At 45.3% G+C, this 72,089-nt stretch overlaps 1 protein-coding gene across 1 annotated transcript; it reads left to right on the forward strand.

Annotated features, from left to right (window-relative positions):
• Positions 1 to 6,378: 6,378 nt before the first annotated feature.
• MTNR1B (melatonin receptor 1B) lies at positions 6,379 to 44,518 on the forward strand. The gene is made up of 2 exons (XM_079973996.1): positions 6,379 to 6,879; positions 40,941 to 44,518. Exons 1-2 carry the CDS (start codon positions 6,600 to 6,602, stop codon positions 41,807 to 41,809), a joined length of 1,149 nt encoding a protein of 382 aa, XP_079830122.1. The 5' UTR covers positions 6,379 to 6,599; the 3' UTR covers positions 41,810 to 44,518.
• The last annotated feature ends 27,571 nt before the right edge of the window (positions 44,519 to 72,089 follow it).

Below are 72,089 nucleotides of genomic sequence, written 5' to 3' on the forward strand. Positions count from 1 at the left end.
AGTGTGTGTTGTAGTGAGAGCACTTGTGTCCAGCAGGATGCCCTCCATATGTTGCTGGACTACAACTCCCATCAAAATGAGTAAGAGGAGTTGCAGTCAGGGCCGAATATATGGTTGCATGCCACCCCAATCTCCAAGCGATATGAGGTTCCAGAGACTTACTCAACACTTACTCAGAGTTTAGTTTCCTTGGGCCACAGGGAGGTTAGGCTGGCCTCAACCAGAGCCAGGGCTTTTCCGGCGGTGGCCCCGATCTGGTGGAACGCTGTCACAAGAGACTAGGGCCCTGCGGGACTTGACATCTTTCCGCAGGGCCTGCAAGACAGAGCTGTTTGTATTGTTTGTTTTTCTGTTTGTGATCTTTATTTGTGTTATAAAATGAAGGAAAAAAATTGAAGGAAAAAAAGAAGAAGCTCAAGTGGCTATTCCAGCAGTGGAACCATTGCTGGATCCAAGAACTGGAAGGGACACAGGCATGCAGCCTAACCTCAACCCTCAACCCACAACGATATGTTGCAATTCTGCACAACGACAGAAACGCCCCCCACAAAATGTGACACTGAGGATAGAATTCCATTTCCGCAGAATGTCAAGTTCCTGGTGTCCTCCTTGTTAAACAGCACTGCTTCCCCCTGTGGTTACCAAGATCTGTTGTTGTTTAGTCGTTTAGTCGGGTCCAACTCTTCATGACCCCATGGACCAGAGCATGCCAGGCACTCCTGTCTTCTACTGCCTCCCGCAGTTTGGTCAAACTCATGCTGGTAGCTTCGAGAACACTGTCCAACCATCTCATCCTCTGTCGTCCCCTTCTCCTTGTGCCCTCCATCTTTCCCAACATCAGGGTCTTTTCCAGGGAGTCTTCTCTTCTCATGAGGTGGCCAAAGTATTGGAGCCTCACCTTCAGGATCTGTCCTTGCAGTGAGCACTCAGGGCTGATTTCCTTCAGAATGGAGAGGTTTGATCTTCTTGCAGTCCATGGGACTCTCAAGAGTCTCCTCCAGCACCATAATTCAAAAGCATCAATTCTTCGGCGATCAGCCTTCTTTATGGTCCAGCTCTCACTTCCATACATCACTACTGGGAAAACCATAGCTTTAACTATACGGACCTTTGTTGGCAAGATCTAGCTGCCAAGATCTAGTTACTGGCTATTTCCCCGTGGACTCTCAAGAAACCAAAGCAGTTGCTAAGAATGGTTTCCAGTCATCAGAGACAGCGATTCCGTGCCATATACAGCTCTTAGCTTTTCTGTCAGATTAGCAGAAATTTAATCAGATTTATATATATATAAAAGACTAGATATTAGGCTCACTTGCTTAATATGCATCGTTTATTGAGCCCACAGGATCAAGTTCATCTCAGTGCACAGTTTGGACTTCTTTGTGGAGGTAACGCTCCGCTTTGCAAAGGCACACCTTGCACCAGACGTGCAACAGTATGTCAAGGAGCGTTGCTCCTGCTTTCCCTGACCTTTCACCTTCTTGGCTAGAAAACAGGGTTTTCTCCCTGACCTTTTGTCCTCTCACAATTTGTTAGACATATCACTTGGCTGGAACATGACCTGGGACCCAGACGTAATCAAGTATTGGGGGAAACTTTGAGGGAAACACCTGCTGACACATGTACAGTGGTACCTCGGGTTAAATACTTAAGTACTCGTTTCGGAGGTCCGTTCTTAACCTGAAACTGTTCTTAACCTGAAGCACCACTTTAGCTAATGGGGCCTCCTGCTGCTGCCGCCGCACCACCAGAGCACGATTTCTGTTCTCATCCTGAAGCAAAGTTCTTAACCCGAGGTACTATTTCTGGGTTAGCGGAGTCTGTAACCCAAGGTACCACTGTATTTGCTAACGCTGGGAATGTGCTTAGATGGAAATACTTTAAGTTCAGGGTGGTTTCACTACTGTTTCCAATTGCTGACTTCTGCTAATAAAAGGAGCCTTGGCAGGGCTAGCCGGCAGCTTGCTTGGAGCATGCTTGCCAGCGTGCTTCTTCTGCACAGCTCACCTGCATCCAACCTCCCGTTGTCTCCGTTATTCCTACACTTTATATTTTCAAGCAGAGGACACTCAGTGCTGGTTATTCTTCTGCATGATAGTAACACTGCGGATAAAAGGAGTGTGTGTGTGTGGTCCTGGATTTAGAGTGGTGCAGGCGGTTCAACTGCACAGCTCAGCCAGGGATCCTCCCAGCTCAAGGAACCTCCCAGCTCAGCCAGGGAACCAGTGGATCCTAACCCACCCATCCCAGCATCTTGCTATAGCATCTTGCTATAGGTTTGCTCCCACCATTTGCCCAGGCATTCCTTGGCCTTTGTTTCCAGCTTTAACAAACCCCGATGAGCATATATTTTATTGCATTTTTAATTTTTATTCTTACTATTTATTGGAAACCATTGCTGTTTAATGAAAGGCCGCATATCAATGATTTTGAACAAATAAAATAAAATGACATTCTGTTCTTTGGTGGCCAATTAGATGCCCATGGGAATCCCACAGACAGGATGTGAGCTGGATAGCTTTCAGGGCTGTACAGCCTCTCACCATCAGTAGCAGCTACACTGATAGACACTGATAGGGACGCGGGTGGTGCTGTGGTCTAAACCACTGAGCTTCTTGGGCTTGCCGATCAGAAGGTTGGCGGTTCGACTAGTCACCTTTGACTGGACTTAACCGTCCAGGGGTCCTTTACCTTTACCTTTTTACCTGCATAATCATAGAATTGTAGAGTTGGAAGGGACCCCAAGGTTCATCTAGTCCACCCCCATGCAGTGCAGGAATCTCAGCTAAATCATCTATGACAAACGGTCGTCCAACCTTTATACCTCTATCATGTCCTGCTTTGCTGAACTAAAAAAATCCCCAGAGCTGTAACCTTTCCTCTTAGGGAGTTCCTCTAGCCCAGGTATAGGCAAACTCGGCCCTCCAGATGTTGTGGGACTACAACTCCCATCAGCCCTAGCTAACAGGACCAGTGGTCAGGGATGATGGGAACTGTAGTCCCCAAACAGCTGGAGGGCCGAGTTTGCCTATGCCTGCTCTAGCCCCTTGATCATTTTGGCTGCCCTTTTTCTGCACCTCACCAATTTGCATCTATGCCGCATATATTTAGGACAGCGTACTAAGATAGGAAATACAAATAAAATATCCTGTTGGAGGGATCAACCTCCACACAGAAACAATTTCTAGCAACAGCCCCCACCCGACCCCGCCCGCCAGGAGCTGTATCATGAGAAGCAGCTTTAGATCATCTTAGCTGTTGCCAAATATACTAGGGCGTATTGCCATAAGAAATTGAATGTGTATTCCAAAAATAGCTTTAATAATTTGGCATCCTCCCTGGGGCGTCTGTTGTGGATGAGAAACAACGGGTGATGAAAGAGTTGGATTTTAGCTTTGGAATGCACACACACACACACACACACACACACACACACCCCAATTTGATTTGGGTCCTAATGTGAAGCTTTGGAGCAGCTCCGATCTGATAAAAGGAGTAGCCTGACCTGGAAGGATCCAATGGTTGACCCAAACAGGATCTGGACTGGACACAGTTTTTAATTGGGGTTTAAACCCCTAATTAAACATATGGTTGTTGGGAGGCAGGGGAGAAGGAGTAGCACAGAGGCTGCATACTCACAAGCATGGTTTCAGAATAAGGGAAATTCTCTCATTTTTCTCTGCATTTCTGCAGCGCTCTGCAAATTTCTCGTGAAAATCCACCAGCGTTTTAGGGCCAATTTCCTCTAACAAACGTTTTTGTGTGCAGTTTTGACTAATATACGCATTTACCATGGTTGGGAGTGTTGACAAAGTGGAGGGAACAGGAGCTCTGACTTATGCGACTTAATATTTGTGTGAACAAGAACATCGCTGGCTGTAGCTCTAGACATCAGGATGTTGCAATAGAGGAAGAATCACAGAGTTGGAAGATGATCCCTGAGGATCATCTGGTCCAACCCTTGACAATACAGGAATATGCAGCTGTCCCTTATGGGGACTGAACGTGCAACCTTGGCGTTACCATGTTGTTAAAGTCAAAGACCCAGGGCAGAGAAACCAGGATTCCAAATGGTACTTGGTTGGACAAAGGCATACACTAAACTAATGGGGAAACTGCAGTTATTTATCTCCATGAAAGGCTGAAGCTTTTAGAAGGATGCAATCCCAGCTGAAGGAAGAAAGGGCCTGCCTCCAAGTAAATGTGCTGTGAAATTGAGCCCATGTGCTTTGGAATAACTATTGCTGTGCTCAATAGGGCACACTCACTTGCAGAATATCCAGTGGTGTATATTCCTTAGTACAAGGTGTGACATCAACATATGAGAGTGCTGGAGGTGAAATAGTTATACAGGTTACCCAATCAGAACCCGGGGGGTGGAGTCAGAGGGACTACAAAACCAGCGAAGGGAGGAGTCCGTTGGGAGTTGGGTGGTTGGTTGGAGTGGGAGTGAATGAATTGGGATAGAGTCTGTAGGTAGGTTGAGTTAGTGTAGTGAAATAAGCCGAGTCAGGAACAGTTAGGGGCTAGGAAGACAAGTAAATATCAGGGAGGTGGTTTAGTGAGTGAGAGCAGGTAGCAGAAGTTATAGGTCTGGATAGGCACCCCATGATTGTAATTGACCGATACCGTTTATGAAACCACACGCTTGTTAAACTGCAATAAATTAACAGAAGTTTGTGTTCCGATTTAACCCTGGCTGGACTCAGTATTGTACCAGGTAGGGCCTGGGTGGTGGCAGCGAGAAATAAAGTGGTGGCACAGGGATCAATAGACGGTGAAATGTCCGGGGACCCTGTGTGATCACCACAGAAAAACTGGGTCCCCAGTTCCACCATTCCTGACCATTGACCAGGCTGGTGGGGGCTTACGGGAGTTGGAGCCCAACCACTTTTGGAGGTCATGGATTGCCCACCCTGTCATAGGTGTATGCCGTGCTTCACCAATCTGGTCTCCTCCAGATATTTTTGGGGGGCTACAACACCAGTCATTAACTGCTATTGGCTGTGCTGGCTCTGGCTGATGGGAGTTGGTGAGCAGCGATATCTGGAGGTGCATACAGGTTCTGCCCTAGTAAGCATGTTTGAGATTTCAGCTTTACAGCACAATCGCATACCTGCCCATTCAGGAGCAAATCCCACTGCATTTGGTGAGACCTTTCCCCAAGGTAAGCGTGCATAAGATTGGAACCTTAGAAGTATGTTGGTGTGCAATGCAAAGACTCTCGCTCAGAGTGAGAGCCGCCAGTTCAGAGGGAACTATGAAATTTCTGGAGGAGTTGTTTGACAATGGAAACATAGAATCACAGAACTGGAAGTGTTTGAAGGGACGACAAGGGTCTTTGTTTAACCCCCTGCAATGCAGGAATCTCAACTTGAGCAACCATGGCATGTCTGCCGACAGCTGTTCTCCAGTAGTTTCGAGGCAGGACTTTTTGAATTCCAAATGTGAGGGAGATACAGGGAACGTGTGTGTTGCATTAATGCCTAGGTTGTGGACCTCGCAGAAGCATCTGACCCGACACTGCTAGAGAACAAAATGCTGCACAAGGTGGAACTTCAACCTGATCCATCTGGGCTCATCTTATGCAGCTATGTTTGGGAATATTGTAATACGAGACACAGAAGATTCTTTTATTGACCCATCCAATGTACATCACAAACACACACTTTGGAACCCCCTCTGCTTGTTTAAATGTGACTATTCAAACTGTTTGCAAACGACCTGTTTCTAACCTGCGCCTGTGGCTGCATACACAAGCATGCATTTGAAGCACCCACACGCCCCAAGAATCCTGGGAACTCTAGTTTGCTAAGGGTGTTGGGAAACATAGCTCTGTAAGGGATAAAATGCAGCTCCCGGGATTCTTGGGGAGCGGCGTGCGCTTAGAACACGTGCAGCCGCCACCTATTTCTCTCCTATTTCTTTGCAGCGTTTTCCAAAATAGCGCGCACCTGCCAACAATGAGAACAATTGCGATTTTCAGTCCTGCCGTTGCTCCCCTCCCAGTCCTCCTGGACACTTCTCCCCTTCCGCGCACCAAAACGCGTGCTGTTCTCCGCCTCCTCCTCCTCCGTCCGCGTTTCCACACAGCTAATCCGGTGAGTAATTGGCGTGTGTCACTCCGTGTCGGCGTGCAAGGAACGAGGGACACCTTCCCACCCGCGCCCCTTACCTCTTCCGAAGCTGCCGGCGAACTGAAAGGCAGCGAAGAAAAAGTTCCCTCGCAGCCTGGCAGGCCCCGCCTACGTGGGGGCGGGGCCAGGGCGCCAGTGGGCGGGGCCTTGCGCCTTGACCCCTCCTCCCACTCCCCTCGGTCCCCTTTTCCCTTACAGGAGTCGAACCGAGAGGGGGCGGAGATTGGGCTGAAGCCCCGCCTCCTTTCCTTTTTTTAACAAAAGAGGCAAGTGCGAGGGGCGGAGCCTGGCGAGTGGGAAGCCGTCTATTAAAACCCTTGGCGCTGGCGGGAGCCGGGCAGTCACCGGAGGCAGCGCACCTGGGACGGGGCAAGGAGAGGAGGGGAAGTCCCGGAGGCGCCTCTTTCCGATGCGAGCAGAGGGAGCGCAGCGAGGGCCGGGCTGGGGGCGCAGGGGTCCGCGATGCTGGAGAATGGCTCCTTAAGGAACTGCTGCGGGCTGGGCGGCCGAGGGGGCTTCGGCTTCTCCCAGCGAGGGGAGGCCGAGGCGGCGGCGGATGCAGAAGCGGAGGCGGCCGGAGGAGAAGCAGCCGCAGGGGCGGCTGCTGGGGCAGCAGATCCCCGGCCGGGCTGGGTAGTCGCGGCGCTGTCCAGCGTGCTGATCTTCACCACCGTGGTGGATATCGCGGGCAGCCTGCTAGTCATTATCTCGGTGTTCAAGAACCGCAAGCTCAGGAATTCAGGTAACAGGAGGACGCGCGCGGGTGCGTGAAGTGAGCGCGTGCGGGGCAGGGCTTGAGCCCTTTGCGCGCGTCCCAGCAGCGATGGGACTGGGAGAGGGTTTGCGCATGGCGTTGTGCAGCCTTATTTTGGGGATGCGAGGTTCTGGCTGCTTCTGACAGGCTGAGAGAGCAGTTGTGCGGGTGGCGATTTGCCTCCAGGGATCGATCCCTTCTTACTTCTCTTCTGGAACACAGAGGGAGAAAGTATGCAGAACCACCGGAGCCTGCCAAAAGTTTGCTCGCTCGTTTATTTAAGATACATTGCACACTGCTAACCGCCCAAATAGAACCTGACTCTCCACCTCGGATCTCATCCTAATACAATCCCATACTTCTAAAGGAATATTAGATTCCACCGTGCTCCCCGTTTTTACTTTCTGAAGTCCCAAGTGTCAAACCTCCCTCCAAGTCCCACAAGCCTCTATCTGGTTCGTAAGATAAGCCCTGCTGGATCAGACCAAAAGGTCTAGTTAGTCCAGAATCCTTTTTCCAAGAGTGGCCAACTAGATTCCTAAAGGAAGCTCACTAGCAAAGCTTAAAGGCTGTAGACGCCCCTTTCCTTGCTCCCTGGCAATGTCTGGTCAGTGGTCTACCCTCATAGAGTCTCCATAGAGCGAATAACTATTGATAGATCCATCTACTGTCATTCGACCTTAACTTGCAAACAGTCCAGCTTCGTTCCGTGTTGTACTTTGTCAGCCCTAAAAGCTACAGGGCACACACTGTGATTCTGCAACTTTGCAATGAACTTGACTGAACTGTTGTGCCACAACTATGCTGCGTCCAGCTATGATACGAACCTCAACACTATTCGAGACCTTCTGTTGATCTTTATACCTACACAACGCATTGAACTGAGGGACCGTCCTCTCTCTACCCTGGTCCCAGTTTGCACATAATCAAGCTGTGTTGGACATGTTCAGCCTTGTGTATAAAGAGACAGTTGCTGTCCCTTCCAATATACCTGCCTGAAGATCAATACATGCTCTAGATACAAATCTTATCGAGTTCACACACGGAAGGGGTGGGGGCTAAAGAGACCGGGGGAGTGGGTTGATGTCACACAATTCTTACCAGATCTACTTAGAAATAAGTTCTACTGGCTATAAACAGTTTAGTTTCCTTTTGTGTGAGTTATCATTCCATCCTTGTTGCAGTCTCCTGAAGTAACCCTAAAACTGTTTACCAGGAAGTAAGCCCCATTGCTCTCAATGGCACATAGCAGCCAAGCTTATATATCTGGTTGTCAAGTTCACACTGTGCTCACCTACCATCTGCAATAGCAAACAGAGTTAAGCTGCTTTGAAATCCTGTTGGCTTCAGGAGGATAGAGTTAAACACAATGTTGAACTCTCCCATTAAATGCAGTGGATCTTTAACATGCTTAGGCTGGGCCGGATTGTGCCCAGTGGTTGCCAGTTTTGTCTTGTATTTTTCAATAGCCTTGGCCATTTTATGAATGGTGGGATTAAAGCAGGGGAGCTCTCCGTAGTTTAGCGCTTAGATCCCGTGGGAAACTGACAGCAATTCATTTCCTGCAGTGTTTGCAAAACTCTCCCCCTGTGGGGAGTTCTTCTTAACTGCAGGCTGTCGGAATGAATGGAAATCCGTGAGCTTTTCAGCACTCCGTGGTAGACGGACTGGACAGCTCCAGCACTTGTGACCTCACCCATATTGAATGGGGAGCGTGAAGGAGCTGAAGATGGGGATGACCCCCCCCCCCCCCCCGTTTTAGGAGAGCTTTGTAAAAGTAGGTTAGATAGGTGGTGGGAGTCTCCATTTCATCCTTAAAGGAGACGAAATCGCTTCACTTTTACTTTGTTGGTGTCAATAAATCTCAGAGAGGAGCTCTCTTCAAATATCCACAGAGCTGTCACTCTGAAGATGACGGAGCTGGATTGTTCTTTCGTTGCTCCGGAGGGCTGGACTAGAAACAATGTAAGGAAGCAGATTTGAATTAAACATTAGGAGAAGCTTCCTAATGATAAGGTGGTAAGCTCTCTTTTTCTGGAGTTATTTAAGCAGAGGCTGGCCAGCCATCTGTCAGTGATGTCACTGGATCCTCCATTGCAGATTCTGCACTGAACAAGGGGTTCGCCTAAATGGCCTCTATGGTCCTTACCAGCTCTACAATCCTAAGCTTCAGTGCTTAGTCTATTGCAGCAAACACAGAAGGAATCTCTGGGATGCCACACGACCAACAGATTTAATATATTGTTGGGGCATTGCTCTTGCCGCAATGTATCTGCTAGGCTGTAAGGGGTCCAAAGACTCTCTCTTGTCTGTGGGGTCGGTGGGATGCTTGCTCTGTTGATGGGTAGTAAGAGAGAGCTGACAGCAGTGTGGTGTAGTGGGCGGAGTGTTGGACTTAGTCTGGGTGAATCTGGGTTCAAATCTACATTCTCTTACAGAGTTGATTAAGTAACAGTGGGTCAGAGCACATCCCTCAACCAAACCTCCCTCAAAGTGTCGCAAAAATGGAGGGGGCACACAGATTGTGTGCACTTTCTGAGCTCATTGGAAGAAGGATGGGATAAAAACATTGGGTGGGCAACAGGCACTCAGCATATGCTCTGGGACACTCTCATCTTCTCTTTCATCATATGTTATGGGGTTGGTTCCAGGCATTGGAAGAAGATGCCAGGGCCAGGGACAAGTTAGCTTCTGCTTATTTGTTATAGCTATACAGTGGCACCTCGGGTTACATACGCTTCAGGTTACAGACTCCGCTAACCCAGAAATATTACCTCTGGTTAAAAACTTTGCTTCAGGATAAGAACAGAAATCATGCTCTGGCAGCGCGGCAGCAGCAGGAGGCCCCATTAGCTAAAGTGGTGCTTCAGTTTAAGAACAGTTTCAGGTTAAGAACAGACCTCTGGAACGAATTAAGTTCTTAACCCGAGGTACCACTGTATAGATGTAGAGTAGATGAGAGCATTTCCTGAGTGCCTGTTGCTCACTCAGTGGTGAATAACTGTATAACGTGCCTCCACGTATCAGGGACTAGAATTGAAGTCTGAAGAGGATGGCATTTTGAGGGAGATCAGAGTCCCAGAAGAATCTCTTTCTCTAGAAATAGTGTGCCATATCTTAAACACTGCCAAGTGAATAACGAAGTCTTGAGGAGAAGTCACTCTCTTTGAAGTGGTGTGGACTCTCCAGTTCAGCAAATGTTGCTAGCTTGAACTAAACTGGGTGCCTGTAAGGTTTGCTTTACAATGAAGGATCTTGGGTGGTATTAGGGGATGGCAAAGGGAGGCAGTGGGTGGGGGCATCCATCCACTTCTTGTGCAAAATATTTCCCATGAAGAGAGTGTACCTAAAGAACATGAAGGATCTTGGCATTTGAATCATTGAACTGAAATGTAATATGAAGTCTATAACTTGGTCCCTAACAGAACTGGCTTATCTTGCAGCCAAAATGGGAGTAACCTTTGTCCATCTACCCGTTGCTTAACAATAGCTCATCTCTGACCATCTGGTCTATGGATTGGAGCTGATGGGAGTCAAGTCCAGCAACAGATCAGGACTGACCATAGTCCCATCCTTGCCTTCCAGAGGATTGAGACAACATATATATTTGAATACCCAGACAACCAGTTTCCTCCATCATTGAAATAAACACATATTCTTCTTCAATTTACCTTGAATTCATCTTCCTCTGTTTTTTCCCCCATGTAGAATTTTAGATTGTAAGCTATTTGCGGGCAGAAAACTACTCCTGTTGTTATCTGTAAAGAACCAGCCATGCTGAAGTTACTATCAATGAACTGACAATATCCCCCACCAATTCATCACCCTGCTGGGGGCAAAAAAATGGGGGGGGGGGCATCTTTAATAATTTGGACTGCCACATTTTCCAAAAGATTTTGAGAGGTTGTGCAGCAGTAGCACATTAAGACGCTCACTTGGTGGCTGTCTTGGCCTGCTGTGACCCCATCCCTTAATGCCTCATATGTGATGTTGCCAGTGGGGGCTGCGTTTGTGGGAGGGGGGCTTAGTCAGTTGGTTCTTGTTTTTATTAAGTACAGTCATACCTTGGGTTAAAGTAGCTTCAGGTTGAGCATTTTCAGGTTCCATGGCGACCTGGAAGTAACGGAACGGGTTACTTCCAGGTTTCGCCGCTCGTGCATGCGCAGACGCTCAAAATACATCACGTGCATGCGCAGAAGCGGCGAATTGTGATCCGCTCAGATGAGGGTTGCGTTCTGCTCAGGATGTGAACGGGGTCTGGAACGGATCCCGTTCGCATCCAGAGGTACCACTTTACAGTGGAACCTCAGGTTACATACGCTTCAGGTCACATACGCTTCAGGTTACAGACGCCGCTAACCCAGAAATAGTGCTTCAGGTTAAGAACTTTGCTTTAGGATGTGAACAGAAATCATGCTCTGGTGGTGTGGCAGCAGCAGGAGGCCCCATTAGCTAAAGTGGTGCTTCAGGTTAAGAACAGTTTCAGGTTAAGTATGGACCTCCGGAAAGAATTAAGTACTTAACCCGAGGTACCACTGTACTTTGTGTTTTTATGCTGAGAAGCTGACAAAGGGCGGTGTACAAATTTAATAAATAAATTAAATAATAAAGACAGTGATCCACAGGAAACCCGACTGCCATTTGCTCCAGCCGAGCTCTGAAGAGCGGTTTTCGTCAAGATGAAAGCAGTAGAAGAACAAGAGGGTGTTTGGATAAGCCCATTGTCTACAAAGACTTGCAGCAGTTCGGTGAGGTTTCAGATAGGAGTTTCTCTCAGCTGTACCTGGAACCTACTAGGGATGTACCTGGGACCTTCTTCTTATGAAGCAGATGCACTACCATTGAGCTAGTGGGATGCAGGTGGCACTGTGGTCTAAACCACTGAGCCTCTTGGGCTTGCCGATCAAAAGGTTGGCAGTTCGAATCCCCATGATGGGGTAAGCTCCCATTGCTCGGTCCCAGCTCCTGCCAACCCAGCAGTTCGAAAGCACACCAGTCCAAGTAGATAAATAGGTACTGCTGCAGCTGGAAGGTAAACAGCATTTCTGTGCACTCTGGTTTCTGTCACGGTGTTCCATTGCACCAGAAGCAGTTTAGTCATGCTGGTCACAGGACCCGAAAGCTGTCTGTGGACAAACGCCGGCTCCCTCGGCCTGAAAGCGAGATGAGCGCCGCAGCTGCCTAGTCACCTTTGACTGGACTTAACCGTCCAGGGGTCCTTTACCACTGAGCTACATTTTTCCATGGAGACCGCATAAAACAGCACCGTGGGGACTGAACCTGCTGAGCTCCCCTGGAATACTGACTGAGTGTTGCAAGGGAGAAAATCTGAGCCCTGGGTAGGAGAGGAAATTGAATGGTGTGACTGGAGAATAAGCGTGGAAGGGGAGGCACATTGCTGTTAAAAAAAAAAAGGTATGAGACAACCATCTCTTTATCTTGGAGAGGTCATTTTCTGGTCCACCCCCGAGAAGGTTTATTTTTAAACATCCCAAGGATGGAGGTGAGAGTTCTCTGCAGAAATCAATGGCGAAATCAAAGGTTTTAATGTAGCTCGCTGTTCCTAAAGGTGGCACAGTGGGTCAGTGAATCTGGCTGTTAACCAGAAGGTTGGTGGTTTGAGCCCACCAAGGAATGGCTGTGGGCAAGACTCCTGAATTGAAGGGGTTGGACTGGATGACCTTTAGGGTCCCTTCCAACTCTACAATTCTATGATTCTATGACTGAGCACCACTTGTGCCCCCTTCTCTGCAAAAAACACCTGAAATCATCCAATGGGAACTGAGCATGCTCAGTGGGCATAGAATGCTAATTAATATGGATGGCGGAGGAGAACAGGAAGCCGTGGAGAATGGGATTTGGAATGGATTGTCCAGAATGCATTGCAGGGGGTTATTATTATTATTATTATTTTATATATTGAATTTATATACCGCCTTATACCCAGAGGTCTCAGGGCGATTCACTGAACAAAATCAAAATATAAAACTACAAAATATATAATCAAAATAAAAACAATAACCCCCTCCAAAAAAAACCCCCACATTTTAAAAGGGCATAGGATGTCAATCAAATAAACTAAAGGCCTGGTTAAAAAGGAATGCTTTTGCCTGGCACCTAAAGGTGTATAATGAAGGCGCCAGGGAAACTTCCTTGGGGAGAGCATTCTACAGACAGGGAGCCACTGCAGAGAAGGGCCGTTCACCCTCTGGACCTGAAGCTCATGGACCACTGGGAGTTGAGAGTAGATTTCATGCTCTTTATTCAGCTCATAGTGGTGAGGAGGAATGAAAGTTCCCCCAAAATATCTGCTTTATATACATTATTTACACAATGGGCTGCATGTGATTGGCTAATTCCAGGATTCTCCTGTAGGCCAATCAGGTTGTGGATTCACTTCCACCTGGAGCTGGATTGGGTGGCTCCTGTGGACCAGTCATGATGCTGTATTGTTCTAGGACCAATCAGACTGCTGCATTTTGAATCCTATTCAACTCAGTACATAACAGTAATTTTATCCAAATCTCTATATTGAAACCTTTTTTTGTTTTAGGCAAGGCTACGCAAGCATGTCATTTTCTTATGTATGGGGAACACTCGGAGATGAGGTGTGACTGAGTCTAGCTTTGCTGCAGACGTTCAGCCCAGAAGTGAGGCTAAAACAGGAAAGTGGAGAAGGGACCTGGTTTACACATGATAGCAGGATGAGGCTGTAGAGTCCTGAGCAGTGTTAGAAATTGGGATAGAAAAGCTGGGAGCCAAATGGCTCCTGGGACCTGTGTTGTGGGCACCAAAACAGGATATCTGGTTGCCATTGGGGGCAGCAGCACATTTTATTTATTATTTTGATAAGCATGAACTAATACGCAATTCACATAAGTGACACATTGTTAATACCACGTTTTTAACATAAATTGTTGATGCTTGTTAAATATTGTGTTTACAATAAAAAATATTGGTACTGCAGTTTTCTTTTTTTTAAAATAACTTTTTATTCAAAATTGAAACAAAACATATTATCCAGAAACATATCATCCTTATTTCCACCCCATTTTTCCTCCCTCCCCCTCCCTCCCCCCACAGAACCCCCACCCCACCCCCCGACTTCCCTCAGTTCCAGTCTTTGATTTCTCTAGAAATGCTATTTTCTGCATGTTACACAGTTGTATAGATCCTCAAACTATTTAGCTGATTATTATCAATAAAAAGTTTGTGAATGTTTATTCAAAACCAGCCAAGGAGTCCATTTCGCTTTGTTGTGTCTTCAAATACTTTGTAAAGGGTTCCCATTCATCTTTAAAGTCACAGTTATCCTTGTCCCATAGCTTGTATGTTAGTTTTGCCAGTTCTGGTACTGCAGTTTTCAAAACACTCTCACTCTTTATTGTTAAACTCCCTAACATATTGTCTATCAAAGCACAGACATTTCAGTAATCCTTGAGTGTCAGCCAGGCACAGAAAATGGCACCCAGACTTTTTGAGGCGATCGCAAGCGGAGAATCTTTAGATGCCAAATGCGCCTGGCTCCCTGCTAATTTCGAACCCTGGTCCTGAGGTGAGTGGAAGGCACCATATTAGCAGCCCTTAGCTATAATGTCATATCATATATCATATCATAACATCATATCATATCATTGGTTTAAAGAGGTATGCAGAGCAGCCAGAACATAAACACAAAGGACTTAATATGCTTAATTTTTTTTAAAATAATATTTATTCCAGTTTTAAAGATTACAAAAAGAAAACACTAAATTAAGCAAGAAAAAACAAGACAATACATCACCATAAATACAGACAAGCAAAAAATAAAAAAAACCCAGAAAAATACAAACAATTAAGAAAAAAACGAAAAAAACAAACAACTCAAACCTTCCCATAACTTATCTTTCATTTGCTTGTTTCCTTGACCTCCTCACACCTCCCTTTTTTGTATTCTAGTTCAATTAGATATTTCAGCAAATCCTTTCCATCTTTGTTTTTATCCTAATAATTTATCTTAACATACTGTAATTTTACACTCTCTTCTTTCACCAATTAACTATCCATTTTGACTTAATCCTTTATATCATTTCTGCTAAAACCACATAACTTCATTCCAACATCCTTCTAACATTCCTTAATTTTACAATGTTTCTGTAAATAAACTTTAAGTTTCTTCCAATCTTCTTCCACCGACTCTTCTCCTTGGTCTTGGATTCTGCCAGTCATTTCCGCCAGTTCCATATACCTTCATCTGCCATTCTTCCCGGGTGGGTAAATCTTGTGTCTTTTAATATGCTTAAAATTAATCAACTGTTGTTACTGCACAGAGGGCATTCCTTTGGCAAGATCTGCAAGGATGAGTAGCTTAGGATGCAGCAGATCTCTGGACCAGCTCAGCCAGCATTAAGTTTCCAACTCTTGCTCCATCAAAGATACAGTGGTACCTCAGGTTATAGATAGGCCCTTCAGGTTACAGACTCCGCTAACCCAGAAATACAGTGATACCTCTGGTTAAGTACTTAATTCGTTCCGGAGGTCCGTCCTTAACCTGAATGTTCTTAACCGGAGGTACCACTTTAACTAATGGGGCCACCCACTGCTGCCGCGCCGCCATCGTGCGATTTCCGTTCTCATCCTGAAGCAAAGTTCTTAACCTGAGGTACTATTTCTGGGTTAGCGGAGTCTGTAACCTGAAGCATCTGTACCCTGAGGTACTACTGTAGTACCTCGGGTTAAGAACTTTGCTTCAGGATGAAAACAGAAATTGTGCTCCGATGGCACGGTGGCAACAGGAGGCCCCATTAGCTAAAGTGGTACCTCAGGTTAAGACCTGTTTCAGGTTAAGAATGGACCTCCGGAACTAATTAAGTTCTTAATCTGAGGTACCACTGTATACCAGGATTACTTGCTCCTCCCAGCTGAGCTGAGGACGGTGTAAGTCCCCCCCCCCCGCCCGCCAAAGGGGGTGTTCGTGGTCATGGCAGCACCCATTGCAGCCAACTCCTAGAGGTCGAGGTGCCTTTGGCCCTCCCAATAAAATATTTGCGGGGGCCACACTCGCACCACGTTGATGGGCTTTGCCATTCAAATGGTGTCTCATGTGATTGATTATGCAGGGCTTACTTGGGTCTCCCCCAATATTTTATTCATGTTGGCACCCCTGGGACTTAGACTGGACCAGCTTAGTTATGTGACCTAGCAACTCAGCACTGAACACTGTTTTGAAGGCTTGCTTTCCCTCTGGCAGGTTTAGGCAGAGCAGCAGTCTTGCTGTTGAACAGAGTTTGGATCTCGTGTAACTCAGCTTACACTGGCTTGCTTCACAACAGCTTCTTGTGCCTAGGCTTGCCCTCTTGGGGTTCAGTATAGCAGAATACTCTCTGCATGCTTTCCCCTGTAAACCACAATTTTTTTTTTAAAAAAAAAGCTAGTTATTTAGGTGAAAACTGAAATTCAGGGAGCGGTTTGGCTTTCCCTCACCGCCTCCCTGCCATGGTTGCAGTTCTGCACTTCACATAAATGCATGCATGCACTTCCTTTCTAATACTCTTCCATATCAAAGCAGCAACTGATCCCTGCAAGAAGAAAGCTAGCTCATCAGGGATTGTGGCCCTCGTTTTATTTCTCTTTCTCTCCAATTTGCTGGTTTCCTATTTTCAGGCGCCCTGAAGCGGTACAATCCAGCCTGTCAACTCATTCTACATACAATAAAACACACTCTTTCTGCTGCGTATGTGGATCTTAGCCTCAGCTGCCAGTCATCAGGTGGTGAATCATCAAGCGCTCCCATGAATCAGCCTAAGAATTAATAGCTCAGCTATGCACTTAGAATTCCTCCAGATTGCGTGCAGAGGGAGTTCAGCCATTTTGGAAATGGAAGCAGAGAAGGAGGTGCAGGGGGAAAAATGCAGGTGGTTCTCAAAGAAAGGCATTTTAAAATTATTTCTGAAGAGCAAAATTAGAGCCTATTTGTATTGTGGAAGAAATGAGTCAGAGAATGACAGTTTCGAAAACAGCAAAGAAAGTTGGAGAGGATGCGCGGGGAGGGAGAAGTGTTGCTGAAAGGTAAAAGAGAAGTAGATTTCATTGGAGTTGAAAGAGCAATTTAGAAGAGAGAGCATGCAAAGGCATCCAGCTCGAGATAATTTCAGAAGCTGAGTAACGTCTCGACAAAACCTGCCTGGAAACGGCATCAGGCTCTGGCGGGAAAGAAAGGTATTGGTTTTTGGAAGGAGTCCAGCTTCTGGATTGTGTTTATTTAATTTCCAGTGTGCCTGCCGCACAGAGCCAGTGTGGTGTAGTGGTTAAGAGCGGTGGACTTGTAATCTGGTGAACCAGGTTTGATTCCCACATGCAGCGGCTGGGTGACCTTGGGTTAGTCACACTGAGGTCTCTTAGCCTCACTCATCTCACAGAGTGCTTGTTGTGGGGGGGAGAGAAAGGAGATTGTTAGCTGCTTTGAGACTCCTTAGTGTAGTGATGGGACACGGGTGGCGCTGTGGGTTAAACCACAGAGCCTAGGTCTTGCCGATCAGAAGGTCAGTGGTTCGGATCCCCCCGACGGGGTGGGCTCCCGTTGCTTGGTCCCTGCTCCTGCCAACTTGGCAGTTTGAAAGCACGTCAAAGTGCAAGTAGATAAATAGGTACCGCTCCGGCGGGAAGGTAAATGGCGTTCTGTGCACTGCTCTGGTTCTCCAGAAGCGGCTTAGTCGTGCTGGCCACATGACCCAGAAGCAGTATCCTGGTTCCCTCAGCCAATAAAGTGAGATGAGCGACGCAACCCCAGAGTCGGCCACGACTGGACCTAATGGTCAGGGGTCCCTTTACCTTTAGGGTAGTGATAAAGCAGGATATCAAATCCAAACTACTACTCCTCCTCCTCCTCCTCCTCTTCTTCTTCTTCTTCTTCTTCTTCTTCTTCTTCTTCTTCTTCTTCTTCTCCATCATTCAAGACAAGCCCCACACCAAGACTCCCCACCCTACAACAGAAGGCAGTTCACACAGATGATTAAAAACACAGGACTGGATCTATACCTAGAAAACAATCCTGACCCCTTGTCTGCATTGCTCAAAGGGGTTGGGATGCTGTAGAGATGTCCCTCTGCCACAGCTGCAGAGGTTTCCAGAGCACCTGTTGCAAGCAGAGTGAAGCACATGCTACTGCTGGCGAACTTGTAAGAGCCTGATATGGGGCATTGCGGAGGGTGGGAGTGGAACAGGGCAAGGGATGGACCAGCTAGATGCAGCGCTGGACTATTTTCCTAAGGAGGGGACCTTCTAGACCCAAGTGTTGGAGTAACCTGGAACTAGCACAGGGAGAAAATGGCGATGATGCCAAGTGAGCTTCCTTGGGATGAAGAAAAGGGCGCTGGTGGTGCTGTGGTCTAAATCACTGAGCCTCTTGGGCTTGCCAATCAGAAGGTTTGCAGTTCGAATCCACACAATGGAGTGATCTCCCGTTGCTCTGTCCCAGCTCCTGCCAACCTAGCAGTTCAAAAGCATGCCAGTGCAAGTAGATAAATAGGTACTACTGCAGCAGGAAGGTAAACAGCATTTCCATGCACTCTGGTTTCTGTCACAGTGTCCCGTTGTGCCAGAAAGGGTTTAGTCATGCTGGCCACATGACCTGGAAAGCTGTCTGAGGATAATTATTATTATTATTATTATTATTATTATTATTATTATTATTATTATTATTATTTATACCCTGCACTCTCCGGGCCAGAGCAGTACCCGTAAAATTACAATTAAAAAAACAAACAACCAATTTAAAATACAGGTTAAAATATACTTTAAAATGCAGCCTCTTTTTAATAGTAGCCCATAGTTCAAAACCATAAGGGGAGGGAAACATAAGGGTCAGACTGAGTCCAAACCAAAGGCCAGGTGGAACAGCTCTGTCTTGCAGACCCTGTGGAAAGATGTCAAGTCCCGCAGGGCCCTAGTCTTTTGTGACAGAGCGTTCCACCAACTCGGGGCCAGTACTGAAAAGGCCCTGGCCCTAGTTGAGACCAATCTAACCACCTTGCGACTTGGGACCTCCAAGGTGTTGTCATTTGTGGACCTTAAGGTCCTCCGTGGGGCATACCAGGAGAGGTGGTCCCATAGATATGTGGGTTCTAGGCCAGATGAAAGCCCTCTCCCTCGGCCTGAAAAGCGAGATGAGTGGCACATCCCATAGTCGCCGTTGACTGGACTCAACCGTCCAGGGGTCCTTTACCTTTTTACCTTACCTTGGGAAGAGCATTACAAAAAAGGGGAGCCACCACTGAAGAGGCCCGTTCTCATGTTGCCACCCTCCATGCCTTCCTAGTAAAAGACACGCAAATATTTCAGGGTGTGCAAAACTACCTGCGCTCAGTGAAGCACTTCCTCGCCGTGGCCCAGTCATGGAGCATGCCTCCTGATTGGACAGAGGAGCAGTGATTCCTGTGAGAGGTGCAATGGAAGTCTTGTCTGGGTGCAGGTGGTTCAATTTCTCAGTGTGAACAGGGCTCCAATGACCCTAACCATTCATACATGGAAAGCATGTAAGAGGAGGTCACGGAGATGCACCAGCTGGTCTTGAGCGTACTGTGCATCCCCAATCCCTGATGGCTATGTATCTCATGGCTGTTTAAAACTTCCCTAAATACATAATGATGTTGGCACAAAGGATCCCTTCAGATGACTGCTCCAGGTTTGGCTGGTGACCCTTGAGGTCCCACCCAACTCTACAGTTCTATGATTCTAAGAGCACTGCGGATCATGCAGAGAGGCAGCAAGGAACCTCCTTGGGGAGTAGACACTCTGGCTTATGGGAATCGCTCCTGAATGTGTTCTCTTCACTTGCTAACAGTTCTCTTGTGACACACTATTTGGGAGTTTTGGAACTACCGTTTACTAGACTCTCCGTCTCTTGCCCTGCACAACATTGGACTAGTGTAGTCATGCTGTTGGGACAAAATAATGTGTTCTGATGACTAGTGATTCAACCATCTGCCATCTAATGCAGCCAGAGTAAAAATGTTTGGCAGTTATCCCTATAAACACACAAGTCTTTACTCATTATTTTATTTGCTCCATGTGTCTGGAGATGGATGAGAGTTGTATGTGGCCCCGCCTTTATGCAATGACTTCCCCAGAGAGACTCACTTGGGTTTGAACTTTAGATCTTCGTGGTGCCAACAGAATACCTTTCTATTTGCCCAGAGCTGGCTTTTATTTGGTATTGATCCTGTGCTGTATTTTATCGGTTTTTTGTTGTTATTTGGATTTTGAACCCATTCATTCATTCATCCATTCATTTTTCCTTGTTTTGTCCTTGATGGAGAACCAAGCAGCTTACAGCTAAAATTGTTGTTGTTGTTTAGTCGTGTCCGACTCTTCATGACCCCATGGACCAGAGCACGCCAGGCACTCCTGTCTTCCACTGCCTCCCGCAGTTTGGTCAAACTCATGCTGGTAGCTTCGAGAACACTGTCCAACCATCTCGTCCTCTGTCATCCCCTTCTCCTTGTGCCCTCAATCTTTCCCAACATCAGGGTCCTTTCCAGGGAGTCTTCTCTTCTCATGAGATGACCAAAGTATTGGAGCCTCAGCTTCAGGATCTGTCCTTCCAGTGAGCACTCAGGGCTGATTTCCTTAAGCATGGGTAGGTTTGATCTTCTTGCAGTCCATGGGACTCTCAAGAGTCTTCTCCATCACCATAATTCAAAAGCATCAATTCTTTGGCGATCAGCCTTCTTTATGGTCCAGCTCTCACTTCCATACATCACTATTGGGAAAACCATAGTTTTAACTATACAGATCTTTGTCGGCAAGGTGATGTCTCTCCTTTTTAAGATGCTGTCTAGGTTTGTCATCGCTTAGAAACAACTAAAAACATAGGGGTGAGGGAAACAGCAATCAATAGGAGGTCCCAGGGTGGCTTACAACAATTCATAAATACAATATTAAAAGCAGTGGGAATGACCATAAGCACAGAAATTTTGGCTGGAATCTTTTCTGATCCTTAAGGATCTCCTTCACAGAGATATTGAAATGCAATCTGAAGGAGCACCTCCACCCTCATTATTCACCCCGGACTCTGAGGTCCTCCTCCGAGGGCCTTCTGGCAGTTCCCTCACTGCAAGAAGGGAACCAGGCAGAGGGCCTTCTCGGTAGTGGCGCTCGCCCTGAAATCGACCTCCCATCAGATGTCAAGGAAATAAAGAGCTATCTAACTTTTAGAAGACATCTGAAGGCATCCCTCTATAGGGAAGTTTTTAATGTTTGATGTTTTATTGTGCTTTTAATATTCTGTTGGGAGCGCTGGGGCAACCCAGTCCGATGGGCAGTGTATGAATAATAAAATTGTTGCTGTTATTATTACTATTATTATAAGCAAGCTTAGCTTTGTTCTCCTCCTTTTCTCCCTTGTAAGAATCTGATAAATCACCTCCTTAGGACAGTGCATGTGGAACTGGGGTTGCATTGGAAAGATGCACATGGCTGCAAATGGTTTGATAGGGTATAGGGTATGGTACTTGGCTTTGACTGATACACAACACTATAGTATGAGGCATTGAGAAACAAAACAAAACAAAGATACTTTCTATGTTGATTAGTTTTTGTTTTTATTTATTTATTTATTTATTTTTATTAACTGTCACCAGAGGAACATAGACCGCCTGTAACTCATCTATCTTTTTGGTTTGGTTATTTGAGTCCAATCCAGCAGAGCTCTTCATATGTTTGTTTAACTTGTGCTATAGTTGCAAATCTGCCTATGGAGTAGCGTTGAAGGAAGGAAAGCATTTACAAAGAGGGTTGTATTTAAACATCTGAAAGCTTTTCTTGCCATTGCATACAATAATTGGTATGAATCAGCAGCACTTTGCCGGTTACATAAATGTATCTAACCTCTTTTGTAAGACGTGGAGGAATATCTGATCTTTTGAAATAGTGGGGCTCGGGGAGAAATTGGTGCTTTCATTGTGTCTAATTCTGAAGGATAAATAATTTTGCCCAAGATAGAGCTGAATTAAAACTTCACTCAAAGGTTCAAAGAAACAAGCACAGATTGTCCAATCTTTATCTCTTTTTGGAGATGGGAGTGTGGAACTTATGATAAAAATTGCTCCCAAAACTTATTTGCGGCTGCAACGATGATGCTTCAAGTGAGCAATTCATTCCTTTGGCCGTCAGTGGACTGAATTCTTAGACTGGCCTGTTACTTTTGATGTTATATTTCATAGAAGATGAAGCTATTCTCTTGGCTATTAGCCATGATGACTATGTCTTCATAACACCTGTTTCTGGGGACCACCAACTGTTTCCTGGCTGAGATGTCAACATTCTGCAACTCTCCATATAAATCAGCACAAGCAAATTTTACCCAAATCTGTGTCCTTGTTTTTCAGCAATGCATTTCCTATTTTCTGTGGATCTGCAAGTGGGCTCACTAGAATAATATTAAGCCAACTGAAAACCATGTAGTCTTCTTTCATCTGCTTCTTCCTTTTCCCAGTTGGGCTGTAGCAAGATTTAGCAGCGGGGAGTTTCATCACCACATACAATGGAAATGCAGCTGTATGAATAACGCATTGAAGTTTGGTTGCACGCATCCTGGCTGCATTCCAGAGGGTGCGCTTTCATCCTATTGGAATCCATTTCAGCAAGCTTTAAGTGTGCACAACTTTCTCTGGACGGCTGCCAGAATATATTTTATCCTTGGTTGCTACACAAAGAGGTGTTGGCTGCAATCCTACTTCTGTTGAGCAGTCTGGATGCAATTCACTAGAGTGACAATCTTCAGGGTCCCCCCCCCCTTAATCTGTGGGTGGGTAAAAGGAAAAGTGTTGGTCATTGGGATGGAGAATACTGTTCAAGTATGAATGAAGCATGCACTGTCTGTACGTGCAAGGATCTATTTTATTTTGTGGGGGAGTGTCTCTCTTTTTAAGTTATATGGTGCTTCCATTTAAAACGACTTTCTTACTGAGGCCCCACAAGTTCCTGGTATGCAAATGGTTTTTTTATTCATAAGTTATAAAGTTTGCAGGCTAGAAATTCTTGCTTCCTTCTTCCCTTCCTTGCGAATGCTGTTGCGCTCAAGTCCTGCTTTCTTTTCTTTTTTAAAAATAATATTTATTACTTTTAAAACTTACAAAAAGGAAAAAGAAGAAAAAGGAAAAAAAGGAAAAAAAACAGCAAGAAAAGGAAAAAACAATACAATACAATATATAAACAATACTAAACACAACATTAACCTAAACAAAACAAAACAAAAACAATTTAAAAACATACATTGTACCATTTCAATAGTCTATCTTTCATACCCTTGTTTCATCGACCTCCTCTCACCTCCCTTTTTGTATTCCACTTCTATTAATTGTTTCAGCAATTCCTTTCCATCTTCCTCTATTTTCTGTCATATAAATAACTTATTTTTACCCTTATTTTCCATTAATACTATAATGCTTATTTATGCTTAACTCCTTATAACATTTGAACTAAAGCCATAAGATTTCATTGCAACATTTTTCTAACACGCAGTAATTTTACAATATTTCTATTTCTGAAAATAAACTTTAAAACTTTTTCCAATCTTCTTCCACCATCTCTTCTCCCTGGTCTCGGATACTGCCAGTCATTCATCAATTCCAAATAGTCCATCAACCTGGTGATCTTCTGTCCGAGGCTCTTAACTCTTTTCCAAGTCCCTTCTGTAGGTCTTCGTCATATTTATACATGCACTTTACTTTGTCTTCTACTGATCTTGTTCTTATTTTCCTTCCTTTGATGCTGAAGAGCAGATCTTGGGGAAGCTCCAACCTAGCAATGCTTTTATTCCTTCTCGACAGGTCAACCAAATCTCCATGGTTAAATCTAAAATCCATAAGGTATTTCAGGACATGTTTCAAAATTCCTCCAAATCCAAAGGCCCCCACAGCTCCAATCTCCTCATGACCCAAGTCCAAATCCCAAAAGTCAGTAAATCCCTGCATGAAGGGATCTGTCCAACTTTCCTTCTCCAGTCCAGGCAGGGCTCCGATCCTCAAAATCTGACTTTTTCTAAAATCAATCATAAAAGGCCACAACTTATGGTCCTCAAGTTGTAAGCCTCTGTAAGGCTGGGACTCCCACTTGTATTACTTTAGGTTCAACAACAGCAACTTTCTCCTTCGCCTTCTCAACAATTTGCCCTGTCAAAGTAGATTCCTGTATCAGATCCTGAATAATTTCTGTATTGATAGCCACTTTTTGTCCCAAGTTAGTCACTTTTTGTCCCAAGTTATCAATTTTAGTAGTCATGACATCTGTCTTCTTGTGGAGTTGTTCCAACGAGTGACTTATCTTGCATAATGCAATCACTAAAGCTTCTTCTGTCGACATTCTCAAATAGTCCAAGGTCAATCCCTGATTCTCACAGTCTCTTATCTTGCAGTCCCTTATCTTGCAGCTGGTTCCCCCAGCTCAGCTCTTATAACAGTTTCAAAAGCTCCCTCTAGAGGGAAACAGTTTCTATTTGTGTCAATCCTTTTAAGCACAGTTCAAACAGTAAATATAGTTTCAATTTTCAGTTACTTTTCCTCCTTTTTAAATGCAGAAGAGGACAATGGAAACAATATATTTCTCTTATTTAGCTAACTGTCAAGATGCGTTCTATTCAAAGCCAATGAACTTCAAAACGTCAATCTTACTGGCAGAATCCTTTCCAGGTTCAGAGCAGTGGTGATTTAATTTTCAACACTCTCTCCTGCATGCTTGCGTGATCCAAAATTTTCCCCCTCTTCTCCTGCTTCCAAGGGGGGTTTAATAGTTTTAATCGATGGAAGTTTAATCCTTTGCAAAAGACTTTCCAAGACCTTAGCTTGCAGCATCTTTGCTTCAATCTATTTACAAAAGGGGAAGGCGGACTTCCTGTTTAAAACCTTCCCGTTTCGGTGCCAGATTAAGACATTTATAAATCCAATTTTCCATTCTACTCACGGGTAGTTGTTTAAAATCGATTTGTCCACAGGAAAAAGTCAGCGCTCTCCGGCAACAGCAATGTGGCTTCACTCCGTGAAAGAAGCAATCAATTCGAAGCACCGCGCCGCTCACCCCACGTCACTCCGGATCCCCGAAACTGGGTCTCCCCACGAGTAGGGGAGGCGCAAAAGGTGCCAGCCGAATCCCAGGTTCACAGGCTTCTCCCGCCTGTGATTTTTAGTGGGTTTCCGCCTTTGCCGTGGCGGCCAGACCCTGTTTCCACGGAGTAAATTCCTCCCGATCAGAGGAATTCCACCATTGCCAGAGGCGCCAACCCGGAAGTCCTCAAGTCCTGCTTTCATTGGGGACCCCGATTAGACTGGTGAACATTATTTTATGACATTTTTGGTTGGCCTAATAAAAGCATTGCCCCAAACTAGTATTGCACCAGTATAGATTTTGAGATATTTCTTATGGGAAAACGTGGCTGCCCTGACTTTTTTTATAAAAAAAAAAAATCTCCGTTTGGGGACTGTTCACAAGTGGGGGCAATTGGCAAGCCCCCAGCTGGCTCCAGCCCACCGGCCGGTGTACAGAGCGAACTCCAGTCCCTTGGTACAACATAATAATAAAAATAATAATACTTTATTATTTATACCCCATCCATCTGGCTGAGTTTCCCCAGCCACTCTGGGCAGCTTCCAACAAAGTATTAAAATACAGTGATCTGTTAAACATTAAAAGCTTCCCTAAACAGGGCTGCCTTCAGATGTCTTCTAAAAGTTTGGTAGTTATTTTTCTCTTTGACATCTGGTGGGAGGGCATTCCACAGGGAGGGTGCCTCTACCGAGAAGGCCCTCTGCCTGGTTCCCTGTAACTTGGCTTCTCGCAGCGAGGGAACCACCAGAAGGCCCTCAGATCTGGACCTCAGTGTCCAAACGATGGAGATTTAACTCAATCTCTTAAAATCAGGTTTCCCACTCCAGTTCCGAACACACGATCATCATCATTTCCTCACATTGCCGCATCGTTTCTTATTTAGAGTCCAGTTGACATCCTTCACTTGCCGTTAAACCGTTCTTGCAGCTGGCCTCTTTTTCCACCTTACAAACAGCACCTCCATTACATCTTATAAATAAGGATTCACTGTCACTCTCTGTTGCCTCCTTAAGCTGGGCTCTGCCCCATTCATCATTACGGCCAGACTATTTTGCTGCTCAGTCACATATATTTTGTCCCTTGCATTCTGCTTGGGCAGAGAAGATAACAAGCGACGTAATGCAAAGGTATTTGTCTGGTTCAAATCCTGGGATCATGTTGACTCTCGTGGAGAGGCAGACAAGGGTTTTCTTTGCAAGCAAGTTTGAGCCTGGGAACTTGAGCTTATTGTTCCATGAATTTGCTAGACTTTCCAGCCAAAGCTTTAGGAGAGAGGTTGCTTGAATCAGTTTTCCATTGCACCCATACTTTTTACTCACCTTACCAACCTGCAGTGCATTGTTATAAAGATGAGGCATACTAACAGACGATGGCTTTTAAGGCCCTTTTCCCCAAAGGAGCAGATGGTTAAGACCAGCAGTGGCTCATAACAGCACTTGACTCCTCAAGCACATGCTGGGTAATGTGCCTGCCTTTTGTAGTTATGAGGTACAGAAAGGGCTCGATTTTCTAAGAGCTCTTGTTGAGTGCAGGCTGGTTGTCATAGCCTCATCCAGCAAGTCAGAAGCCAACGCAGGGGAATAGCATAGGAGCCAACTCCTTGGGGTCAAGTTCCCTTCATAATAATAATAATAATAATAATAATAATAATAATAATTTATTATTTATACCCCACACATCAGGCTGGGTTTTCCCCGTCACTCTGGGCGGCTTCCAACCAAATATTAAAAACAATACAGTGTCAGGCATTAAAAACTTCCCTAAACAGGGCCGCCTTCAGCTGTCTTTTAAAAGTAAAATAGTTGTTTATTGCCTTGGCATCTGCTGGGAGGGCATTCCACATGGCAGGTGCCACCACCGAGAAGGCCCTCTGCCTGGTTCCCTGTAACCTCACTTCTTGCAGCAAGGGAACTGCCAGAAGGCCCTTGAGCTGGACCTCAGTGTCCGGGCTGTACGATGGGGATGGAGCTGCTCCTTCAGGTATACAGGACCAAGACTGTTTAGGGCTTTAAAGGTCAGCACCAACACTTTGAATTGTGCTTGGAAACGTACTGGGAGCCAATGTAGGTCTTTCAGGACCGGTGTTATATGGTCTTGGTGGCCACTCCCAGTCACCAGTCTAGCTGCCACATTCTGGATTAATTGCAGTTTCCGAGTCACCTTCAAAGGTAGCCCCATGTAGAGCGCATTGCAGTAGTCCAAGCGGGAGATAACTAGAGCAACCACCCCCCAATAAAATACTTGAGGGGACTGCTCCCCAAATTGATACGCATTGCCATTCAATGTATATGCCCCCCCCCCCATATTTTATTCAAGTTGGGACCCCTGGGGCGTGCCACCCCTGGAGAAAAAAATTATCTGTCCACTTTCTCCACACCTAGCATCATTTTATAAACTTTCATCGTGACCCCTCTTACTCTCCTTTTAGCTAAGCCAAAAAGTCCCCAAAACTCTGCACCCTTTACAGAGGTTTTCAACTTTTTTGAGTCCACGGCTCCCTTGACCAACTACATTCTTTCTGTGGCATCCCTGTGGGGCTCAGGAACCCTATTGTGTCACCCCTTGCCTCAAGAGCTGGCTGCCTCTCACCCTTTTCCCAACACCCTCCCTTGTGTAGTGTTCCCTCAGTCTCCAGTGTGTTGTAGTGGTTAAGAGCAATAGACTTGTAATCTGGTGAACCGGGTTCGCGTCTCCGCTCCTCCACATGCAGCTGCTGGGTGACCTTGGGCCAGTCACACTTCTCTGAAGTCTCTCAGCCTCACTCACCTCACAGAGTGTTTGTTTTGGGGGAGGAAGGGAAAGGAGAATGTTAGCTGCTTTGAGACTCCTTCGGGTAGTGATAAAGTGGAATATCAAATCCAAACTCCCCCTCCTCCTCCTCCTCCGGAGTCCTCTGGGCAGTAGCTGCTGCCATCTCTGGTCTCTGAGCTGCCCCTTCCCACCCCAAAGAAAAATACCTCCCAGAGGCACCATTTGCCTGCAGAACTTACAGCCAGGGCTGCTGCAATAAACAGCTGTGCAAGCATTGAGGCAGAGAGGCAAGAGGGGCACCAGAGGAGGGGTGCTGCCTCTCGGGCTCTCTCACCATCATTCAAGGCACCCCCAGGGTGCCATGGCACACTGGTTGAAAACCACTGCTGCAGGGCAATCGCTCCACCCCCTTGATTATTTCGGTGAACCTTTTCCCAACCCTACAATATCCTTTGGGAGGTGAGGCCACCAGAGCTATAGACAGGATTCCAGCTGCTCAGCTACAGAGCTACAACTTTCCCTCAGGGCAAGGGTTTGTTGGGATATTCCATTCCACCTTAAGGAACAGGCATGATTGTTGTGTGTCACATGACTGTTTACACTCCAGCACAGCTTGCTGGGAACTTCCGTTTGTGTATAGCTTTTGCTGTTCGCTTTGGACACGAAGGAGAGCAGACATGTTTCTTTTTGTCCTGATGTACGCTGAATAAACTGCTTGTAAATATGCTCACACAGCCTCTGCTGCTACTTCTCCTGCTACTTCTGTTGCGCAGCATTTACTCTGCTGAGTACAGTGGTGTAGCGTGGGGGTGCAGGGGGGCCAGCCGCACCGGGCACAACATTTGGGGGGGGCGCTCGCACTTGCAGCTCTCTGCTCCTACCTGGCTCACTCACTCTCTCACACTGCAGTGCTGGCTGTGCGAATCCGATCCGAGCTGCCGGGTCGCCGCCCACTGTGGAGGGGGAGGGTGCCAGGCGTGCGTTGCGGAGCGGAGCGGAGAGAGAGCGAGGGAGGGACTATCTGGGGGAGGGACAGTGCAGCGGCCGCCCAGCGCAGCGCTGAGCGTGGGAGAGAACCACATCCAACCAGCCCAGGCAGCAGCAAGAAGAAGCTGGCAGCGGCAGCAGGTTGAGGGTTAGGGGCGCAAATTACTTGCCTTGCCCCGGGTGCTGACAACCCACGCTATGCCGCTGGCTGAGTAGCGTGCCCTCGCTGCTGAAGCTCAGGTCACAGATTCATGCTGCGCAGATTCACCCACCCTATGACATCAGATGTCAAAGAGAAAAACAACTACCAGACTTTTAGAAGACATCTGAAGGCAGCCCTGTTTAGGGAAGCTTTTAATGTTTAATATGTTACAGTGGTACCTCAGGTTACATACGCTTCAGGTTACATGTTCAGGTTACATTGCTTCAGGATGAGAACAGAAATCGTGCTCTGGCAGCACAGTGGCAGCAGGAGGCCCCATTACCTAAAGTGGTGCTTCAGGTTAAGAACAGTTTCAGGTTAAGAACGGACCTCTGGAATGAATTAAGTACTTAACCTGAGGTACCACTGTATTGTATTTTAGTGTTCTGTTGGAAGCCGCCCAGAGTGGCTGGGGAAACCCAGACAGATGGGCGGGGTATAAATAATAAATTATTATTATTATTATTATTATTATTATTATTATTATTATTATTCTGTACCAAGGGACTGGAGTTCGCTCTGCACACTGGCCGGTGGGCTGGAGCCAGCTGGGGGCCTGCCAATTGCCCCCGTTTCCTTGGTTGCATGCCAACAGGGTTATCACTTGCCATGCCTGTTGGTATTCTTCATCTTCAGGACTTGACTGCGCCCGTTAAGAGGGCAGGCTGGGATTGCTGCTATTCTGGCAGTTATTAATCATTCTACTGGGTGTTGGTGTCATATGCCCTGTGTCCGCCTGGGGCTTGGATTACGTTGTGGATAGCAGTGTAATTCAATATTGACCTGTCATTGCAAATCATGGAAAATTCCCAGTGAACTGCAGTTGCATGACTCCTGTAACACACCATGTGACTATCTCCTAGACCTCTACTAAGATCCTTTGCATAGGAAACGACTGCATTGGTTTGAGCATATAATAGCATAAGAAGAGTCTGCTCAATCAGGCCAATGGCCTATCTAGTCCAACGTCCTCTTCTCACTTTAGCTAACCAGATGCCTGCAGTCATGTTACATCGCTCGTCATGTTAACTCCTCTCAAAATGTGGTAGTAAGAGATCTTCTCTTCTGGGCAACACCTTTAGCAATACGTAACACTTTGCTTACGTTCACATGAACACAATCAAGATATGGCTTTTCAGCTTTTGGCGGGGCAGGAAGTAAGTGTTCGTATCTTTCAATATTTGACTTTCCATTTTAAAACAGATTCTATATTATTTTAGGGATGACTTTAACTGGACAGTAGAAAAATAGTACAGGAAATTTTTCGTCACTTTGCATGTCACACCTCTTCTTGTTTTACTCATGTGTACAATGTCATTTTAAAGAAACTGTTGTCAGGTAATGAAACTTTGGGAAATTGTCTTTAAAATGATATAGAACATGTTAACTATATACTGTATATCAGACTTGTCCAACTTCCAAGAGACTGTGATCAACTCCTGCTATATAGGATCCCTTCCAGTCGGGATTCAGGCCTCATCATGGGACTGAAACTGCCTTGGTTGCACTGGTTGATGATCTCCGGCGGGCTAGGGACAAAGGTGAGAGCTGTTTCCTAGTTCTGCTGGATCTCTCAGCGGCGTTTGATACCATCGACCATAACATCCTTCTGGACCGTCTTGAGGGGCTGGGAGCTGGGGGCACTGTCATACAGTGGTTCCGCTCCTTCCTCCTGGGCCGTGTTCAGAAAGTGGTGGTGGGGGATGAGTGTTCAGACCCCTGGGCTCTCACTTGTGGGGTGCCTCAGGGTTCTGTCCTCTCCCCCATGCTTTTCAACATTTACATGCAGCCGCTGGGAGAGATCATCAGGAGGTTTGGGCTGAGTGTTCATCAGTATGCGGATGATACCCAGCTCTACCTCTCTTTTAAATCAGAACCAGTGAAGGCGGTGAAGGTCCTGTGTGAGTGTCTGGAGGCGGTTGGAGGATGGATGGCGGCTAACAGATTGAGGTTGAATCCTGACAAGACAGAAGTACTGTTTTTGGGGGACAGGAGGCGGGCAGGTGTGGAGGATTCCCTGGTCCTGAATGGGGTAACTGTGCCCCTGAAGGACCAGGTGCGCAGCCTGGGAGTCATTTTGGACTCACAGCTGTCCATGGAGGCACAGGTCAAATCTGGGTCCAGGGCAGCTGTTTACCAGCTCCATCTGGTACGTAGGCTGAGACCCTATCTGCCTGCGGACTGTCTCGCCAGAGTGGTGCATGCTCTGGTTATCTCCCGCTTGGACTACTGCAATGCGCTCTACGTGGGGCTACCTTTGAAGGTGACTCGGAAACTACAACTAATCCAGAATGCGGCAGCTAGACGGGTGGCTGGGGGCAGCCACCGAGACCATATAACACCGGTCTTGAAAGACCTACATTGGCTCCCAGTACGTTTCCGAGCACAATTCAAAGTGTTGGTGCTGACCTTTAAAGCCCTAAACGGCCTCGGTCCAGTATACCTGAAGGATTGTCTCCACCCCCATCATTCTGCCCGGACGCTGAGGTCCAGCGCCGAGGGCCTTCTGGCGGTTCCCTCATTGCGAGAAGCAAAGCTACAGGGAACCAGGCAGAGGGCCTTCTCGGTAGTGGCGCCCGCCCTGTGGAACGCCCTTCCAGCAGATGTCAAAGCAATAAACATCAGATGTCAAAGTGATAAACAATTACCTGACATTCAGAAGACATCTTAAGGCAGCCCTGTTCAGGGAAGTTTTTAACGTGTGATATTTTACTGTATTTTTGCTTTCTATGGAAGCCGCCCAGAGTGGCTGGGGAGGCCCAGCCAGATGGGTGGGGTATAATTAATATATTATTATTATTATTATTATTATTATTATTATTATTATTCTAAAAAAGCTGGTGGTGATCTACCCACTGGCTTGACCAAAGTTGTTGGGCTTTTTTTAGAAAGTCGAAATCAAAGTTGATGAGCTTTTGGGAGACAGTCAAATTTTTTGAGCTTTTTTGGAGAAGTCAAAGTTGTTGAACTTTTTTGGGGAGCTCAAAGTTGTTTTTGGGGGTGGTGGAAGGGGTCCCGTGATCTACCACAGGCACCCCACGATCATCTACCTGTTGGCCATCCCTGTTGTATATAAATGAAAAATGAGTCTGTAGGTTGACATTTTCACAGAATTACCCTGAGACACAAGGTGGCAACAGAGAGTTATTATAATCACCTTTATTAATGCTGAATGAGATCTTCTTGGGAGGCAGTAGCTGAGTTGCTTTATCTGTGTGGGGGAGCTTAAAGCCCCAGTTAACAATGGAGTGACGAGGATTGTTTATTTTACCAGCTGTGGTAGGTTAGGAGAGTATGCAAAAAGAGAAAACACCTGCAGCACTGTGGACCTGTTGCAGACCCCTCCAAGTGTCCCTATTTTCCAGGGACATCCCAGATTTAGAGAAGCCGTCCCGGTTATTGATTTGGTCCCAGTTTTCCTTAGGATGTCCCTATTTTCATTGGAGAAATGTTGAAGGGTATGGAGTTATCCAACCCCTGAGCCATCTGAAGGCAATCCTGTGTAGGGAAGGGTTTTTTTCTTAATGTTTAATGTTTTATTATTTTATTAATGTTTAATGTTTAATGTTTCTATATATGTTGGAAGCCGCCCAGAGTGGCTGGGGCAACCCAGTAAGGTGTGTGGGGTATAGGTAGCAAAATTATCATGATGGAATGGGACGTCCCTATTTTCACCAGAGAAATGTTGGAGGCCATGCTGTTGCTTGCTAATCAGGAAACAGAACAGAACTGAGATGACTCAGTTGGTAGAGGATGAGACTCTTAATCTCAGATATGTGGGCTTGGGCAAAAGGTTCCTCTACAATTCTATGATTCTTGGATACTGTATATCAAGCACATATTTGTGGCTTTGGGTAGTTTATATTATGCTTCCAAGATTTGGGATATGAAAAGATCAAGTGTATTTGGCAACAATCAAAGTGCAAGAGGAAGATGGGAGCAGGACAATAGGTCAGCATGATGATGGTGGTGAAGTTATGTGTTTTACTGGGCCCCCCACGCTTTCAATTTGAGGTTGCAACAATTTAAAATACAACATTAAAAACTTACCAGTACCAAATATATATATATATATATAGAATCACAAAAAAGAGGGTGGGCTCTGAAAATATATTTCTCCGGTGTCACATAGTGCCCTCCATATGCTGTTGGATTCCAACTCCCTGTTAGGATTCCTGCTCTGTGTTTGCAGTCATGAGATTGTTGTCTATCACATGACTGTGTATGGTATGTATGGAGTGTTAGGGGAGAGGTAGTACCTCTGGTGTGGGACAGGTCGTGCTTCTTCTGGGGTAGTTTGTCCACCTTTGGTCCCCCACCTTGCACTCAGCTCTTACTTGTGGCTCCTAGAAGCTGCCAGCATGAGACAGTGGCCTCACCCTAGGAACGGCTTCCACTGGCCAGCTAAACCAGGTGAGGGTAACCGATGGGTCTCAAACCCTCAGTAACTTAGAGACTTCGCCTGCATGCAAAGACAGGCTCTGGCAGACGAGATCAACTGTGGGTCCAATAGTCAAGAAGGCAGTTTCTGCATGTGCTGTAGAGAGAAGTGAGGGGCAGATGGGGCTCATCCAGCTGGGAAGGTGGCCTATCTAGCAGAAGAAGAACTCTGATCCTGAACCTCCACTGCCTTGCAGGGCATCTTTGGGAGAGAAAAAAGGCTAAGGTGTAAACCCGACACAGATCTGGAGTGGAGTCCCTAAGATGGTTGGGTGGCGCCTTGTATGCCTCCTTCCAGCAGCTCCTGCAGCCAAGTTAGTGCCATACGTACTGTTCTGCTTTCCTTTAGATGACGTGAGTGAGGCCAAGAATGGGGTCTTGTCACCTGAGCAGCTCAGGACCTCTATACACACTGCCCAGGCTTGCGCCCCAGAGAGGTCATCTCAGTCCTGCTAACATATCGGTATGACTTCATTCTCAGATGAGCACTCCATTGTCTCCTGAGACAGATGAGTGCAAACCTTTAGAAGCTGTATCCCAACATTATCTAAAAGAGTGTAGGTTCCCATGTCCAACGGCAACCACCAGTAGAGCCCATTGCAGTTAACTGTCTTGGGAGTTACCAGTGGGTTTTCCACCATGACCATCCTATTCCCATCCCAGAATGACCGTAGCTGATGAATCAGCAGAAGCTAGTAAGTCTCCTCACAATGGAGGCTACTTGCTTCTCTGTCAACAGTGTTGGATGTGGAGTAAACTCAGGCTGTATACCTGTTCCTTGAGGGAGGGTGCAATCCCATCTAGAACAGGCTGCCATGCACAATTCCTGGACTTGGGAGCCACTTAACCGCAGCACCTCTGCTCCTCAGTCCTCATCTTGGTCCTATACTTGGTTATATTTTGTTCACGGTCAGAAGGATATAATGGTAAGGGCAGACTTTCACTTCTAGATATTAGCATCTCTCCGCTCTTTGGTGTGCTGACAACTGTAGTTGTAGTTCTCCATTTATGTATCTGGCAGATTTCCATTGTTGCTGTTGTTCATGGCAACTTACTTCTGCATATATTTTGTTCCACATCAGCTGGCAATAAGATGTCTCTTCTCCCCACTGGGACTGGCTTTGCATAATCTATATTTTAATCTTTCAAAACAAAATGAAATTGCATATGCATTCACCAAACTACAAAGAAAGGGGAACTAGTTTAATTAAGGCTACATTTATTTGGGGCATAACCCTGCATAGGAAAAGGTAGCAAGGACACACACACACAAGGAGGCACCATAATGGAAATACTGAGTATCTTCCACCATAGGAACATCGTACTTTTAAGCATAGCCAATATGCATTTTCACCACCCCTCTGTATTAAAAATCAGGGGCATGCTTCCACCTTCCACCTGTAAATGGTTCTTGTTAGGATGCATAAAGCAGAGGTGTAGGGCCTTTTTCAGCCTTTCCAGAGGCCACATTTCCTTCTAGTCAACTTTCCAAGGGCCACATACGGGGGGGGGGGGCTAGAAGCAAAACCAGGCACAATCAGAGGTGCAGTGAGCTACGGTTGCCATGTGTCTTCTTTTTCCAGGTCATGTCCTCTTTGTCAGGGGTAAAATTTCTGTCTGGGTGGACATCTTTAAAATTCGCCAAAATGTGTCTGGCTATAGTTTCTGGATGAGATATAGACATAACTGCTGGTTGAAGACTTGCTTTCCTCTTCTCTTCTCCTGCCCCTCTCCCCCAGCAATATATCACAGCTTCTATAGCCTACATATAGTAGGGGTATTTAAAACAAGAGCTGTCATAGCGTCCTCTTTTTTGCTCTTCAAAATATGGCAACCCTAAACTGTGAGCAGAAGGCTCTGAATGCAGCATTCCAGTTTTGGAAGCAAGACGAGGCATTTGAAACTCTGGACTGTGTTTAGGCTGGAGGAGAGAATTCAGGCAATGGTTGTGGGGGACATTTTAACTACCTTCAAATATCTGAGGGGCTGTCCCACAGTAGATGGAGCAGACTTGGATCACACCTGCACCATGGCATTCTCATTATCAGGAGTTCAGCCTACACTCGAGTAGGACCCTGGCAGAGACACATGCCCGACTGGCATGTTCTCTCCCTCCTGGTCAATCGTTCGGGAGCTTCAAAAGCTTTCTTCAGCCCAAACATCACAATGACCGATGCCAACCGACACCGGCACACTTAGGGATTCGCAGAGTTTGTGCATTTCATGTGACAGACCTCAGCAACTCAGCATTTTGGCTAATCTACTTTATTTACATATAAACACACACAAGCACTGCAACATGGCCCCCTCTCTCTCTAGCATCAGACAGCAAATAGGAAAAGAACAAAGGACAATAGTCCCACTTCACGGAGCACAGTAACACAAACTTCCTGTCTCCGTCACTTCCCACTCTGTGGAGTCAAAACATATACTGTCATGTGAAAGACAGCAATCCCATGACTGCAATCATGGAGCAGGAATTCTAACACTCATATCACTTCAACAGCCATGGCTCCCCGCAAATGAATATGGAAACTGTAGCTTCTTAGAGGTACTAGGAGTTGTTAGGTAAAGGTAAAGGGACCCCTGACCGTTAGGTCCAGTCGCGGACGACTCTGGGGTTGCGGCACTCATCTCGCTTTACTGGCTGAGGGAGCCAGTGTATATCTCTTGCAGACCTGCCATTGCCAGACATCCTTTGGAAAAGGAATTGACTCTAGGGATTGTAAATCTGTGGCAGCATGTCTGTGTGTAGGGGGGTGTCCTCTAACTGCTCTCAGTGCCCATAACAAACTACAGTTCCCATGATTCTTTGCGGTGAAACATGGCTGGCAAAGTGGCATAAAAGTGTGTTAAATACAAAGATGTGGAAGCAACCTTGTCTCCTGTTGTACCAGAGGGAAGAACTAGGACCAGCAGATTTTGGATAAACATTAGGAGGAACTTCGTAATGGTAAGAGGTACAGTCTTCATCCTTGGATGTTGTGGCGATCACACAGGGTTCCCGGACGTTTAACGGTCTATTGATCCCTGTGCCACCACTGTGCTTGCTTCCCCGCTGCCACCAACCAGTTACTCTCTGGTAAAACACTGAGTCCAGACAGTTGTTAAAAGTGAACAAACAAACAAACAAAAGTTTATTTTACAAACATTAATAATTTCATGGTTTCTCAGATAACTTCTCTTCTCTTCTCTTCTCTGTCTCTTCCATAGCTGTCAAGTGTCCCTTATTTGAAGGGACAATCCCTTATTCCAGCGCCATGTCCCACTGCTGTCCCTTATTGATAGATGTCCCTTAAATGTCCCTTAAATGATGTCCCTTAAATTTCAAAGGAAGCAGCTCCTGTCCCTCCCTCCCTGCCGGCCAGGGAGGAGGGAGGCTCCAACTGTGTTGCTTGGCTGTGTTGCTCACCCAGTAAGAAGTCTAAGAATGACTGGGGGGTGGAGCTTGCATGCCTTGTGTGTGGCTAGTTAATGCAAGCTGAGGGGTTTTTTGAATGCTGGATGCCATTTTGTTGCACGTGCTGCTGCAAACTTTGCAGTGCAAAGCCAGGCCGGGGAGCCATTTTAAGTTGAGGCTGCATAGGCCTTGTGGTGCATGTGATTCAGGTTCTATTCAGTTGAACCTCTGGTTACAAAGTTGGTTGGACAGTGTTCTCGAAGCTACCAGCATGAGTTTGACCAGACTGCAGGAGGACAGGAAGACTGGAGTGCCTGGAACAGGTGAGGCTGCAGGTCCCTTATTTTGGCTGCTGGTCCCTTATTTTCAAGTCTGCTGGTCCCTTATTTTCAAATCTGTAAGTTGACAGCTATGGTCTCTTCTAACTTCTCAACAACTCTAACTCCCTTAAAAAAAAACCTCTGTGCTTAAACCTTATACACAGTTAACTCTGCCCCTTGGGTTCCCACTGGTTAGTCATTTTACAATTAGTTAACCCTTTCCCTATGAACTCAGTATGATGTCACACACAGAGGAGGGCAAATGCCACATATGTTTATGAAGTATGGTGTGATTATCTACCAGGGATTGCACTCTGTGTTTAGCAGTGGGTTGGAGTAGATGACCTCTGAGGTGTTCTCCAACTCTATAAAAATTTCAGATGGATGGATGGATGGATAAGTGCATTAAAAAAATAAAAAACAAGTTATTATTTATTTACTGAACAACAATTCTATACCTCTTGATTATAGTAAGATCTCAAAATGGTGTACAAGAAATATTAAAATCATCAGTAAAAACAACAACAGTTAAAACAATTTAAAACATTAATTAAAATTACTAGTAAAAGGGATGAAAACATGCTGATGTCTGTGTGTCTGGGTAGACTTGCCTAAACAAAAATGTTTAAGCTGGCACCCAAAAGAGTACTGGTATGTAACAAGAGCATATGCCTGGTGTCAATAGGCAGGGAGTTCCAAAGTTTATGTGCCAACCACACCAAATGACCAATTTCCAACACGACTGCAGGCTGAGTATTATGAGGCAGTTCTAATAAAGCCAGGTCCACAGATCAAAGGGGTTAAGTGGGTATATGGGGCAGGAACATTCTACCATATGTGGTGGATATGTAGGAAAATACAGGTATTCTGGGAGAGTATACATGCAGAACTGCAAAAAATGCTAAAGATCTCTTTCAATAAAAAACCAGAGGCCTACCTCCTGGGAATAACAGATTTGGATATTCCACAAAAGAGGAAGGGTATTTTTTTATATGCAACGACGGCAGCAAGAGTTTTGATTGCAGCAAAATGGAAGAGTAATGAAATCCCCTCTATACAAGATTGGATCCAAAAGCTGACAGAATATGCCGAATTAGATGGTTTATCAGAAAGAATAAAGAATAAATCAAAACAGGAATTTGTTTCTAAATGGGAGGTTTTCAAAGAATATCTGAAAAATATAGTAGCATTTGAGGAACTTCAGTAATAGTTGCAAGGTAGATATAAGAAATTAGATTTATGGAAAATAAGTTTAATTATGGTGTATATTACTTTTATTTTCATAAAAGCAGGCAAGCAAACAGAGATCCAGTTAAAGCTCCCCATACCCATTACTGCCCAGTTATCAAAAACCTACTATTAAGAGATTTCCTATTATAAATACAGTTAGAAAGCCACTGCAGATTTGACTTGGCCTTCATCCCACAAACTCTGCAGAAGAAATGTTGCGAGAAATGCGCTCCCTTCCCCCCCCCCCCCAAATATCAGTTTTAATATCCTGCTGTTGGGAGGCGGGGAGAAAGGAATTGCTTTTTATATAGAGAGAGCAAAGTGATGAAAGGAACATCATTTAAAGATCGACAAAGAGCTTCCATTGCTTTGCCAGGAGGGGAGGAATGCATTGCAAGGATCCCAGAGACTTCTAAGCATTTGAAAGCTTTTGTTTCTTTTCATTGGGTTCTTATTGCTTTGAGTTTTCTACATTGTTGTCAGCATTTCGGTAAGGTATAGAGGAGGTGCTTTCTTCCCAAATTGCTCTCTGGTGGCAGAACATCAGTGGTTGAAAGCAAGCAGCGCATTATCACTCAAAAGAAAATACATTCCTGCAGGTCAGTTCAATTTGTGCCGTTTATCAGAAGAGGCAAGTGATTCATTGTCACTATTCCAGAATATCTTTATTTGATACCTTTAAATCCGGTCTCGCTTTTCTCCATGGAACTCAAGCCAGTGGTCTACCCATCCAGGTGGCGACCAAACCAGACCTGCTTAGCTTCAGTAAACAGACTGCATCATGAACCATCAGTCCATAACAGGGGCTGTTGGTTATCATTCCTTTTATTTAGCTTGCAAAAGGAGTAACAAGAGTAGTTTCATCCTCATAAGCAAACCCTGCAAAGGAGATCGGTGTTGCACCCATTTAAGGGACAGGAAACTTAAGAGACAAATGGCTTGGTTAAGGCCATAGGAACATAAAAACACAAGAACAGCCTATTGGATTAGGCCAGTGGGCTGTCCACTCCAGCACCCTGTTCTCACCGTGGCCGACCACATGCCTGTGGGAAGCTTGCAGGCAGCAGCTGAGCACAAGAGCACTTCTCCTTCCTGAGGTTTCCTGAAACCCAGAAGCAATTACAGGCTTGACTACTGTAATTTGCTCTACGCAGGGCTGCCCTTAAAGCTGTCCCAGAAACTCCAGCGGGTGCAGAATGCTGCAGCGAGGCTCCTCACGGGGTCTCTGCCATGGGAGCATATTCACCCAGTGCTTTTCCAGCTGCATTGGCTCCCGGTGGAGTACAGGGTCAGATTTAAGGTGCTGGTTTTGACCTTTAAAGCCCTTCACGGCCTAGGACCCTCGTACCTGCGGGACTGCCTCTCCCGGTATGCCCCACGGAGGACCTTAAATAGCAACACCCTAGTGGTCCCGGACCCTAAGGAAGTCAGATTAGCCTCAACTAGAGCCAAGGCCTTTTCAACACTGGCTCCGGCCTGGTGGAACGCTCTGTCTCATGAGACCAGGGCCCTGCAGGATCTGATTTCTTTCCGCAGGTCCTGTAAGACAGAGTTGTTCCACCTGGCCTTTGGCTTGGAATCAACTTGATCCCCCCCCCTTTCCCTTTTCCTTTCTCTTTCTGTGATGGAACTCCTATTTGGGGACTTCCCTGGCTTTTTTCTGGCTCCCGTAGGACCAGTCTGGATAGTTGGCCTTGGTGAAGATTTGACATTTTCATCCCCAAAAAAGTTTTTGATTTGAGTTTCTACTGAAATGAGGCTGCATTTTAATGTTGTATTTTAATCTTGGTTTTAAGTTGTATTTCAATCAATTGTTTTTATACCTGAGCCCGGTCTTGGCTGGGGAAGGCGGGGTATAAATAAAAATTATTATTATTATTATTATTATTATTATTATTATTATTATTATTATTCCCATTGTGGGATGGAGGGCTTTATTTGCAATTCTGAGAAATGAATGAGCATGGTCATCCCATTTGCCAGCATCCTGATCAGTTAGCAGAGTCAAAGAAGATTATGAACTGACAGGCATACTGTTGTGAAATTTATACCAGGGGTAGCCAAGATGGTGCCCTGCAGATGTTGGACCCCCCCAACTCCCATCAGCCAGCATAGCCAACGGTGATGATGATGCATCCAACAACATCTGAAGTTGGATATCACTTTGGGAATCCTTGCCTTCTAACACATCATGGGCCAACAGGTGTCCTCCTCCTGAGTTTAAATCACAAATCATGAGAGCAAAGGTGAAGGGACTTCAGCCATTTTGAAGGGCTGGAAGGGAGACTTACTGGCAGATCAATGGCAGATATCTTCCTGATTATTACTGAGAGGCAGCCACCAACTCCCCACCCCCCAACTTCACCCTCTGAAGACCACTATGTGAAGACATAGTGTTGTGTTTGGGTGATTGTCCCTAAGACTCTTCAGGTGGGCATAGGTTGGTAGAACACAATATTCAGTTTTTGGGGAGTGTCCGTATTTTAGAGTTGGATTAGCAGTCTTAACAGGCATGCATTTCTGGTATTCTGTTGCTTTTTATTACTTGTCACTTGAAGGTGTTTGTTAGTTTCCTGTGAGTTGGGATGTCCAATTAATTATTATTGTGTGTGTGTTTTCTCTTTCTCTCTCCTTCTCCTAGGTAATGCATTTGTGGTGAGCCTGGCCCTAGCAGACTTAGTGGTGGCCTTGTACCCTTTCCCTTTAGTGCTCTCGGCCATCTTCCACAATGGCTGGTCCTTGGGGGATATGCACTGTAAAGCAAGCGGCTTTGTGATGGGACTGAGCGTCATTGGCTCCATCTTCAACATCACCGCCATCGCAATCAACAGGTACTGCTACATATGCCACAGTTTTGCGTACGACAAAGTGTACAGTTGGTGGAACACCATGCTGTACGTCTGCTTGATTTGGGTGCTGACGGTTATCGCGACGGTGCCCAATTTTTTCGTCGGCTCTCTCAAGTACGACCCGCGCATCTATTCGTGCACCTTCACCCAGACGGCCAGCTCCTATTATACCATTGCTGTGGTCGTCATCCACTTCATCTTGCCCATCACCATCGTGAGCTTCTGCTACCTTCGAATCTGGATCCTGGTGATCCAAGTGCGGAGGAGGGTAAAGTCAGAAGTCAAGCTGAGGCTGAAGCCAAGTGACTTCAGGAACTTTGTCACCATGTTTGTTGTGTTTGTGATCTTTGCCTTCTGCTGGGCGCCGCTGAACTTCATTGGGCTGGCTGTGGCCATCAACCCTTCCGAAATAGCGCCCAGGGTCCCTGAGTGGTTGTTTGTGGTGAGTTACTTCATGGCCTACTTCAACAGTTGCCTTAACGCAATAATCTACGGACTTCTGAACCAAAACTTCCGGAAGGAATACAAACGGATCTTAATGTCATTGTGGGTGCCGAGGCTGCTTTTTCAGGACACATCCAAAGCAGGGACCGAAGTTCAGAAGAGCAAGCCGTCTCCTGCTTTAAATAACAATGACCAGTTCAAAACTGAGACCCTGTAGATAAGGGGACAGTGGATGCGAAAGGGCGCCATTTTGCGAATTCCAACAATGCTTTTCTTAAAGTTGTACATCTTGTTCCTGCTGACCCTGTCCTGTGTTCTCCCCCACTGAATGAGCGTGCTGTGGCGACTGGAATCTCGTCTTCTTGACAACGCACCTTCTGTTTACATGTTTCTATATCTGATAGCTAGGTATCAATATGAAGTTGGCTTTGGAATACAGAAGAAGAAGGTAAACAAACCAACAGGCTGAAGCCAGCCGTGGACTTGGATGTAGAGACAGCAGGTCTACCAGGGTCCTTCAACGTTTGTACAAAATATGGTTCTCAGGAAGCAGAATGCTTGCACTGTCTTGTCAGGATGTGGTGTGGATGGTGGCTTCTAACAATTTCCCCTTCTCTTAGGGAAAAGAAAATTACTGACTGCATCTTCAGCTGAATGCTAGCCCTGTCTTACGTATAATACAGAAGAGATATTGTCCCCAAGCTTTAGGGGATAAATCCATTCATTTTAATGCAGATCAATGAAATCTGGACCTTCTGGAACTATGTGCAAACCAAAACTACAGCTATCATTTGAATTGACACTTCTCCAAATGGTGCTGTTTTCCAAGCAGAATACGCATATAAAGAAAAGCATGTATGAGAGGAACATGCATATTAGTAAAAAAAAATAATGTTCAAAAATATTAGGGGAAAATTATTGCTATAATGTGTGCATTAGTACAAAAACAGGCACTTAAATGAGTACAAATTTTCCATGTGGATTTATAATACAGTTCACAACATGATGCAGAAATGGGGCAAACCAGACTTGGGATGGGGGTGGTGGTGAGAAACTGACGCTTGCATATTTGTCTGTTCCAACTCTGAGCTGACATGGCTGACCTATATGCACATGGTGAACAATCGTCCAGTTTTGGCATCGCAGGAGCTTGTCCCACTGCTGTCATGAGATGGCATCTTGTTCTACTTGGGCATGATGGCTGCATGAGCTGCAGGCTGATACAACAATCCTCTTGCCCAACCTTCATCGCCTGCCACCAGGACAAGGCTGTAAATGGAATGGTAGCTCTGCTGCTCTGTGCCCCATTCTGCCCTCCGCAATTTGCAGCTGGGGTTTGGGTTGCCCCCTTAGACTGCAAACTTGTCTCAACCCCCAAAGAATCCTGGGAGCTGTAGTTTAACCCTCGCAGAGCTAGCATTCCCAGCACTTGTGACAAACTGCAGTATCCAGAATTCTTTGGGCTTCAGAAGTATTTGACATGGACTGAATCACGCTCATTGTTCGTTCATGGTGAATGTTCCCTTTTATGAGCAATACTTTGTTTTTCAACTGTAGAAAAACTGTATGTTCTTTGCCTTTTCCCTGCCACTTTACTGCCTAACATTGATTCAGTTCCTTCTCACAACCTCCCATCGTAAAGACACTGTAAATGCAAGGGGCAATTAATTCTGATACGGCAAAGAAGAAAAAGCTATTTTAGTAAATTTTGACAGAGGTTATATGTTTTTAGTGTGACTTTGAAACTCAGGAAGGATATACCGAAACTGTGTGGAGACCTCTGTATACTTGCATATTTAAGAAATTATCAGTTCCGTTTCGAAGATTTACAGAATTAATACCAGCATTTGAATATATATATATTTATACATGTCAGGGAAAGAAAAGAAAGCTGAAGTTTAATGTTCATAATGCAAAAAGGGGGGAACAGGGGGAGATGATGACAGTTTAGAGATCTACTGCTTTCAGAACAGAGAGATGTGTTCTCTCAAGCATTTTATTTTCTCTTAAATAATGGGTTTCCGTGAAGGGATTCTATTTATTGCCAACAGAAGATACACATGTGATGTGCATTTTGTTCAGCGTGTGCAACTGGCAATAATTCTGGAGCCTACGAAAGTCCTTATAGTCCCAAAAGACATGACATGGTTTCTGCCCATGGCGCAGAAGCCACACAGGAGCATGGGAGGACATTTATGTGCCATGGGCAGACAAATGTATTCCGCCCAGCAGCCAGGAGTAGGAATGGGGGAGGGATTTGATTTTGGGCTGCTTTTCGCAGTGGACCAACCCAGTCTGAGCTCGCTGGCAGACCAGAATGCTGATGCCAACCGTATTAAGCACATCTCCAGATTTTGCAATATAGTTTCAGTCTGGGAAAAGTGTGTATGAAAACATACATTGTATCTTAAGGATAAATGCATCGAAAGTGGCATATTTTATGTGAAATGTGGGTACAAAATGCAGGCAGCCTAAATGTGGACTTCGTGTCCGTTCTGACAAAAAGAAGTCCACGCAAAATGGGACAAGGCAGAGCTATGAGGTGAGTGCCAGTGAGAATGAAACAAGATGGAATTGGCAGTTTAGCTCAGCCCTAACTTAGAGATGGGACGCAGGTGGCGCTGTGGGTTAAACCACAGAGCCTAGGACTTGCCGATCAGAAGGTCGGCGGTTCGAATCAGGGTGAGCTCCCGTTGCTCGGTCCCTGCTCCTGCCAACCTAGCAGTTCAAAAGCACGTCAAAGTGCAAGTAGATAAATAGGTACCACTCCGGTGGGAAGGTAAACGGTGTTTCTGTGTGCTGCTCTGGTTCGCCAGAAGCGGCTTAGTCATGCTGGCCACATGACCCAGAAGCTGTCTGCAGACAAATGCCAGCTCCCTCGGCCTATAGAGCGAGATGAGCTCCGCAACCCCAGAGTCATCCGTGACTGGACCTAACGGTTCAGATTCCTGCATTTCAGGGGGTTGGACTAGATGACCCCCAGGATCCCTTCCGACTCTACAATTCTATGATTCTATGAATGTGGCTTTGCTACCTCTCTCCCCTCCCATTGGTTGAGGACATGTCTGAATTCAAACAGGGTTAACTTTTGTTTGTGTGCTTCTATTTATTTACTTTCAATTGGTGCATGAGGTGAAGAGTTTTAAAGAGACTTTTCTCTGTGCAGAAATAAAAGATATTGTAAATATGTTGTGAATCTTGTATATTGCATTTTTCTGCAGGACTTTCTCTTGGAGCTGGGGGAAAATCCTGTTTCCTAATCTGTTGGGAATTGTTGTTTTCACTGGCTGGTACTATGAATGCTATCATACTAAATAAAGAGGTTGCCTCGAGGTTTATCAAGCGTGCGAGGAATTGATGTCAAATTGTATAATGCGGCATTGGCTTTTTCTCCCCAGCTCCTTTGCTGTGCTATTAGCTACATCTGGGGCAATGAAGGACGGGGGATGGATAAATCCTGGCATTATGACCCGAAGTCTATTTTATTGTGAATATTTTGTAACTGCAATGGGCTTGAAATAACCTCCAGTGCTATTTTTAATTACATTGTAAAGGAAATCACTAATATGATGTAAGAGCGAAATGGTTTTCTTCTTGCTTAGTAGCAAGTTGACCTGAGCTTGTAAAACACAACGAGGGCGTGGAATATTTATGTCTCCGTTATGTGCTCGCCGGCAAATGATCCTGCAGTTTCTTCACCCGGCATAAGTCCTGGACCCAAATTTCAGGAGTTACGATGAGGTTTCAGCAGTTGTACAGAAACACTTCTAAGTGCGAATCTGCCAAGCTCCTGCACTTACTGAGTCGTGATGACGTGACTGAAATCTCACTGATGCCTGGAATGCTTCCACAAGGAGTTCATTTCAGGGCACAGAACATTTTAAATGATATCATTAGTAGATATGTTCGTGCTGTGCCAAATATTTCTTTGCGTTCTCCCCCACCCTAACATTTGCTGTCAATTCACAAGAAAAGAAATTGCATTCAAAAATTATCCAACAGGAGAGAACATTTGGGTAACATTCTCATGAACAGGGGGCAGGGTTTTCATCGCACTTTACCTTACTTTCAAGATGGCCAGTTTTTTGTTGCTTTTTTTTAAAAAAATGAGTATCAGTTCTTTTCATTTTATGAATCATCTTTATGGAAGTCTGCATTTATACTTCCTATAAACCTTGTGATGTCCCGGAAGTCTGGTAAGCCAGGGAAGCTGTCTTCACTCTTCTGGCAGCTGTCCATTGTGGTTATAGAAGTCATAGGATGCTACCTTCTACTGAGTCAGCCCACACTATCCTCAGCCACCACGCTATGATAAGGTTAACTCAGCCCCATACCCACTGAAATTATGAACTCTCCTGCAAAGGAGGTAGAAAAACAGAACCTTCACTCATGGGGAAAGAAAGTAGCTGAGAGGCACCTCACCATAATAAACAGAGGTACACTGGAAGTTCTGGCTAATAAAGACATTGTTTTAGCTAACAGAGCTGGGAAACTTTGCAGAAAGTTTCAGAAGGTCCTAGGTTTGATTCTTGCCATCCCCCATTAAAAGAAGGCTCAGGAAGGCTGTGACAGGAAAGAACCTTAGGAAGACAGGGAGCTGCCCATATTGAGTCATGCCATTGGTCCATCCAGCTCCATATTGTCTACAGCAAGGCCTACACTGGTCTACACTGACTGGCAGTAGACCTCAGATCAGTAACACTCCTCTCTCTGGAGAACTGCTGTCAGACAACGCTGGTCTAGAAGGGTCAATGATCTGAGTCAGTATAAAACACCTTCATGTGTTCTCATTGTGGTGGAGTAGCTGAAGCTTGGAACTCAAGGTGGCATACATAAGGTTTTAAGAAAGTCTTATTCAGGCAGAGAGGAGACCCAGATCTGCTTAGCGTCAGCAAGGTTGCTCTATCACATTCCCTCAGACCGTATCACAGATTTGTTTTCTCCAACCCCTAGCTTAGCCTTCTTTGTATGCATCATGTTCTAGCAGCCCACTATGAGAACAAAATACTGGACTACGTAGGGCCTTTAGTCTGATCCAGCAGCAACAAGAATTATTCTGGAACTCATTAATACTTTCTGTAAAGAATGCATTTTATTTGACCCGTTGTGGGTGATGAGTCGTTCACCATCTGATATGTTGTCAAAGCATGCTTTCCAAGAAGGAGGAAGGAGAAGAGTGGGGAAGGAGAAGAAGAAAAGCAAGAGTTCCCTTTGTCCCACACTAGGGGTAGCCAACATGACGTCCCCTGAATGCTGCTGGACCATAACTCCTGTCATCCTTGACCATTGGGCATGCTGGCTAGAGCTGAGAAGAGTTGAAGTTCAACAGCATCTGGAGGGCAGCATTGTATTGGCTATCCTGCCCTACAACCTTCTTCAGCAATGAGCAACCTCTCCTCACTTTTGCATACATATGTGCTGAATTGTACGATTTGGACCAACCTTCTACAACCTGAGCTTTCTAGATATTTTGGACTACTGCAGCTCCACCAGTCCAAGCCAACATGATGAATGGTAATGGGAGGTGGGAGTTGTGGTCCAACACATCTGAAGAACACCAGGGTAGGGAAGGCTGGACTGGCCAAACACCTTCATTAGATCACCCCATATATATTATTCTGCCACATTATCATCTGTACAATAATACGAAGGAGAATTTGCCATGTTGCTGTACACCCTAAGTCTTAACGTTCCACTTTCGGGGAGTGGTTGCCAGATCTTTCTGTGTCAATGTCTGTGTTGGGAAACCCCAGCATGTTCCACAGCATCTTAGGACATCTTCCAGGATGTCCTATCACTTTGTGGAAGTGTTGTGGTCTCAGCATGAACACCCTGCTTTGAGGTGGATATTCAAACCTTTAAAACGCGATTTCCACCAGAGACAGACCAGAATTAGCCATGTAAAAGCTTTTCTTCATGGTGAGAGAATGGAAGAAGAAACAAACGTTGAGCTAATTTGTTGGTGAATACAGTGGTACCTCGGGTTAAGAACTTAATTCGTTCCGGAGGTCCGTTCTTAACCTGAAACTGTTCCTAACCTGTGGTACCACTTTAGCTAATGGGGACTCCTGCTGCCACCGCACAATTTCTGTCCTCATCCTGGAGCAAAGTTCTTAACCCGAGGTACTATTTCTGGGTTAGCAGAGTCTGTAACCTGAAGCGTCTGTAACCCGAGGTACCACTGTACAGTGTTTCTCATGGTATGTTTTTACAAAGAAACTTAAAAAAATACGAGTTCTCATCTGGCAGGCCTGTTCCTAACCCAATAATTCCATCTACCATCTACTCTAGTCTAGAGATGGGAAGGCCTAGAAAAAATCTGGGGGGGGGGAATCAGGTTTCCCCTGCATTTCATACACACTGCATTTCATGCAATTTGTAAAACTACTCCACACTGAACTTTTTTTCAATTTTTCCAAAATTTCTTTTTTTTCTGGGGAAAAACGGGGGGGGGGCGTGTCTCATGGCATCAAAATTTCCATAAATTTTACATCTCTACCCTAGTCCCAGACTCACTAACTGTTTTAACTGAGGCATTAAAACTGTTCCCTCCACAATATTTCCCTCCTTCTCTCTTACTTGGACATTCTGTAGTTCAAACTAGGCCTCACCGCCGTCCCATAGGAACTGTAAATGAAGCTTACCATGTATACCTAACGTCCACAAATCTGCACATTTTGTGGAAGATGGATAGTATGTTAGCAAACTGTTGTTCATTGAAGGTTGTCCATTGCTGCTTTTCATATGTATCTCTTCTTCTCATTGGGGAACCCCTTCCAAGGGTGTCTCAGAACACAATTTTGCAAAATATTGCTTTGGGGAAAACATAAGTTCTCTGATGCTTAACCATCCTGATGCACTCAGATATTCAGACCTACTTTTTGCTGGAGTGCTAAATCTCTACCTGGGTTGTACTACTTTAAACTGTAGTGGGGGACTCATAGCACTGGACACAAACAAATCCCTGGGCATAGGAAACTATATTTCAGGTAGAAGAGTAGCTTAGGAACCTTTCTCCCTGTTTTCTACGCGCTGAGATTTCTTTTTAGGTGAAGGAGAATTGGATCATACAAGCCCCTACCAGCAAGTCAAGGACCCCTGGACAACTGTCCAGTCAAAGGTGACTATGGGGTTGCGGCACTCATCTCACTTTCAGGCCGAGGGAGCTGGCGCTTGTCCACAGACAGCTTTCCAGGTCATGTGGCCAGCATGACTAAACCGCTTCTGGCACAACAGGACACCATGACGAGTGCCAGAGAGCATGGAAACGCCGTTTACCTTCCCGCCACAGCAGTACCTATTTATCTACTTGTGCTGGTGTGCTTTCGAACTGCTAGGTTGGCAGGAGCTGGGACAGAGCAACGGGAGCTCACCACATCGTGGGGATTTGAACTGCCAACCTTCTGATCAGCAAGCCCAAGAGGCTCAGTGGTTTAGACCACAGCCTTCGATGCAGGTTTAGTGCAGATGTAGTAAGAACTAGATTTCAGTGCTGCATGCACCACATCTGAAATTAAGGTGACATCTGAAATTAAGGGCCATTCTGCTTGCCTTGGAACCTCAGTTAACTAGGAAGTGTGTGCAGGTGGAGAACAGAAGCCCAACATGAGAAGGGCGCCTTCTTAAACATTGTCCATGCAGGGTCAATCTTAAGCCACACTGCAGCGTTTTAAGACTGTGCGTCAAAGACATTTACCTATTTGAAATGGGGTGAATCGCCCCATCATCTGCCGTTCCCTCCCTCCCTCTCTCTCTCTACCCCTTTGCTCCCGATAGCATGGAATGTCAACTGCAGTGCCAGACTGAAAGTGGACTTTTCACACTTTGGGAATGTTTTGTACAGTTAGCAACTATAAACTCTAGAGGCGTGCATGTTCAGCTCTCAGCACTTCAAACCTGGATTCTTCAGTGCTGCTGGAGGCAGCTGCCAGGCAGCGAGCCTTTGAACAGAAAAAGTGCCCCGACGGCACAGCTAATAGCCCTCACTGCTGTATACCATCGACAGACCTGGCACTCTCGTTGCGACGCAATGCGCCTACTCTGTCCTTCTTTCTACCACAATGTCTTCTGTACTAGTAAATACCATTTGTAAGTGATTCCAAGGTGTGTGTGTGTGTGTGTGTGTGTGTGTTTGTGATATATATGCCTGATTCTGCAACATGCATGCATCCTGATGTACGCAGGGGCCTCTGAAAGACTGGCTTCCTTCTTCATTTAAATGGAGGGAGCAGGCTGACATGCTCATTCCTCTCTGTGGACAGTTGATGATGAGGATTAGTGCTTTTTTCTGGGCGTGCTCAAGGGTACACAATACCAGCACCTTTCCCAACCAAATGTTTAAATTGTGGCATGGTGAGTAGTGGTACCTTTTTTCCTAAAAATAAAAAGCACAGTACCATCGTACCTCGGCTCCCGAATGCCTTGGGAGTTGTACATCTCGGCTCCCGAACAATCAAAAACCAAAAGAGACTGTTCTGGTTTTTTAATGTTCTTTCGGAAGCCGAATGTCCGACGGGGCTTCCGTGGCTTTCGATTGGCTGCAGGAGCTTCCTGCAGCCAATCAGAAGCCGTGCCTTGGTTTTCGAATGTTTCGGAAGTTGGACCGACTTCTGAGGTACGACTGCATTATTAGAAAGAGAAGCTGCTGAATTGCAACTTATTACCAAACTTAAAACCATGGAGAGACCTGGTCTGAACAAAGACATTGGATTCTTATCTCATTATACATGACAAAGCCATTTTTCATCTTCTCACCCCTTGCTTTTTCCTGTAAGACCTATTGCAGTCGTTAAGAGTCGTCAACAGGCTCATCACAGCTATCTGCCAATCACCCAATCCCACCACCCTTCTGAGTAATACCCCTCCCCACCTTCTCACTATATAGAAGGGTCTGGTGACTTCTGTTTCAGTGTATCTGAAGAAGTGTGCATGCACACGAAAGCTCATACCAAGAACTAACTTAGTTGGTCTTTAAGGTGCTACTGGAAGGAATTTTTTTATTTTGTTTTGACTATGGCAGACCAATACGGCTACCTATCTGTAACTGCATTATTATTATTATTATTATTATTATTATTATTATTATTATTTTCTCCCCATTCTTTTTCCCTGCTGGGACTTAAGGCAAGTTACAGATAAAAACAAGAACCGCTAAAAAATATGACAATCAATCATTAAAATGCAATTAAACAATGGCAGAATTAAAGCTATATACGTATATAAAACCTGTTTTAAATAATTCCAGTACAAACATCATGGTACCAGCCCTTTCATTAAAAGCAGGTGATTCCCAAAGCCTGTTGGAACAGGAAAGTCTCCCCCGGCCACTGGAAGTAGGACAGGAAGGAGGGAGCCAGTCCAGTTTCTCTGGGGAGGGAGTTTCAAAGCCTGGGAGCCACCACCGAGAAGGCCCCCTCTGCTTTGAAATGAATGCAGAAGAGAGGGGACCGGATCAAACAGTGTGTGCAAAGCGGCTGGGGCTGTAGGATATCCACTGGGGTATCCACCATGCTGCCCTCTAGATGTGGTTATGAGTATATTTCTCATAATCCTTGAGCATTGGCTTGATCATTGGTTGGGGCTAGTGGTAATATAAGCCGGTCAAATCAGCTGCAACTGGGCCAGTCTGCTGTTGGGTGAGGAAGGAGAGCTGAAATGTTAACCTGGTTCAGTGGCGTAGCGTGGGGGTGCAGGGGGGGCCAGCCACACCGGGCGCAACATTTGGGGGGGGGGCGCTCGCACTCACAGCTCTCTGCCCCTACATGGCTCACTCACTCTCTCTCACTGCAGTGCTGGCTGTGCGAATCCGATCTGAGCTGCCGGGTCGCTGCCCACTGTGGAGGGGGAGGGTGCCAGGTGTGCGTTGCGGAGCGGAGCGGAGAGAGAGCGAGGGAGGGACTATCTGGGGGAGGGACAGTGCAGCGGCCGCCCAGCGCAGCGCTGAGCGCGGGAGAGAACTACACCCTACCAGCCCAGGCAGCAGCAAGAAGAAGCTGGCAGCGGCGGCAGGTTAGGGGTTAGGGGCGCAAATTACTTGCCTTGCCCCGGGTTAGGGGGCGCAAATTACTTGCCTTGCCCCGGGTGCTGACAACCCATGCTACGCCGCTGACCTGGTTAAAGAAGAAATGGAAATTCAAACTTGCAAGGTCAGGCAATAAAGAGTTACTTGCTTCTTCTGAGTCCCTAGCTCAGCCCTAGCTCAGCAGTAGAGTATTTGCCTTCAGTGCTGAAGGTCCCAGGATCAGTCCCTGGTGTCTCCAGGTAAGGCTGGGAAATGTCTGCAATCCCAGAGGGCTTCTGCCAGTCAGTGTAAACAGTGCTGACCGTGGCCGGATCTCCATTGATCTCATAGAACATTATATTTGAAAATGTTAAAAATGTTTGGTGCAGTTTCCCATTGCTGGTGGCTCGCTGCTCTGCAGCACCCCCTGGTGTCCCATTTTAATAACACGTTTTTATAATGTTATAAACGATGGGTGCAGATCCGCCCCAAGATGGACTTGACGCAAGGCAGCATCCTCACCTCTACTGCATAGACAATCAAAGACAAATTGATTAGTTAAATATATTGTTCACTTTTGGATGTGAGTGAATTATTGTGTCACTTAGGGATTATGTTTGCTTTGTTCTATTTGCTAAATCAATAAATTTGTGCACCACCCTATACCCGCAGGTCTCAGGGCAGTTACAACCTAAAATCGCAAAATTGTTTTATTATTGTTTGAGTCTCTTCGGAGAAAAAGGTGGGATACTTATTTTTAAAATAGTAAATACCGTATTTTTTGCTCTATAAGACTCACTTTTTCCCTCCTAAAAAGTAAGGGGAAATGTGTGTGCGTCTTATGGAGTGAATGCAGGCTGCGCAGCTATCCCAGAAGCCAGAACAGCAAGAGGGGTTGCTGCTTTCACTGCGCAGCGATCCCTCTTGCTGTTCTGGCTTCTGAGATTCAGATTTTTTCCCCCTTGTTTTCTTCCTCCAAAAACTAGGTGCGTCTTGTGGTCTGGTGCGTCTTATAGAGCGAAAAATACAGTACATGATCTCAGTCCAATTCCTCCATGCACAATTCTCTTCCTTACCTTGAACCTTTGGTTGTTGCATTTGCAGCATATTTTACAGAGCGGTGGGCCGTGCAGCCCCAGCTACTAGATCAAGATGGAAATTTCTGCTTGCAGCAGAATTGTGCGCATGATTCCCGATGTAGCTGAGGTATGCGCAGCGCATGCGCACCAGGTTGCATGTTCACAAGATATCCAGGTGCACATGAGCAGCCATGGATCTATAGATCGGGGCGTGTGGCTCAGACATACCGATTCTTCCATAAGTGCCACAACTCTGTGTCGAACTATGGCAGAGCAATCTCAGAATCTGTTCATGCCTTCATCCTCCCAGAATTTCTCAAGACTTGTAAAGCAACTTCTTCTTCATAGCCAACTGTGCGCAGAAAACTAAATTAAATAAAAATATTCTGCTATTTCTCCAAAGGACTGGACAGTTTGTTAAATTTGTAAGCCTTTATTCTGCTTTGGGTTTCGTTTTTTAACCAGAACTTGATTGGCATGCTGCTTTTTTTGTCATGGATGTTCAATGTTTTGTTCAATTTATTAACCTTTCCTCTGTAATGTTCAACATTTATGTTTTTTCCTCCTCTTGGGGGAGGCGGGACAAAGGGATCTTCATTCTCTTTGAGCAAAGAAACAAATTCACTTCAATTTTGACATTGTTCTCCTGAGTAAATATTATTAAAAACTCTCTCAGAGAAATTCTATGCTTTCTTCCTTATGTTTGATTATGCTTTATTTCGGACCACTACAAAAAGTACCATATCCACATGGTCATTTATTATGGCATTTATAGCCTGTCTTTTCTCTGAGGAGCTCAAAATGGTTCTCCTGATCTTCATTCACCCTGGTCTCCAAAGTCCTAGTCTCACACACTAACCACTACACAACACCACCTTATTTTGTCACACAGCCTAATAACAATCTAATTTTGAAACCATCTGATTGGCCTATAAGGAAATTCTGAATGAATAGAAGTATATACCCATGGGAGAGTTCTATAAAGGCAATACAGGATAGATAGATAGATAGATAGATAGATAGATAGATAGATAGATGATAGATAGATAGATAGATGATAGATAGATAGATAGATAGATAGATAGATAGATAGATAGATAGATAGATAGATAGATATCATGGATAGGCAAACTAAGGCTCGGGGGCCGGATCCAGCCCAATCGCTTTCTCAATCCAGCCCGTGGGAATCAGCGTGTTTTTACATGAGTAGAATGTGTCCTTTTATTTAAAATGCATCTCTGGGTTATTTGTGGGGCATAGGAATTCGTTCTTTTTTTCCTCCAAAATATAGACTGCCCCCCCCCACAAGGTCTGAGGGACAGTTGACCAGCCCCCTGCTGAAAAAGTTTGCTGACCCCTGTGATAGATAGATAGATAGATAGATAGATAGATAGATAGATAGATAGATAGATTATAGATTATAGATTATAGGTATAGGTGTAGGTATAGGTATAGGTATAGGTATAGGTATAGGTATAGGTATAGGTATAGGTATAGGTATAGGTATAGATAGACAGTGCACAATGCCTTTGATCTGACTTGATCCATACACAGAAATATGGTCATTTGTAGACCTGTTAAAAAATGTGCCAATCCAAGCCATTGGGGGGCCTATAGCAGTGATTCTCCCGAAGACCTCTGTAATCAGGCAGACATTGTTGTTGTTGTTCAGTCATTTAGTCGTGTCCGACTCTTCATGACCCCATGGACCAGAGCACGCCAGGCATTTCTGTCTTCCACTGCCCCCCTCAGTTTGGTCAAACATGCAGGCAGACATGCAATGGGTCAAATAGTTCTAAAGTATAGGGAAACCAATCATTTAGGGCTTTTTTTGTCAACACAAATACAGTCATACCTCGGGTTGAGTGCGTTCAAGTTGCACTCCGCGGCAACCCAGAAGTAACGGAGTGCATTACTTCCGGGTTTCACCGCTTGTGCATGCGCAGACGCTCAAAATGGCATCATGTGCATGCGCAGAAGTGACAAAAAGCGGCACACGCATGCGCAGACGTGCTGTCACTAGTTACATTTGCTTCTAGATGCGAACAGGGCTCCGGAACGGATCCCGTTCGTATCCAGAGGTACCACTGTCCCTTGAATTGGGCTCAAGGATAAACGGGCAACTCAGAAATCCAGAGATCCAGAAAAGAAGGAAGATAAGATGTCTGTCTCACCCAAATGTCTATCTAGCCCAAAATCTACACAGCTGCCAACTCCACGTCTCTGAGAAATCCATTGGCAAGGCTTGAAGGCAGAAGGCATCTCCCTCTTTTGCTCCTCACCTACTGCTTTTCAGAGACGCACTCTTCTGAGCATAGAGTTCCAACATTCACATTGTGGTGAATAGTTCTCTGGGGAGAAGGATTGATTCCATTTCTAAACCACTCTGAGAATCGTAGCTCTCTCAGTCACTCTCAGGACCCTTGAAAAGCTACCGTTTTTGTGATGCTTTAGTGAAGCCACGACTGTTTAAAGTGGTATAATACCGGGTGGTTTTAAAAGAGGATTAGACAAATACATGGAGAATAAGGCTTTTTTCTTCACCCGGTGTTATGTACTGAGTTGAATAGGATCCAAAATGCAGCAGTCTGATTGGTCCTAGAACAATAGGATCCAAAATGCAGCCGTCTGATTTCAGGGTGCAATACCCGGAACTCTCCAGAACTCAGTTTCAGCACTTCCCCGGTGGGCACCATTGCCACTAGAAGGGAGGTGTTCATGGTGAGTTCCAGCACTTCGTTTTCTAGAAAAATAGCACTGGCGTCCAGTGTGCATCTTGATGGCCGTTGTAAGAACAGGATGTAGAACCAGATGGGCCATTGGCCTGATTCATTTGTATGTCCTTTGGACAGTCGTACCTTGGAAGTTGAACAGAATCCTTTCCGGAAGTCCGTACGACTTCCAAAACATTCAGAAACCAAAGCACGACTTCTGATTGGATGCTTTAAGCTCCTGCAGCCAACCGGAAGCCGCGGAAGCCCCATCAGACATTCGGCTTCCAAAAATAATTCGCAAACCAGAACAGTCACAGTTTGGGCGTTGGGAGCCAAAACATTCGAGAACTAAGCTGTTTGAAAACCCAGGGGCAACTGTATGTTCTTAAGCCATCTCTCCATCACCTGAACTGGCATCCCTCCTGCCAAATCCAAAGTAGTAAGAAACAGGACTCTGGACTAGATGGACCATTGGGCTCTTCTCACAATCTTAACAGCAATGTCTGAATTATTTTCAGTCCATCTTCTTCTTTGTGCCTTTTTCCATTATCTTTTTAAATAGGATAGATGAACTCAGGGATGCAGGGTTATTGATAGTGACGTCAAAAGGAGATGCATTAGCCTAGAGAGAGAAAATGCAATGCACACGCAACATAAATGCATTGTTATCTGATGACAAAAAAATTAGAGAGGCAATCATCTTTTCACTGCAAAAGAAGGATAATCACCGATGAATATTTGTACTCCATGCCATGAAAAGAGCATTTTTCATCCCCTCACAATCATGGCAGATTTCGACATAAGAGTATGGCAGCCATTTGTTCAACGTGGGGTTTAATTTAGGCCTTACAGGACATAATTTAAAAATGACCAAATTGCATCTTGCGGAGCTTAACACAGCAAGAAACAAGCATAATTTTTAAGAGTGTGAGAAGAATATGTCCTTCCTGCCTGACATGTTCTTTGTTCCCATAGCTCTAACAGATCACCTTGCCATGATGCTTTAACACCGTCTTCTATCACCCAAAAAGTGCAGTGTGCAATTTCTAGGGATTATTGCCTCCGGACTGCCATTATTTTGAGGGAACAATTCGAGCACACACCAGAACTTTAGGCTTGCGCAATTAAAGAGGACTAAAGAACTCTGTCATCCTAGCACAACTAATCTACAAAAAAAAAAAAAAAAAGAAGAAGCACATTTTGTGGTTGGGAAAATGATGGGGAATTTCATTCAAAAGTGTGGGGTGAACGAATGAGTAACAGGAAGACGTGTAAACACCCCACAAGCAAATCAGGATCAATGTTCATTGTAATGAAAGTCAGATCAGCAACCCCATGATTTTTCTCCTTTGAAGTTGAACCTGGGCTTTTACAACAGCTTTGTATATATGCTTACACTTATTTAAATGCTTTTTTTAAAAAAAGACTCTGCCATTCCTGAAGTCCTCACACTCTTTTGGATTAGGAGCAAACAAATAAGATCCGCACCACCACACAAATCATTACGGTAACCGGTTAATCAACTGTGCAGTCCTTTACACATTTACCCAGATGTAAGTCCCACCAAGTTCAGTAGAGCTTACTCCCTGGTAAGTATAGGACTGCAGCCTAGCTAAAGCTGACTTTGAGTGGGGGCGGCCGCCGAGACCACATAACACTGGTCTTGAAAGACCTACATTGGCTCCCAGTACGTTTCCGAGCACAATTCAAAGTGCTGGTGTTGACCTTTAAAGCCCTAAACGGCCTCTCCACCCCCATCGTTCTGCCCAGACGCTGAGATCCAGCGCCGAGGGCCTTCTGGCAGTTCCCTCATTGCGAGAAGCAAAGCTACAGGGAACCAGGCAGAGGGCCTTCTCGGTAGTGGCGCCCGCCCTGTGGAACGCCCTCCCATCAGATGTCAAAGCGATAAACAATTACCTGACATTCAGAAGACATCTTAAGGCAACCCTGTTCAGGGAAGTTTTTAATGTGTGACATTTTAGTGTATTCTTGGTCTCTGTGGGAGCCGCCCAGAGTGGCTGGGGAAACCCAGCCAGATGGGCGGGGTACAAATAATAAATTTATTATTATTATTATTATTATTATTATTATTATTATTATTATTATTTGAGTGCTCTTCTATCCGTGCAATTGTGTTGAGAAACCCTCGCTGGCCCTCCCTCATTCATTGCATCCCATGCTAACTCCATCCACACACTGTTCATGCATTGGGGATATGTCTGCAGAAAGGAAGCCTTCTGAGTTAGTGGTGGACCTACATTTTGGGGGCTCTGAAGTTTGAACTGTTATGGGGGCCACTTTGCAACCAGCAACGAGGTATGGGCAACCACTGTTATCTTCTTCAGTGGGGTTGTTTACAACAACCTTTACAGCATCTGTGCTACTGACTCTCCAACTTTGGGATGGTTGAAAACAAAACAAAAAATCAAGTTATGTCGTATGATTCAAATTGGGTCTACCAGACCCACTTTTTAAAAGCAATGTGAACTAAATTTGCTTCTGGGGTCCCTCCAGGATTAGGGTCCCTGAAGTTTAAGCTTTGGGGGGACTTATTCCTACTTATGCCATAAGTACATAAGAAGATCTTGCTGGATCAGGCTCATCTAGTCCCACATCCTGTTCTCACAGTGGCCAACCAGATGCCTGTGGGAAACCAGCAAGCAGGATTTGAGCACAAGAGCAACTCTGAGCAAGTGCTACCTAGGCTTTGGGAAGGAGGCAGAGGGACTCTAGCACTCTGTCAGGGTTGTCAAGTATCCTTCGCAAAGGGAACCCTGACCATTAGGTCCAGTCATGGTCGACTCTGGGGTTGCGGCGCTCATCTCATTTTATTGGCCAAGGGAGCCGGCGTACAGCTTCTGGGTCATGTGGCCAGCATGACTAAGCCGCTTCTGGCGAACCAGAGCAGCGCACGGAAACACTGTTTCCCTTCCCGCCAGAGTGGTGCCTATTTATCTACTTGCACTTTGACGTGCTTTCAAACTGCTAGGTTGGCAGGAGCAGGGACTGAGCAACAGGAGCTCACTCCGTCGTGGGGATTCGAACCGCCGACCTTCTGATCGGCAACTCCTAGGCTCTGTGGTTTAACCCACAGTATCATCCACGTCCATCCTTCCCAAAGCCCAGCACTTACTAGACTTTGGGAAGGAGGCAGGAAGGTGCTCCCTTGGGCTAGACGTCCTGTGCGGAGAAACCGGTTGCGCTGTCCTAAATTCGCCTCTGCTCCTGTGGACTCCAGCAACTGGTATTCAGAAGTATTTATGCCTCTAGTTGTGAGCACAGAGCACCGCCAGATTTGGCTCAGCCAACTGAGCCCTGGCTGAGCTGGGATAAGCAAGTTATGCAGCATTTCTTCAGCTGAGCCAAGGTTGGGCACTTAAATGCTGGCTGAGTCTAGCTTGCTCCTATGCCCTACTAACATGTAGAACCTCCTTGCCAGTAGAAGTGGGTGTGGGGGAGCAGTGTATTAATCAGCCTTGAATGTTCAACATCCCTCCCCCCGGGTTCCCCTGCCCCACCTTTCATCACTCCTATGTTACTTTGCTGCCGCCGCAACCGCTGCCTTCATTTTGTCAAAGCAATCAAGCAATATCGCCAAGAGATACAAACCATGCCAGATCCATATTTTTTTTTAATAAAGCAGATTAAGCCCGTGTTTTCGCTTTCGCTTTATGCAATCTCAATTGATCTGAGCATTTTATTGCTATTTTGTTTTAAATAGCTGGCTGTCATTCAGTTGCACTTCTTCATTTCGGGCTTTTGTGGGTGGGTGGAGGGAAATCGGAGGAAATGTTACTCATCACGTTGCAGGGGGAAAACAGCACTGAGTTTATTCATTCACAATTTATCATTTCTCCGAAATATCATTTTGTGAGGGGGTGGTGTTAGGGGGTCGTACCTCTGGTGGGGGACACATCCTGCTCTTTCTGGGGTACTTTGTCCACCTTTGGTCCCCACCCTGCCTGCACTCAGCTCTCACCTGTGGCTCCTAGAAGCTGTCAGCATGCGACAGCAGCAACACCCCAGGAAATGGCTTTGACTGGCTGGCTAAACCAGGTGAGGGTATCCAGTGGGTTTCAAACCCTTAGTGAGTTTGGGACTTGCCCTGCATGTGAAGACAGGTGCGGCGATCACATAGGATCCTCGGGTGGAGACGCTCCTTCAGGTATACAGGACCAAGGCCATTTAGGGCTTTAAAGGTCAGCACCAACACTTTGAATTGTGCTTGGAAATGTACTGGAAGCCAATGTAGGTCTTTCAAGACCAGTGTTATGTGGTCTCGGCGGCCACCCTCCCGTCACCAGTCTAGCTGCCGCATTCTGGATTAATTGCAGTTTCCGGGTCACCTGCAAAGGTAGCCCCACGTAGAGCGCATTGCAATAGTCCAAGCGGGAGATAACTAGAGTATGCACTACTCTGGCAAGACAGGTAGGGTCTTAGCCTGCGTACAAAGCATAATGAGTGTCCACTGACCATTGGGAGAATGTAATGGAGTATATTGGAAGACAGCACAACTGGTTGGCTGGCTGGCTGGAAGAGGAAACAGCAGCACCATAAAAGGCAGGTCTGCCTTAAATCTCCTCTCAGGATCCATACCTTTGATTTCCATCTCTTATTAATACAAATGTACAGCATTATTCAGTTCTCCTTGGTGTTTTGATATATCCCAGCATTTCCCTGTCCTTCACCTGTTTTTGTTTTAATCAAACCCAAAACACTTCAGTTAGAATTCTTCTGAATATCAACAACTAAGCTTGGCAATTAAAGGAATTAAAGTTCATTCTAAATGCCAACAGCATTAGCTTTAAGCAAAGACCGTATCTCTAAGCCCACAATGCAGGGGTCCATCCCCCCACAGGCAAGCTCTGTGACAGAGAATATTAGCTTAGCCAGGGTTTTTCCATTGCTGTTTTTTTAGTGAAGGTAGGGACCCAAAGCACTTGACAGTGTAGTAAAACAAGTTGTCAGCTCCTGCAGATGAGAAAAAGGAATAGTTTCTTGTGTGTCCATAATGTGTGACCTACTGATTCTTCTCTTGGAGAAGGTCAGAAGGTCAGAGCAGAGGCTACATCCACTGTGTATGATGTTTTTGTTGGTGCTACCATTATTGCAGACATTAATATTGTGTAGTTTGAAGCGACCGGATGCATAAAAACTGACTCCTTTTTGGAAATACAGTGGATGCTCGGGTTGCAAACGTGATCTGTGAGGGATGCACATTTACAACCCGCAGCGTTCGCAACATGCAGCTGCACGTCTGCACATGCGCAGGTTGCGATTCGGCACTTCTGCGCATGCACAAAGCGCATTTTAGTGCTTCTGCACATGCACAACTGCCGAAACCTGGAAGTAACCTCTTTCGGTACTTCTAGGTTTCGGCCGTACGTAACCCAAAAAACCGCAACCTGAAGCATCTGTAACCCGAGGTATGACTGTAAAACATTATCAAGGCCCATAAGTTTAATTAAAACTTTATTTGCAGAACATCCTTCAAAACATAACAAAAACATCAAAGGTACATCCAAATAATTCCATAAGACATATGCCAGTCCAAGGCATAGGTTCAGCATCTTGCAAAATCTAAACTAATTCCAACAGACTTAGCAGAGGTCTGTCTCTCCCCACAGCCTGCATTCCAGCTTGCATCCTGCCTGAGGCTGTTTACCTGGAGAGCTTCATTTATATCCTCACTCTCACAGAGTCTCAGAACTCCAGCCACCACCCTTCCAAGATGGCAGATTTGCAATTCAATACCTCTCATGTGATCTAAGGTTAAACACTCACATGTTAGCTAGCAGAAAACAATAGTTAATTATCAACTCAGATAGAGCTCAGAGTGTTATTCTTTTTTCTTTTTTAAAAAAAAAATTATTCCTTTTATAACACAAATAAAAAAGACAAACAAAAAAGACAAACAATATGAACAAATTCCTGTCATATCCTTACTTTTCTAAACATTGTTAAGTGGGCTTCCCCAAGTCCCATCTATCTGATTTTCATTTTACTTCATCTTTAGCAGTTTGCATATACAGTGGTACCTCTAGATGTGAACGGATCCATTCCGGAGCCCCGTTCACATCTAGAAGCAAACGTAACCAGTGACAACATGTCTGCGCACGCACACATCACTTTTCACCGTTTCTGCGCATGCGCGTGACGTCATTTTGAGCGTTTGCGCATGCACAAGCAGCGAAACCCGGAAGTAACGCGCTCCTTTACTTCCAGGTTGCCGCAGAGCGCAACTTGAACGCTTTCATCCCGAAGCACGTTCAACCCAAGGTATGACTGTATCATAATTTCTAACCATCTTTTTTTTAACACACTTAAAATAACTTCACATTTTATCACTTACAAATAATACTATTTTAAAATACCCTGTCTTCTACTTCTATATCTATATACAGCCTATATCCACTTCCAAAGCTATTCTAAGGTTTAAATATTAACATATTTTTTTCAAATATTCCTTAAACTTCTTCCAGTCTTCTTCCACTGTCTCTTCTCTCTGGGAGAGTCTTATTCTTGGCTTCAGTATAGCCCATGGAAAATCCCCAAGTGAAATCTTTCATTAATACACATAGTCATTCCCATTTCAGTGTCCATTAAACCAATTATACTTAATAACTGTTAGGTGCAGCAGCAACAGATCCATTTGTTTAGACCTGGATAGACTGCAGTTACATAGAAAGTAGAGGGGAAAACATCAAGCAGGCTAAGTACTATCAAAGCCTATAAGTCAAGGGTGAGAAAACTTTTTCAGATTGAGCACTGTGGATAATCTTTCAGGAGTTGCAAATCAGTGGTGGGTAGGGCCAGAGGAAGAAGTGGGCAGAGAAATGAAAGTAAATTTTGACCTTGGTAGATAGGCTAGTTTCCATACACACACACCACCACACTTTTCTGTCCTCCATCCAGGCAAACAGGAGTAATTCTCCACGTTCAAGGGCATTTTCCAGCCAGGTAAAAACACTTAAGGAGGGTGTGAAGCAAGGGTCGTAAGGAGGATGGCCTGAAGAGAGTCACAATGACCAGAGGCTGTATTTGGTCTCCTAGGCCTGAGGTTTCCCACCCCTGTTATAAACAGTGATGCGAAAGTGAATCTTCGATGTTCATAGGTACACAACAGAACATGCCTTCCTTGTGGAATTTTTGGCTGCCTATTGGTGATACTGGGAGACAATGGAAGAGTGTGCCTTCGGGAATAAAGTCATACTATTTACCGTATTTTTCGCTCTACAGGACGCACCCGACCATAGGACGCACCTTGTTTTAGAGGGGGATAACAAGAAAAAAAATTCTCTCCCTCTCTGCACAGCGCCCCTTCAGCGCCCCTTCAGCCCCTTCCATTTCTTCGCTGAAGGGGCACTGCGTAGCTCTCCCTCTCTTGCTCTCCTGGCTTCAGCAAAAGGAACCCGAAGCCTTCAGAGCGCAGCGCGAGTTCCCGCTGCACTCCAAAGGCTTCAGGTTCCTTTCGCTGAAGCCAGGAGAGTCTAGCCCTGAAGCCTGGTGCGCACCGACCCCTCTCGTTCTCCAGGCTTCAGCGAAAGCAACGCAAAGCCACCAGAGCATGGAGGGAGCGCTCCCTCTGCGAAGAAATGGCTTCGCGTTGCAATCGCTGAAGCCAAGGAGCCTGCATTCGCTCCATACGATGCACACACGTTTCCCCTTAATTTTTGGAGGGGGAAAAGTGCATCCTATAGAGCGAAAAATACGGTAAGTTACTCTCATCCCAAGACAGACAGATGCCAACAACAAAAATTGGTGGAGACAGAGTTCTGGGCTTAGATGGGCCTTTGGTTTAACCCAACAAGCCAACTTTGTACATTTTTATGGTATCACTTTTATTAATTGTTGACTGCAAGGGTTGTGATTAATGGACCTTGGTTTGTCATTAATTTCAATGGGTCTACTCTGAGTTGGTTGGCATCCTTCTGTCTCCAGACAATGGAAGAGTATGCCTATGGGCGGGTGAAGTCAAACCATTGAAGGTTTACAGTGCCTGCGGTAGCTGTAGAAAGTGATACAGGAGAGACATGTTTTGTTGCAGGTGGGGCAAGTGAAGGTACCTGGTTGTACTGATGCCTTCTTTCTTTCTTTCTTCTAGTAGCAGCTAAATATTGATATTTTTTTCACAAAAGGACAAGTTCTAGGCTGAAGTGTGCAAAGCACAGAAAGCTGAATCACACTACTTTGAAATGAATTCCTCCAACCAAATAAAGAAGACTTTCTGGGATCAGCTCACTCTTATCAGTACAGGCAAGCATTCTCAGCAGCTAATCCCAACTTAGCCTTATATAAGAGGGCTCACTAATCCTTCTGCAGCTGTATTTTACTAGTCCCTGCAATGGCAAAGCTTCAAAACTGCAGGATGTGCTTCGAAAAGGTCATGACCCCTTCTTCCATTGAGCTCTGCGGTGATTGCCTAAGGAATGGTTATCAGCGAATCTGTAGGACCTCGTGCATCATTTGCTCCAGAAGTGCCTGTTGCCCATCTCATCAGGATAAAATAAAGTTAAAGCCATTAAAGCCATGATTGGGTAGTTGTGACTGCTGTTCCAGGAAACTTCATCATGACTAATGATCTTTGTAAACACCTGACAGCATTCAGCACTTAATTGGACAGCTACCAAGATCTCTCTCAAGACATTGATTCCGTCCAGCTCAATCTCGTCAAAGCCCTGAAGGCAAATAAAGACAAAAATGAAACAATGCATCGTTATGAATAGGGATGGATGAATCGGTTTATCTGCTGTCAGTCATAAGCTTGTTCTGTACTGTTTCAGGACTGATCTGCCATTTTAAAAAGAAACCTGCACTGAATTTCACAATATTCTGGTCAGTGGTACCTTGGTTTACAAACTTAATCCGTTCCGGAAGTCCGTTCTTAAACTGAAATTGTTCTTAAACCGAGGTGCACTTTCCCTAATGAGGCCTCCTGCTGCCGGTGCCCTTTCACTGTTCGGATTCCGTTCTTAGACTGAGGTAAAGTTCGCAAACCAAGACACTATTTCCGGTTTTGCGGAGTTCTTAAACCAAATCATTCGTAAACTGGACTGTTCTTAAACCGAGGTACCACTGTACACATAATATGCATTTTTGTGCATTTTACCCTAAAATGATTTTACTCACATGGTTTCCCCCAAAGAATATTGGGAACTGTACTTTGCAAAGGGAATTGTAGCTCTGTGAGGGGTGAACTACGGTTCCCAGGATTCTTGTGGGGGAGAGCTGTGGACTTTAAATGTATTTTGCATGTAGGATGCGGATATCACAGCAAAAAAATTGTAGCAGAAAATTCTCAGAACTCCGAAAACTAAAGAACAGCTATGTACTAAGCCACAAATTAGTCCAAGAAACGTGGATCAGGTTGGTTCATATTGAAAAATATGGCCCAAATGTCCACAGCATTTCCTTGATCCACAAAGTTTGGATTGGTCTGGCATGACTTATTTTTGAGAAACCCATGCTGGGTCTTAGTAATCATAGCATCCTTTTCTAAATGCCCACAGACCGACTGTTGGATTATCTGTTCTAGCTCCTTCCCTGGTATCGATGTCAAGCTCACCGGTCGGTAGTTACCTGGGTCTTAATTTCCCCCCTTTTTGAAGATGGGGACAACATTTGCTTGCCTCCAGTCTATAGGGACCTCACCTGTTCTCCAAGAATTCTCAAAGATGATAGACAAGGGCTCCGAAATTACATCTCCAAGCTCCTTTAATACCCTTGGATGCAGCTCATCAGGCCTTGGAGATCTGAATTCATTTAAAGTAGCTAGGTGTTCCCTTACTACCTCTTTTCCTATAACAAAACATTAAACTTTTTTTAAAAAAATTCCCTATACGGGACTGCCTTCAGATCGCTCAGGGGTTGGGTAGCTCCATACCCTCCAATATTTATCTGATGAAAATAGGGACAGCATCTTAAAAAGCAGAGACATCACCTTGCCAACAAAGGTCCGTATAGTTAAAGCTATGGTTTTCCCAGTAGTCATGTATGGAAGTGAGAGCTGGACCATAAATAAGGCTGATCACTGAAGAATTGATGCTTTTGTATTATGGTGCTGGAGGAGACTCTTGAGAGTCCCATGGACTGCAAGAAGATCAAACCTCTCCATTCTTAAGGAAATCAGCCCTGAGTGCTCACTGGAAGGACAGATCATGAAGCTGAGGCTCTTGAAGCTACCAGCATGAGTTTGACCAAACTGCAGGAGGCAGTGGAAGACAGGAGCACCTGGCGTGCTCTGGTCCGTGGAGTAAAGAAGCGTCGGACACGACTAAACAACAACAAATATACTCTACAACATTTTCCCCAATGAAAATAGGGACATCCTAAGAAAAGCTGGACGTTCCGGAATCAGATCAGAAACCCAGACAGCTTCTGTAAAATCGGGACAGTCCCTGGAAAATAGTGGCGCTTAGAGGGTCTGCTTTCTCCACACCTCTATCATGCCCCCTGCCCCTTACTAAACTGTGAAGATCTGCCTGATCTCAGCTGCTTCCCATTACCCGCAATAAATGAGCAATTGAACAAGTGCACTTTGCTAATGGTAGGTTTGGCCACCCACTCTTCTCCTCCATGAGGGGCCCGCTGTGCGTAAAATGGCGGCCACAGGGAGCCAAGCTGGTAGCTCATAAGGGCCAGTTAGGGGCCTGCCCCCAACTAATGACTTTGACTTGGCAGCCTCCACACTTGGGTTGAAGCAGGTGAAACAAGATGGCTTCGTCCGGGGAATTCCTCAATTTCTTTTTTTTTCTCCTCAGGCCGCTTCCTTATTTCTTTTTAAGGGTAGCAGCCAGCTCTGGTTGGATTTGGCCTAATTTGCTTCATCGCTACAGAATTTCAAGTTCCCCACTGGCGATCCCTCCAGATGGCGTGTAAGAAAAGGAGGTGTTTGTGTGTATGAAGATTGGTGGAAATTAGACATCAGTCACTCTGTGCACCTGCATTAGATGGAGCAAACAAACAAACAAAATTTGATGGAATTAGCACGGCTCCTGCAAAATAAATAAATAAATAATGAGGAGTCGCTTGCGATGCAGTTAGGGATCCCAGGCACTCGGTGCGCCGCGGAGCTAATTTGTCTCTATTATACTTCAATAAACGAAGCAGCAGCCGAGCTACCGGCAATGTTCAGTAATCTGTTGAAATTGGTTGTATCGGTTGCAGTTTAACAGGTGCTTCCCGAGTGACTCTGCACTCTTGAATCAGACAGAAAGGTCTGCCACTGGGATGGATGGGATGTGTGGGGGAGGACCTAGGAAAGTGTAAGGGGAAGTAAGAGTGGCTCGTGACAAAAATGGCACCTCGTGTGAATTGATTTGGGAGGCCTATGATCTGGTCCAAGATAAAAACGACACCATGGGTGAACTGATTTGGGAAGCTTTGGCGGTGATGTAGCAGGGAGGGCTGGCAAAAGGTTTGAGACGCTACCATATGCGGTGGCAATGTAAAATTATTGAGAAGGCCTGGGAGGTGATATATAAAGATTTGAAGAGAATGTTGAGAATGGCTTTTGTTAAAAAAAAGAAGCAGCAGCTATGATTTTGGAAGGTACAGGATTTATTGGATTTACTATGTGAAAGACTTTGTTCCGGCATCTTCTTTACAGAAAGAAGAAGCCACCGCCAAAGAAGATGAAGATTGGCAAAACAAATTAATAAAGCATGAGGGACATATTTACATAATCTGAATCCCAAGAAAGAAAAGAACATTGGTTTTTTGTGTTGCAGTTTTTTTAAGGGGAAATGTTTAAGGCATATACTGCAAGCTTTGTGTACAGGTTTCTACATTAGTTGAACTTCCAAACTTGTAACAGCATGAATAAGATTTTAAAATGGGACCGTTAAGAATATAAGGCACTATAGACATGCATAAAGGTAAAGGTAAAGGAACCCCTGACCATTCGGTCCAGTCGTGGCCGACTCTGGGGTTGCGGCACTCATCTCGCTTTATTGGCCGAGGGAGCTGGCGTACAGCTTCTGGGTCATGTGGCCAGTATGACTAAGCCGCTTCTGGTAACCAGAGTAACGCACAGAAACGCCGTTTACCTTCCCGCCAGAGCGGTACCTATTTATCTACTTGTACTTTGAGGTGCTTTCGAACTGCTAGGTTGGCAGGAGCAGGGACCGAGCAACAGGAGCTCACCCCATTGCGGGGATTCGAATCGCCGACCTTAAGATCAGCAAGTCCTAGGCTCTGTGGTTTAACTCACACCGCCACCCATGTCCCACAGACATGCATGATTAAGTATAAAATAATGGAACCAGGAGGGGGAGTGGAGGGAAGTCAATTAAGATTTATAAGTTGCATTTTTTATTATGATGATCTTCTTTATTTTATTTTTGTTATAGTAAAATTAATAAATTGTATTTTTAAAAAAGGGTGTGTGTGTGGCAGGGAGGAGTTTTCAACGGGAAGGATTGGCAAGAGGGTGCCGTGTGCCTTTTTGAGTTCAGCCTACAATGGCACATTGTGATCTCCTGCAAGATAGGGCTAGTCCAGGAAGTATCGGGATGAGAGACCGGTTTGGCCCTCACTGCAAAGGTGCAGCACTCTGAGGACGAGGAGGAAATAGGTGCAATTGTGGGTCTGATAAGGTATTCCCAATACTACAAGAATTAAATAAAACAACATACCCTCCAACATTTCTCAGACGAAAACAGGGCCATCCTATTGCATAACAACAACAATAGCAATAACAGCAACAATAATTTTATGTATACCCCACCCATCTGACTTTGTTGCCCCAGCTATTTTGTGCATCTTCCAACATATATAAAAACATAATGAAATGCTAAACATTAAACAAACAAAAAACACTTTTCTATACAGGACTGCCTTCAGATGTCTTCTAAAGGGTGTATAGTTAACTTATCTCCAGTGCTATTTTTCTAGAAAAAGAGGTGCCAGAACTCACCATGAATACCTCCCTTGTTCTCTTACAATGGCAATGGTGCCCACCTGAGAGGTACCGGAACTCTGTTCCAGTGAGGCCCGGCTGGGGAAAAAAATCCCTGGTTCTAAGAAAAAATGGGACATTCCAGGATCACATCAGAAACCAGGATGGCTTCTGTAAATCCAGGACTGTCCCTGGAAAATAGGGACACTTGGAGGATCTGAAATGATTTCTTTAAAAATCTATTGTTGTTGTTGTTGTTGTTTAGTCGTTTAGTCGTGTCCAACTCTTCGTGACCCCATGGACCAGAGCATGCCAGGCACTCCTGTCTTCCACTGCCTCCTGCAGTTTGGTCAAACTCATGCTGGTAGCTTCGAGAACACTGTCCAACCATCACGTCCTCTGTTGTCCCCTTCTCCTTGTGCCCTCAATCTTTCCCAACATCAGGGTCTTTTCCAGGGAGTCTTCTCTTTTCATGAGGTGGCCAAAGTATTGGAGCCTCAGCTTCACGATCTGTCCTTCCAGTGAGCACTCAGGGCTGATTTCCTTCAGAATGGATAGGTTTGGCTCTCAAGAGTTTCTTCCAGCACCAGAATTCAAAAGCATCCATTCTTCGGCGATCAGCCTTCTTGATGGTCCAGCTCTCACTTCCATACATCACTACCGGGAAAACCATAGCTTTAACTATACGGGCCTTTGTCGGCAAGGTGATATCTCTGTTTTTTAAGATGCTGTCTAGGTTTGTCATTGCTTTTCTCCCAAGAAGCAGGCGTCTTTTAATTTCATGGCTGCTGTCACCATCTGCAGTGATCATGGAGCCCAAGAAAGTAAAATCTCTCACTGCCTCCCTTTCTTCCCCTTCTATTTGCCAGGAGGTGATAGGACCAGTGGCCATGATCTTTGGTTTTTTTTTATGTTGAGCTTCAGACCATATTTTGCGCTTTCCTCTTTCACCCTTGTTAAAAGGTTCTTTAATTCCTCCTCACTTTCAGCCATCAAGGTTGTGTCATCTGCATATCTGAGGTTGTTGATATTTCTTCCCTGCAATCTTAATTCTGGCTTGGGATTCATCCAGCCCAGCCCTACGCATGATGAATTCTGCATATAAGTTAAAAATCTGTTAAAGAAGATAAAAGGAAGAGTGGATAGTGAATGGGCTTCTTATAGACATCTGGTGAAGCAGATCCTAAAAGTCCTTCAGCCCGAGCCCCTTCCTTTGATAGCCCTGGACTGCTCTAGATAGCCTGACTTGGCGTGATCTGAGGATGCCTTGGCCAACTTGACCCAAGCCTGAATTTTCCCCTCCCCCACCCACAACTGGCTCAGTTCAAGAGGTTTCAGATGAATCTGGTGCACAGCCCTAATAATCATGTTCCAGTTCACACATTAGTCTGGATTGGGTCTGTTCAGCATTGCAGCTCACAAGTATGAAATTCCTTAAGCGTTCTTGAGAACCACAATGTGTTCTGCCAGTCTTCTCAGAGAAAAGACAGACTATAAATATGGCCACGAGTAACAGTTTTGCTTAACTTGGTGATTCCACTTGGCAAACCAAAGTGAAGGACAACACAGCACAGTTTCTGGAAGCTTAAGTGGAAGCTTAATTACACTAAAGACAACACAATAAAACGAGAATGTAAGCTCGTGATTCAAAATGGCATGATTGTGCAATTTGCATTTAATTTAATTGACCCTTTTTTATCACAGCCAGGAGGTGCAGTTCTGCAGTTCTGAGGAAACTGCTGGAGACGTGAGAGGCCAGGCATGAAAACGATGAGAGAATTAACTGTGGAATAACCAATTCATGACTCTAAACAGATGTAATGCAGTAAGTGCCTCTGCCTTTCAGTCTGCCTCCAGTTCTCTAGTGCCATATTAGAGCAGAGCTTGAGAACTTTACAGGGGCTCCGACAATCCGAGCTGAAAATGCAATGCCATAAATGGAGCCATGCACCATATATTTTGGCACTGTCCAATCGTAAGAATTTTTCAGATGGCTGTAAGTTGAGAAGCAGAGGTCATTATTCTGCTAATAAACTTAGTAGTTACCATATTTGATTATGTAAAGAATCCGGCTTTACCAAAAGACAGAGATCTGGTATTTCATTAATTTGCAAGTTTTAGTAAGTGGGAGAGGGCATTTTTACAAATGTTACATGGAAAAAATATGAGAGACATTACACATACTTCTGTAAAACAAGAAAATCTTTATATATATATATATATATATATATATATATATATATATATATATATAACTCAGTGATCATTTTATTGGCACGCTCTAACTGCCTATTTAGAATCACAGTCCTGTACCAGCAACTGGTTTTCAAGGGCAGACTGCCACTAATTGTAGAGTTAGCAGATATCTGTCACGACCATCATTAATTAATCTCACTCCCCTTAAAGAACACATGGGAGAAAACCATTTTAAAGGAAAGTCTGACAAAAAAATTCACCAGACCACATTGAGGAGCTGCAAGCCACAAGACTGCCTCTGTAAAACTTTTGCATCTCCACTTCAGAGACGGAGCTCTGGCCACCATCACTTCTTCTCAGGATATATAAGAGTTCATTTGAGAGCCAGAAATTCACATGTAGCTCAGGTGTTGAGCCAAGCCAGAGAAGAATTTGAGTTCTTGTAAAGCTTGTGGGTGGCGCTGTGGTCTAAACCACTGAGCCTTGGGCTTGCCGATGAAAAAAAAAAGTCAGCAGTTTGAATCCCCATGGTGGGGTGAGCTCCTGTTTCTCGTTCCCTACTCCTTCCAACCTAGCAGTTTGAAAGCACACCCAAAAGTGCAAGTAGATTAATAGGTACCGCTCTGTCGGGAAGGTAAATGGTGTTTCCGTACGCTGCTCTGGTTTGCCAGAAGCAGCTTAGTCATGCTGGCCACATGACCTGGAATAACTGTCTGCGGACAAACGCCAGCTCCCTCGGCCAATAAAGCGAGATGAGCGCCACAGCCCCAGAGTCGTTCGCGACTGGACTTAACTATCAGGGGTCCCTTTACCTTTAGCTCACGCCTCATCTGCAGTGGGTATTGAAGACCCCGAAGCTCATTTCTGAGTCAGGCATAGAGGAACTAAGCAGACACACATACAGTTCATTATATTGTGCAGTCACTGAAGAATCATAGAATCATAGAACTGTAGAGTTGAAAGGTATCCCAGGGGTCATCTAGTCTAACCCCCTGTAATGAAGGAACCTCAGCAGAGCATCCATGACAGATGACCAACCAAACTCTACTTAAAAATCTCCAAGGAAGGAGAGTCCACAAACTCCTGAGGGAGACCTTTCCACTGAAAAATCCTTTTGCTTTATCCTTTTCACTTCCCCTCTCTTGGCAAATCTTAGAATAAGCTTATTTAAAAAAAAAAAAAATCCACACACAACCATTGCTGCATACAAATGATCTAGCCTATGTAAAGAGGAAAAAATGGAAACAAAAATACTAAATTTTGCTATGCAGATAGACTATGCAAATTAACTACATTTGTGCAAAAATACTTATTTGCATATATTTCTTTCCTTTTTGTACAATCTCTGATCACAGCTTTCTTTAAACACCAGACTCAAAGCTTACGTTATTTAAGACCAGCTTCTCAAAAGGCAATGTTTTCCATCATTCACAAAGGGAACAAAATGTTGGGACTGATCCTCAGCTCTCATGGTCCCCCCTTGAAACAGATCCAAAATGCTGCAGTTGCTAATCTTTCTTATAGAAGCCACCAGGCAGCCATAAGATCCCTTCTCTGCCTCCAACTTTGTGCTTTCTCATCAAACATCTTGCCTTTTAATGATAACTACA

This window comes from Podarcis cretensis, assembly GCF_951804945.1.
Source record: "Podarcis cretensis genome assembly, chromosome: 4".
Lineage (NCBI taxonomy): Eukaryota > Metazoa > Chordata > Lepidosauria > Squamata > Lacertidae > Podarcis > Podarcis cretensis.

Bases quoted from the DNA above. Each gene is read 5' to 3' on its own strand.
- MTNR1B (XM_079973996.1), top strand. From the start codon at position 6,600: ATGCTGGAGAATGGCTCCTTAAGGAACTGCTGCGGGCTGGGCGGCCGA. The intron at 6,880-40,940 runs GTAACAGGAGGA...TCCTTCTCCTAG, and splicing joins CCGCAAGCTCAGGAATTCAG to GTAATGCATTTGTGGTGAGC.